This window comes from Lutra lutra, chromosome 9, assembly GCF_902655055.1.
Source record: "Lutra lutra chromosome 9, mLutLut1.2, whole genome shotgun sequence".
Taxonomy (NCBI): domain Eukaryota; kingdom Metazoa; phylum Chordata; class Mammalia; order Carnivora; family Mustelidae; genus Lutra; species Lutra lutra.
Genome location: NC_062286.1, coordinates 116,069,975 through 116,131,422, shown reverse-complemented (window position 1 = coordinate 116,131,422; position 61,448 = coordinate 116,069,975). Strand labels below are relative to the sequence as shown.

Sequence of the window (61,448 nt, the reverse complement as noted above, 5' to 3'; positions counted from 1 at the left end):
GAATGACTAACCAGAAAGGTGCTTCAGAAGAGCCCCTTTCTGCTGCTCCCCACTTCTTACACATGGAGCAGATAAGAAACAAGTCCAGAGAACTAGTTAACTTACCTAAGGTTGCATGGCTAGAAGTGGAAGGGCTAGGGAGAGAAGCCACTTTTCTGGGCTCTTTGGTCCCATTATCTCCCCTGCATTAGCAGATGGAAGACAGAGGGAAAAGGTGTATAATGAACATTTAATTCAGGTTGTGATTATCTCTCTGTGTTTTCAAAGATTAACCATCTCAATACTTCAAAGACAAACATTTTCATTTTCAGATATTTAAGATTCTTGCCTTCATTTTCCTTAGTAGTCCAAATGCTGTTCACATTAAATAAGTAAGCCCGGTACTCAGAAGCGAAAAATGTTCCTCACGGAATTCAGATGACATTACTATTTAACATAAAACGTCAGTGTGCCAGGAAGTGAACTTGGTATCATAGACCCATGTTTCAGATGAGAAAGCTGAGGCCCAGGGAGGTGAAGGGACTTGCCCAGGATTCCACCGCCTGTCCGTGGACAATGCGCTTTCCTCAGTGCCCCACTGCCCAGCTCTGAGCACAGGGTGGCGTGTAGGTGCGAGAGGACCCCACCCCATGCGTGCTCGCGCCCCGGCTCCCACGCCCTCTGGAGCAAGATGCCAACTATCTCTTTAAGAAGGAAAGTGAAGACGGGCCGCTTACGCAGCTGCCAGCGAGCCGCCCACTGGCTGGTCCCTACCATCCACCTCACCCTCCCTTTCCCTCCCTCCCGGCAGCCCCAGCCCTGGCGAGCCGCCTCCAGCAGGGGCTCCGGAGAACAGGTCGGCGGCCTGGGCAGGGCAGCCGAAGCCATGGAAGCCTCCGCAGGTGATGACAGGGACCCCGGGGACCTCCGGGCCCACCGCCCAGCTGCACCCACTGCAGGGGCGAGTGCCGAGTGCGGGTCGGGGGAGGGGAGGCTCGGGCCGCACCGGGAAGCAGACGGGACCAAGCGCCCGGCAGACAGGCAACCTGCCCCCCAGCTTCCTGGCTGCTGCGGCCCAGCTGGCAGCTGCGGGGGACTCGGCCGCCCGGTGTCCCCGCCCACGTTCACCCGGCCCTGTCTGTGTGTTTTCCCCCGCCGCCGCAGGTTGCTGAGCAGGGCCAGACAGCCGCAGCCCCGACTGCAGAGGCGCTGCGCCAAGCGGGGCCGGAGCGGTGCTAGCCGGCGGGCTGCGGAACGCCAGCGGACTCAGGTGAGGAGGCCGCGGCCGCGCGGAGAGGGGACCCTGCGCTGCAGCCGGCGGATGGGCGGGGGCCGCTGGGGACCGCCCGCTGCAGTAGAATCCCTGAGAGGGCACCGGCCGAGTAGGGGTTAACTGTGACTCATTCCTACCCTCCCTCCATTCCCCCCCAACCCCCAAACCGTGAAAATCACTAATTACTGGATGCTGATTGCTGCGGGGAAGATGCCCAAGGTGGGCGATTAGGAGAGGTTTGGGGACCACCCTGTTCCTAAATGTCTTCCTCTTCCGGCATTTAGCAAAGATTTAAGCCCCTTTCCCTTTTTGAGGTAGAGCAAGGGTACCTAGGGGTGGGAGAAGGATGGAAGAAGGGTGGAACCCCCCCTCCAACCCAAGGTCAAGTGCCAGTGACTTCTTTACCACATTCCCCCCTGAGAAGGGGCAGGGCTCTGCAGTAGATCTGGAAAACATACCCATCACCCCTACAGAGGGAGGTCTGAGCCCCAGTCTCCAGGGGCCCCCACAGGATAGGATGCTTTCTCCCTCTGCGCCTCAGCAGCACACCTACTAGCCTGGGAAGCCCCATATTCCCTTCCTCAACCCTGCAGACTGAGGAGAGGCCTGGTCACAAGGCTGCCGGTTTCCTCTGCCCTCTCTGCCCATCTGGAGGTGTGGGATGGGCTGGAGGAACTTCTCGGGGGAAAAGGTGGTCTCTGCAGGCACGGTGGTGTAAGGGAAGAGCCAGAGAGTGGGGTTTGAGTCCCTTAGGCTGCTAGTAGGCCCCCAGTAGCCATCTTAAAATCCTTTAGGCGTGGGTGTCTGTCTATTCATCTGTTAAATGCAGGAGTTGGATTCAATGGTCTGTATAGTTATGACATGTCACTCAAGTAGCTCTTACATGTCAGGGGGACCCCTTGAAAGCAACCCAGAATTTAAGTCTAGGCTTATGAAATAATTGGGGTTTCCTCAGTTGGCCTTTTTCAACTCTGGACTTCTCTAGTGAAACATGACCTTGTGAGCATCGTGAAACAGGAGGCACCAGGCAGTCCTAGAGTGGCATCCTTACTCCATCGCTGGGGTGACCTTCGTGGGGTTGCTTTCCATCCCCAAGCTTCAATTTCCTCATCTGTAAATCTGGGAAGAGGCAGGCATGCCTCAGAGGGTTGAGTGATGATTAAATGAGAAATGTCAGGAAGCCCCTAAAACAGTGCCTGTGCCTGGCACATAGTAGGTGTTCAAGAGTCACAAGACTTGAGAGACAGACTCAGGGAAGAGAAGAGGGGCGGCTGCTTTTAGCCTCTTTTCCCTGCCCCCACCCCACAGATCTCTTCCACGTCCCTGCGGATGGCATCCCTGCCAGGGGATAATGAATGCTGGAGTGTGTTGGGCTGAGGGCCTAGGAAGCATCCAGGAGATACAAACATTTCCACTGCAAGGGCCGTGACATCATTCTAGCAAATGATGGTCCCAAGGAGGCATATACAGCCCAGCACTGGGTTTGGAAAATCTTGGCATGCGAGGGCACAGTCCCTAAGGGAAGAGAAGCATCAGAATCTTGTGTGCTGGCAGGGATCAGGGGCTGGGGCCTCCTGATCCCATAGGGGGCCCGCTGCTGCTCCCTTGCCCTCCCTGGAGTCTCTCACTAGAATCTTCCTGAGACTGGCAGTTGAGAGTTTGGTGTCTGTATTTCCTATTCTTTATCTTCCCTCCTGCTGTCCATCCAGCCCAGCACTCACCCTTTCTTGCTCCAATGTATTCCACAGATACACTCTGACTCTTGACAGCATGATAAAGAGGCCTCCCCATAGGCTGGGGCAGGGCATATTGCTGCTGCATCATTTGGGCCAAATGAAGTTATGTCCCCACCTGCCCTAAATCCCCATTAGATTGTGAGTGCCTCCTGACGGAGGCCCTGTCTTCTTCCTATCTATGTCTCCAACCTCTAGCCCCTGGCTAGGCACAAAGTAGGTGCTCAGTAAATGTTGAATGAGTTTGAGGAAGTTATGTCCCTAAGCCCACTAGGTTAGGGAGAAACTGCAGGAATAGGTTGACAGTTGTAGGAAAAGCACTCTTAAGCCCAGGGCACTGTGCAGGTTGCTGGTGGCCATTAATCACTAGTACTAATAGTGTCATTAGTGCTAATGCCAGTAGCCAGCAGTTGGTTCCTCTTCTCCTCGAGGCAGGCTGGAAGGGGCTCAGTGAGGCTGGGAGAGGGGTGACGTTGGCAAACAGATGGTGCCTGCTGGTTTAAGAGGAGTGTGAAGGGAAGAGGGTTGGGAAGAACATGATTCCAGCCCGTCGCTTTGCTTGTAGGTATTGGGAGGGGGGTAGATGAGGAGAATCAAGTGGGCCAAAGCGCACACGCAGTAGAAAATCCGGAGACCCAGGCCCCAGGTCTCACTCCACCCCTGCCTCAGTGTGTGACCTTGGGCCAGTCAGGACCTCTGGGTCCTGATGACAAGTCCAGATGACAGGACTGGACAACTTGATCCTTAAAGCCCCTTCTGGTCTGATGTTTTGTCACGTGCATTTTGTTAAATGAAAATGGGACAAGTATTATTACTCTTAGTATCATCTGTGGACCACCGGGCCATGACCTACCTTGGGTGGTCCTCGTCACACATTATACCTGTTTGGAAGTTGGGGAGCCCGAGGCTGAGAGAGACTTACTTGGCTGTGGCAGTACAGATAGGAAGGATAGCATGCTACATGACACCAGTCTGTCTGACCCGGAAACGCGTGCTCTTCCAAAAGTTTCACTCCCCAACCCCATGCAGACTTTGTTGTCATCACTGTGAATTGTGTGTGCTCTTGTGCATGTGCCTTGGGGTTTGGAGAAGGGAAAGCAGTGAAGGGATCATGACCGGAGATCAGGTGCTTCCCCAAAGTGATGACTTCAGGGAACTTGCTGGGTTGAAGAGCGTCTACGTCAGGGTGGGAAGCCTTCCTTTCACCATGAGCCCTGCTTTGCTGGTGCGTGGTGGGTGCCCTTTCACTGCTGGGCCTGAACAATAGTCACGAGAGACGCACAATGTAAGTGCTCCCAATGGGTTGTGCTCTGTTTCATTTATTCCTGAGACAATCCCGGTATGACTTTGACCCATTTCACTGGAGACAAAGCCAGGGTGGAGAGAGGAAGAGCCCCGCCCAGAGTCACACAGCTGATGAGCTGGGGGCACACCATACTGGGAGTCAGTGTGGTGGTCTCTAATCTGGTCCTTCGTGTTAACTGAGTAACTTTGGGTAAGCCGGTCTCCCTCTGAAAGCTGGCATTTCCATCCTGCAGATGGACAGAGACCTAACTGCCACCTTGTCCCTGGGCTAAGTGCTTGGGATACAGGAAAGAGTAAGAGGTGACCCCTCGAGGGGTGCCTGGGTGGCTCAGTGGGTTAAAGCCTCTGCCTTCAGTTCAGGTCATGATCCCAGGGTTCTGAGATCGAGCCCCACATCGGGCTCTCTGCTAGGCAGGGAGCCTGCTTCCCCCTCTCTCTCTGCCTGCCTCTCTATTTGTGATCTCTATCAAAAAATAAAAATAAAATCTAAAAAAAAAAAAGAGGTGACCCCCTAGCTTCAAGAAACTGATATCTGAGCAGGAGACAAACATCTAAACATGCAGGTCTGATAAACCATCTAGGAGCCATGATGCATACTGATTAAGGTGTGTAATGGCAGGTCAGAGAGGGGAGAAGACCTTTCTTACTCCAAGGGCCAGGAAGGCTCGAAAGACATGGTACCATTGTCACGTCCTTGTTTTCGGAGTTGAGTTTATGAATCAGCGTCGTCCTCATCATCCACCCAGCTTAGGACATTTCCAGACTGTTCTAAAGATTTATTGGCTTTTGACCCCAGCAACACAAAAAGTGGCCATGGAGTCTGAGGGACCATTCAAGCTCACCCTGGCATAGCTCTAGTGGAATAATCCATTTGTCCCAGGAGTCTGAGAACCTTTCCTGTGTTTAGAGGCTTCTAGAGGCAAGGCTCTCTGAAATTCCTCTTGGCAAGCCTGTCTAGTGCTAGATTGCTAAGCCAGTAGGCTCGGGTACTTCTTCATCTCTCTTCTCAGTGTGCCACCTGTCTGGAGCACCTGACACCTGGAGAGGTGAAGGCATTTACCCAAAATTACACAGCAAGGCTGGACTCTTAACTCTGGCCTAATTGGGATTGTATTCCTGAGCCATATGGGGTCTTTCTGCATCCAGGTCACCAGGGGCTGGAGGGCCACTTTTTCACTGGATGGACGGCGCATGCTGAGGGAAGGCTTGATGCCAGTGATATGGAGCTAGAGCAGAGGGCCTGCAGAGAAGAGGAGGCCCGTGTCCCTCAGGCTGCTCTGCCCATCCAAATGGCCACATACTCATGCAGGATTTGTTTCATGCTCAGCAGTGTCCTCTGAACCGAGGTGCTGAGCCAAGCAGAAGGGAGTGTCTGGGAAGCAGCCTGGGGAAGTGGAAAGAGCCAGCACCCAGGCATCAGGAGCCACAGGTCCTCGTCCCTGCTCTACTCTGCCCTCAACTCCCTGGATGACCTGGCCTTGGTCCCGACAGGCAGAGGCGAAGTGTCTGAGTGTCCTTCAAGTGCTGACTGGCCAGCTCTTTCTTCTGTTGTATAAGCTCTTCAGGGGAGCAAGTGTGGGTAGGATACAGGTAACTGTAACTTAAGGAGGAATGAGAGAAATCTAACAAGAGGCACGAGCCAAGGCTCTGTGGGTTTGCTGGAGGGAGGGGGCTTGGGGAAGGCTCGCTTCAAAAGCCACCTCTTCAAAGGCAGGATGAGGTGAAGATAGAGATGGTTTAGGATTGGTGGGTTGTTGGGGTTTTGTTGTTGTTGTTGTTGTTTTAGTTTTTTTTTTTTTTTTTGAACCAGGAGAAAGAGGAAAAGCATGCTGTCACTCTGGGACTGGAAGGCTATACAGCAGAGCAGTGCTTCTCAGACTTAGATTTCAAAGATCAGTACATTTGGGAATCTGGCCTAGCTTTGCCAACTTTGTATTTTGCCAGATGGACATTCAAATGACACTTATACAGATTTCTGTTTACTACCACTGCCGTACAGTGGGAGAAAGAGCATTTTAACACCTCTACCCCCAAAGCAAGAAGACTATATAATATCAGTTAGGAAAAAAAAAAAAAGTACTCCAAATTAAATGCATTTTGCTTCAGTAAAAACTCTGCCGTCCATGTTTTGCTCTGCGCATCACAGACGTGTTCTTGTGTTTGGCTCTGGAATCACGCTGCTCTCTTTCCTAGTCTGTGACATGGGGACATGAGGCTGTCTACCTCCTAAGGTCATCTGGAGGTCTAGATGCCAGAATAAAACATGGAGAGCAAGGAACCTCAAGTTCCGTTGCCTTGACAGAGGCAGAATGGGGCTCCAGGCTGGTCGGGAACTGTAGCCCCCTGCCAAGCACTTGCTGGCAAGAGCTGGCCTGCTCCCACCTCTCTCTCCATGCCAGCGTACTGGTCCTGTGTTTTGAGGATCCTCTGACTTACAAGAACAGGGATGTTTGTGACATCTTTTGTTTCTAAAATGTGGCCAACCAGGCAACATTTGTCTATTAAAATGTGTCTGCGGCCAGCCCTCCATGGGCATCCTCCTGTGTGAAGTTCTAGATACAAGCCCCAAGGGCTCCATAGTTGCTGAGCGAGAGTGAGGGCAGGGAAAGGCGATAAGGTTGGAACCGCAGACCTGGGCCAGGATGCCTGGCGTCCACAAGGCTGAATGACTCTGGTACTTTGTGAGATCTCCTTCTACTGGGCCCACGGCTTCCAAGGCTCTCCCTGTGCCCTTTCCAGCAGGGCTGTCGGGATCATGTCTCCCAGGACTGAGGCCTCCAGACACCTCGTTGCCCCTCTTGAAGCTGGTGCTGGCCAGGCCTCCCTGCCACAGGGGCTCTGGAAGCTGGGTCGGCATCTTCCAAAGAGGGGGTTTGGCTAGCGGCTTGTGAGGCCTGGCACAGAAGCCACCCTTGAGAGACAGGCGTGAGGAGCTTGTGCGGGAGATGGGGGGCAGGTCCCGTTCTTTGGAAGCCACGCTGGCCCAGGTGCTGAGGTCTGCTGCTGTCTGCTTGGATCATGCTGAGGGCCGGCCCACGAGTGCCCTCTGCACGTACAGCCCAGCCACGTGGCCGGCACAGAGGGAAAGCTGGCCTTTGCTGGGGGGCAAAGCCTAGAGCAGAGAAGGACCTCAGATGGGGTGGAAGGGAACCCGGCTAGTGTGTCTGAACCATGCAGCTCAGGGTCGAGGCCAAATTCTGGGGCAGCCGCATCATGGCTGGCAGAAGGAACTTCATCTCCGAAGCCCTGGGGCCCAGCTCGAGCCACACACACATGGGGTGGGCGGGAGTCCTGGAAAAGTCATGAGCAAATGATAAGTAACTTGGTGTCCCTTTTAGCCGGAATCCTGAGTTGAGAGACCCTTAGAGGCCAAATGGCAGTTTTGTACTCAGTGTCTGTATGTGTGTGTGTGTGTGTGTGCGCATGCGCGTGTGCCTGGCTTCCAGAGAAACACTACTCCTTGGTGGGGTTGCTTCTTCTTCTCTTTCCCCCACCCCTTCCCCTCTTTCTCCTTCTCCCAGTTTTATGGAAATGTCGTGGAAATGTATGGAATTGTAGCAACAAGCTGCCCATATTTAAAGTGTACGGTTTGGTAAGTTTTGACACGGTGTGGATCGTCACCACAGTTAAGATAACGAACAAATCCATCATCTCCGGAAGTTTCCTCTTGCCCCTTTGTGTAAGTCCTCCCTCTCGCACCTCCCCCATCCCCAGACAGCCACTGATGTGCTCTTTATTGCTGTCCATGACTGTGCATTTTCTAGAATTTTATATAAAATGGAATCCTACAGTGTGTGCTTTTTTGGTTGTTTTTTGGGGGGTCTGGCTTCTTTCACTCAGCATAATTATTTTGGGATTCATGTGGTTTTCAATATATTCCTTTTTATTGCTGAGTAGTATTCCATTGTGTGGATGAAGAAAAAAACACAGTTTATCCCTTCCGTTGCTGATGGACAGTTGGGTTTCTTCCCAGTTTTTTCTATCACAAATGCAGCTGCTGTGAGCAAGTGTGTATGTCTTTGTGTAGATAATACTTTCCCATCCTCTTGGGCAAAACCTCCCAACGGTCTCCAGAGTGGCTGTACCATTCTACAGTCCCATCTTCAGACCTGCCGCCTCGCCAGCCCTCAGTGTGGTCCATCTTCTCCCTGTTAACCGTTCTGATAGGTGTGCAGTGAGATCTCTTTATGGCTTTAATTGGCATTTTCCTAATGACACATGCTGTTGAACATCTTCATGTGCTTATTTGCCATCCATATAGCTTCTTTGAAATTTCAGTTCTAACATTTTGCCCACTTTTAATATTTAATCATTTGGTTGTTGGTCTTCTTTTTACTGAGCCGTGAGACTTCTTTATACATTCTGGATGCAAGTTCTTTGTCAAATATGTTTGACAAACATATTTGACAAACAGACCCATTAGGGTGTGTTGCCCTAGCGGGCCCAGTGGGAGTTACAGATTCAATGTGCACATGTGGGTGAGAGAGAAAGAGACAGAGACAGAGACAGAGAGAAAGGTTCTGAGGGAGACTGGCTTCCGGAGGGACTCCTGCTTCTGGATTCATGTCTTCTCTGCTGCATGCAGAATACAGAAGGACAGCTCCTAGAGTTCTTAAAGGTCACACATCACAACAGCTTCTGGGTCCCTGAGATCCCATGGGGTGGGACATCAGAGTCCACACAAACCTCTGATCTCGAGAGGAAGGGGTACCTTGTGCCTTTTGTTCCTTGACCCTAGTCAAGTCAGGGAACCTTCCTGAGCCACCCTCACCTGGTCTGTAAGGGGGGCACAGCTCATGAGTGACAGGCCTAGAGCTCTCTATCTAGCCGTCCAGCTCCAAGGACATGGAATATGTGTGGGCGTGATCTATGGCCACCAAGCGGCCTTTGGGAGGCAGAGGAGGGAGATCTGTGTATCCACTAAGGAAGGTCTGCTGGCTCCGCCCTGGGCCGAGTCTGGGGCTGTGCTGGCTGGAGCAGCACTGGGCGGCCTTTCCTGCTTTGCTCTGGGCTGGGCGGTGTCTGCTTGAAGGCCTCATCACCTCTTCTGCCAGGCCCTCCCACCACTAGCCATGAGCACACCTGCTGCTTACACCAGATGCCTCTGTGTGTGTGCGTGTGTGTGTGTGTGCATGTGTGTGTGTGCTCATGCACAGGCTTAGAAACCCTCAGAAGGTGGAAGACTGTGGTCCACAGGCGAACCTGTGTGCAAACAGCCTACCTTCTGTGGTGTAAGAAGCGCTCTGAAGGGAGCGTGACCAAGGGGCTCCCCAAGAGCAAGGGGGATCTCCAGCTTCTGTGAAGCTACACGCAGGCATCGCTGCTCGAGATGAGTTTGGAAGATGAGGAGGATGAGGAGAGCTTGGAAGGGCTTTCTGGGCAGAGGGCACTGCATTGGCAAAAGCATGAGTTCACAGGGTGGGCTCAGATGTGATGAGAAGCAGGCTGGTGAAGAAGGCAGTTGCCAACTTAGCACAGCCACTCCATCAGGTAGAAAGTGTTTTCTCTATTTTACAGATGGGGAGACTGAGGTACCAAGAGGTCAAGGGAGCTGTGCCCTGAGGCTCATGAGTCGGTCATTGGCAGAGCTGAGGGTCCCGGCTGCTGACACTGTGTCAGGCTGTGTCCCAGGAGAGGTGGCCCCTCTCTGGGCTGCTTTCCCAGTACATGGTGAGCTTGTGGGGTTCTCAGGACTCCCGGATCATTCTGTTAGGCTGCCTGACTTCTGTCAGCAGATGTCTGCTAGGCCTTGAATCGGAATCCACCATGTCCCCAGCTCCTAGGGAGATCTGAGCCACCGGAAGTATGAGGCCCACTCCTCTTTGGGCCTTTGTGGGCTAAGAGACCTGTGGTCATGTATGCGAGCCCAGGCTGGGTGCTGCGGCTCACGGTGCAGGGCTGGTACTGCCGAGGCTGCTCTGCGGGCTTGTGTGGGTCCGGGTGTGCAGTCGCCACCCCTGACCCACACTAGGGTCCTGTGACCAAGAGGGAGAGTGAACGAACACTGGGCAGGTGGTGAGTGGTGTCTGCCCACCTACTCCACCAAACCTACCCAGACACCTGGGCTCCACCACGTATCTCCCCGTGCCCTCATTCCCCACTGTCCCTCTCTTCTGGGCCCTCAGGAGCCTTCATCCTCAGTTTCTCTGGAAGTCATCTTTGCTGCTCTCATTCCCTCTCCTCTGCTTCCCTTTAGGGTCTCCTGGTGCCCCTCCCCATCCCTCTCCAGCCCGTCCCCAGCACAGCTGGGACAGCATCAGCCTCTATAAGATGAACCCAACCTTGCCATTCCTCTGCTCGGAACTCATAGGCTCCAAAGGCCCTCCGCCTGTGCCCAGCCTCCCCCTCCACTCCCCTGTGCCGCTGCCCCTGAGCTATCCTCCTTCTCTGGCCCCTACCCCCGCCCCCCTCACCGGCATCTGGAATGCAGCTCTGCACCCATCCTTCAGAGCCCCACTCACTGCTCACCGGTCCCTCTCCCGAGTTCTGCAGAGGGACTCGCCCCCTCCCTTCTGTCACAGCCCCTCACTGGCAGGAACTGTGAACTGGGAGTCCTGGGCCATTAGGGAGCACTGAGCACACAGCAGAGGCTGGGTGAACGTGGACTGAAGCCACAGAACACAGCTGCCACACGGGGAAGAAGCGCTATCGTCAGCAGAGAGGAGAGGCTCTGGGGGACTGGCTTTCAGTCCTGCTTGGAGCCAGGCCGCTCCTGAGCTCCGTGCCTCTGGCAGTTTCCCCTTTGCCCCATGTGGGTGAAGATACTTGGCCCAAAGCTGAAGAAACACTGAAAGATCATCCCAGATAATTCCTGTTTGAGCTTGAACTTCTTGCCTTTTAAGAGGCAGAGCTGAGTGCCAGTGGTTTCGTCAAGTAGGAAACACAGCTGATGTGCATATGCGACGGGGGAGAGAATCATCTGGTCACTCAGGCCTTTCGGAAAGCAGTTTGGCAGCATACTTGGTGAGGCTGTAAACCCACCCCCGGGGATCTATCCTGAGGAAGTAGGTCTGCATACAGGAAAACAATTATGCACAAAGGTCTGTATGGTAGCGTTGGGTTTTTTTTTTTGCTAGTGACAAAGTCTAAACAGTCAACAAGGGATGACGTTAACTTAGCCATGATGGGCCCATGAAATGGAAAACTGTGCAGCCCATAAAATACCTTATATAGGGGCGCCTGGCTGGCTCAGTCAGTGGAACGTGCGGCTCTTGATCTCAGGGTTGTAAGTTCAAGCCCCACGTTGGGTATGGAGGTTACTTAAAAAAAAAATCTTTAGGAAAAATATTTTTTATAAAGAACATGGCATGACAAAGGCAATTCTTAAACCACGTTAAATTTTTAAAAGCTATAAAGGTGCATGTATACCATGCTTATAACGACGTAAAAGTAATTCCCCACCTCCCCTCAAAACCATGTTTTTCTGTGCTTAGAAAAAAACTGGAGGAAATGGCAATGAAATTAAACAGTATTTTATCTTTGAGTAGCAAAACTGGAAGGTTTTCTTTTTTAATTGTGCTACTTTTATAACTATAATAAATACCTTCACAAATATAACTATATTTAACCTTTTAAAATTATCCAGTGGGAGCTAAGGGAGTCCCTTTTAATTCCATGAACTTCTTGGAATGAATCATTCACTTGTCTCCAGGCCCTTGGTTTATAAAATAAGCGAAAGAAACTAGTGTTCACTGGGCCATTACCTAATTAAATTCTGCCAACGGATATCCCATTTTGCAGATGAGGAAGGTAAAGCTCATAGTGGATTCTCTGCTAAGAACTAGGTTTTGCCCCAGGACTAAACCCCTGCTGGGCATGTCAGCACCCCCTACCCTTATGATTCTGAAGATCTTTGCCTTTGAGGTGAGGGCGGGGGAGGTGGGGATGGGACAGGACAGGTGAGAGGGACACCTGAGAGCACTGTGTCAACAAAGCCTGTGCAGGAGTTTATTTTACAGGGTGGGGAAGGTCAGCTCGCCAGCAGGTGGGGAGAAGTGCCTTCTCCTGATAGCAGGCACAGAGCAGGTGTTCTCTGCTTTAACTCTCTGGCCCCAGCCACCTCTAGCTGAACAAAATCTCCCCCTCAGTCCACGTCCCCATTCTGCGGATTCCCAGCCTCCTTGTGCCTCTCAGCGTCCGGGATGCAAAGCTTCAGGTCTAGGGTTTGAGTCCTGGCTCCACCACTGATTGACCTGGGGCCTTGGGCAAACCACCCACCCCCCACTTACCTGTAAAGAGAGATTGGACTAGACCAGAGGTTCCAAAGTCCAATGCCAGGCAGCTTACAAGCAAAACAGCCCAGGTGTTGAGAGCAAGAGCACCGATAAGAACACTAGCCAAAAGGAACCGCCTCCCAGCCTCAGTGGGTCAGAGCCATGCAGGAATGCAGACACAGAGAGACAAGCCAGAAATCTGGATTTTTTTAAAAATACAAAATGTCTCCATTTATTAATGTCAACTCAGATGAAAACGCATATATATGCAGGCCGAGGGAAAGCAGTCCACAGGCATGATGATATGGCCTGTGGGCTGCCCATCTGGGACCTCTGGAGTCACCCGTCTCCGGCACCTTCTGGCTTTGGCTGTCTGGTTCCTGGACTCCTAGTCTACCAACGGAGAGGGGGCTAGGCAGAAGGAGGCTCACCCCTGTCAGAGGAGGAAGGCCAGTCTCCTAGTAAGAGGGGGACCTAAGGGGCTCTCCTGGGCCTTAGGCTGATACATGGGCTTTAAAAGGCTCTGCCCTGCTGCCTGCCAGACACTGCCCCAGCTGTGGCTTGTGGGCTGGGCACAGCCTGGCTTCATCATTGTGACCATGATGAACCTCACACGCCCACAAGGAAGTTGGCCCTGTACGTGACCATCATGCCCTTGGAGGGGACCTGGCAGGTGCCCGGGCTAACGGGAATGTTGGGGACCTGGGGCTGAGCACACGCGGAGTGGCAGTACGTGTGCACACTGTGCGTACACATAGCTGGTCCCAGGTGTGCCGACCTGTGTCTTGGAGAGCTGGGCTTAGTGTAGTCCATCCTTGTTCTTTGCCCTGGTACGTTCTGCGAAACCGCTCCAGACCTGGAGTTAGTGACCACGGAACCGCCGCTGTGGAGGAAGAACACGGGGCTGGCTTCCGGCGAACCTCTGCTCACACCGTTTCCGTCGACAGATCAATACGGATCGATACGTTGCCTTGTTTTGGGGTGTTTCTGTCTAAAGACAACTCTTTAATATAAACTGTTGATGTCATCCATGTGGAACTCATACGGACAGCTTGGTAATTCCTACTGAACGATATCGCCTGACACAGGGATTTTCGCCGGAAGGCACATCACAGCTTCTCTGATGTGGAAACGCTAGCCCCCGAGCTACACTGCGGGTCGTTTTACGCGGCAAAATCACCAACAAAAAGCAAAAAATGTTAAAAAAGAAAAAAAAGTGGCACCAACTAAGGCTGTAGAAACGACCTGTTTGCAGTATAAGAAGTGAAGCAAGGTCACTTCCATCCCATCTGGAATGTGCACTTCAGGAGCTCACATTCTTCACCCGATGTGTGCGTCCCCCAGAACCACGGGTATTGGTCTGGGGGATACAGATAATTTTTATCAAGTAGGTGAATTCGCAAATACAGAATCCGCAGATAATGAGGCTCCCCTAGAATCGTATATCCTTCATCCTTCTCTGGGGGCTGCTACCAGGATTAGGAGTTGTTGACATAACTAATTGGGCTTTCTGGCGCGGAGATGTAATTTGGAGGGGGAGCTGCACCGGTCCTGGGCACTCCTCTCCCAGCACTGCCACCTCATACCTATCAGTGGGTCCCCCGAGTCTGAGCTTCCTTGGTGGTAAAATGGAGAGGACACTCCCTAAGCCGTGGGGGGATGTAAGTGTGAATTGCGAGCATACATGTGGAGCCCCCAGGACTCCCCGGAGGGCCTAGCTGGGTGCTGACTGAGTGACGGCTTTCATCCTTTCCCCTCAGGTATGGTTATTAAGGGTCTTGCCCTCCAGTCCCTGCTACATCCTGACAATGCAGGTAACTTTCGGTTCATGGTCGAACAGGAAAGACAAGCCCCCTTTGTACACCATGTGTACAAAGGACTATAATAATATAATATAATAATATTAACCCAGGGCCATGGAGCTTCCCCCCCACCCCATTTTGATTTGCTAAGAAGCCTGCACATACTTGGATGATGACATCAACCCACTTATTCAGCAAATATTTATTGAGGGCCTCTGATGTGCCAGGCACTGATCTAGGTACTGAGAATTATATAAAAAACAAAATGCATAGACTTCCTTACCTTCCTGGAGCTTATATTCTGGAAATAAAGTAACATAGAACTATCTGTCGCTAAGAACTATGGAGAAAATGCATGAGCAGAAATAAGGAGTGTTGGGGAGGAAGGATTGTATTTTATTTGAACAAAGTGGTCGAGGCAGGTTCACTGAGAAGGTGGCCTTGGAGTAAAGACCTGCAGGGGGAGAGAGAATACACGGGCAGAGATTGGGGAGAACCTTCCGGACAGAGAGAACAGCCTGTGCAAAGGCCCTGAGAAGGAATGTGGCTGGGGCAGCGTGCGTGAGGGGAGCAGGAAGTGAAGGTCAGAGGGAGGAGGGGGAAGGCTGCAGGGCTCAGCATCAGCCAGAGTGAGGACTTCGGCTTCCATTCCAACATGGGCCACTGGGAAAGGTTTTGGGCAGGGGAGCGGCAGGACCAGAGTCATACTACAAAAGGCCCTCTGGTACTGATGGGTGCATCCCCCGGAGGGAGCTGCTGGCTTGGGCCAGAGAGGGAGCGGGGAGGCCTCCACATCCAGAGCAGGAGTTCGTATTTTGGACATGTTCATTATTAAGACCGTCCATTAGATCAAAGTGGTGATGTCCTGAAATTCTGCCGTTTGGTAGACAAGGATTGGTTTGTGACTTTTTTTTTCTTTATGCACTGGACTAAGTGTCTACAAATGATTCTGTGGTCAGGGACCCCTGAGATACTAGCTATTATAATATTTCAGATTAGATTCTGGACTGGGGTGAAGATGTAATGTGTCTGAATAACACCCGAATTAAGACTAGATTCAGGCTGGTAAATAATGACTCCTGTTTGTGGAATGCTGTGTACGCTGGGCTCCTGCTAGGCATGTCGCGGCCCTCTCACTGACCATGCGCAACAACTGGAAGTAGCCCCATTTTACTAAAGAGACTGAGGCTCAGAGAAGTCAAGTCCTAGTGTCTCAGAGATGGTGATGGAGTTTGGAATTCAAATCCAGCTATACTGGAGGCCAAAGCCATGGTTCCTGCCTTTTAGACTAAGCCTCTTAACCTTAACCATTCAAAGAACTTTCAAAGTCGAACAGATGGTCACAGAATCTCCCTTTTAAGGCTTTTTTTTTTTTTTTTAAGATTTTATTTCTTTGACAGAGAGAAACACAGCAAGAGAGGGAACACAAGCAGGGGAAGTGGGAGAAGGAGAAGCAGGCTTCCTGCGGAGCAGGGAGCCCGATGCAGGGCTCGAACCGAGGACCCTGGGATCATGACCTGAGCCAAAGGCAGAGGCTTTACCCACTGAGCCACCCAGGTACCCCCCTTTTAAGGCATTTTTAACTGCTCATTTTCAGTAAATAAAGGGGTGGGTCAGCTCCTCCAGAGAGGGAAGACTCGAGAGAAATGTTTATAATTACCCACCCTCCATTAGCAAGTGTGAGCCATACCCGGCCCCGCCAAAAGGCCCCCGACCTTAGCGACAGTGAAAGAATTGGGCCTGACATGAACAATGCCCCCTGGAAATCAGCCAGACAGGGATCATCTGCTGAGGATGGCAGGGAAGCCAGCCACTGGGAAGGAAAGGGGACCTGGGAGGAGAGATGAAGCAGGCTAACATGGCAGGGTGTGGCTCCTGGGCTCAAACTGGACCGGTTGGGTCAGACTAGTGTCCCCCTCCTTGGGCCAATAGGACTAGTGTACCCCTGCGCAGCCCCCAGGAGCTTCAAGGAGATGGATGAGACTTGGCTCCCAGCAGGAGCGGCATGCCCAGGATGGCTGGTGGGATGGGAACCAGCTGGCCCACCTTGGTCTCGTGTCCCCGCTCCCACAGGTCACACTGTGGCCTTTGACAAATCTGTGGTTTTCTGCTTAGGAAAGAGTGGCAATTGGACTAGATTGTGAAGCAGTGCTGGGGAGAGTGAGAGAGGGAGGGAGGGAGAGCCAGAGACAGCTGGGTTGATGTGGTTCCCAGGAAGATGGACGCCGTCTGATCTCAGATCGGGAGGGGGTCTCCATGGAAGGGGGCTATGATCCCAAGCAGAGGGGATGACAGACCCACATCCCTTCAGTCCTTGTGTCCCATGTGTTTATGTGTCCTTCAGCCTCCCATCAGTGGAGCACCGGCACACACAGGGTGCCCGGGTAGGCTCTGAGGGCTTGTCCCTCCTTGAACTTACAGGTTCCCCAATGCGCAGTCCTTCCCCACTGCAAATCCCATGCAGAAGTATGGGATTCATACTTGTAGTATTCATTTCAAGATCTTTTTGTCTCCTGAAGAACTGGTGTGCTTCTTGCTCTCCTTTAAACATGAGAACGAGAAGACCTGGCATAATTTCTTATTTTGCACTGGTGGCCAGGAAGCTCAGAGCTGCTTCTGAACCTCGTCCACAGTGCGTTGTCATCAGGCTGTGGCACTCCCTTCTGACCTCCCCAGTTTTGGTGTATGTTTTACCACGTGCCATTGTGAGCTGCCCTGAACTGAGTGGGACGTACGCGGTCTTACCTCTAGGCCTCCCTTCCATGACTTCTTTACCCAGAAAGCTACCCTTCGTTCTTATTTTCTAGAACTTCTGCCTGGATTCAAATGAGGGCAAGGGCTGGGGGTTCTCTCGCTGCACAACGATAGGTCGTGACAAAGTCTACCCAGCATCCCTCCCATTCTGGACTTCTGAGAGCGAGTTCACCCTGTTGGTACTTGGGGGTAAACGTGGGAGTGGGAGGGGGCCAGGCAAAGACCTGGGCCAGCAGGACAGTCCCTAGACGTGGAAGCCCCGCCATCTTCCCCTTCCTCTGGCACTTTAGAGCTGGAAGTTCAGGAGGAGGGAGTGGGGAGAGGAGCCAGGCTCAGGCTTGACAGCTCTATCAGCCGGGAAGCCCAGGAGAGCATATGCTACAGCCAAGGTCGCTGAGGGCCTCCATCTGCCAGAGTCACTTGCCAAGTGGCCACCGAGTTAGGCCAGCACCAGAGCCCCTCAGCTCCCCTCCCTCCCCGTGCGTGTCTGCAGACAGGCAGCCCTTGAGCAGCTGGGGGGCAAGGACAGAAGCTGGTGTGCCCCTGCTGCCCCCTGCCCACGTAGGAGTCCACCCCAGGGTGGCTGGCCCGGGAGAGGGTGCCAGGAATTCCAAAGTCACTCCCAAGGTGGTAGTAGAACAAAGACTGTCTGAAGAAGGGAAAAGAGAGATCTCCCTTAGGGAGGCTGTGGTAGGAAAAGCCAGAAAACCTCCATCCTCCCATGGCCCAGGATATCCCCAGTCCTCCATCTGTCTGTCCATCCACTCCCTAGGCTGGCCCTTAGACAGAAGGGTGGGGTCAGAAGGGTGACTCCCACCAAATGCACCATGGCTGAGACTCAAGGTCACCAAGAGGGACCGGACAAGGTGGCCAGAAGGAGCTGAGGGCCCCTCAGTAGAGGAGGGCTCACTCAGCAGCCCGGTGAAGGAGCAGGATGTCAGGGCACTGGGAGGGAAGAACAGTGATCTTCACGTGAGGGCTTCTCCTTTACCCACAGTCTGGGTTCTGGGGGGTGCGGGGAGAGACACTGGTTAGGGGGAGAGGCACGTGAGAAATTTCTTTTTTAATGCTGTTCCTTCCTCTGCTTACCTCCTGTTCTGGTTGTGTCCAAGCTTGCAGAAGCACCTCGCACCCCCTCTCCTCCACAGGGTCTCCGAGTCTTCTGGGAAAGCAGATTTCTCCTCTCTTGTGCAGCATAATGATATGTGTCCCAGTTGCATTGTGTTATGAGACCTTCTGATGCGGTAGAAATGCAGGTGCCTACGGTCTATAAATCCAAGGTGTGACCTTGGGCAGTCTTGCCACCTCTGCGGCTTTGGGTTTCCCACACGTCAGACAGACCGGGGTCCACCCGGCCTCCCTGCATGGGGGATGAGCAAGAATCAGATGGACTGGTGGCTGCACAAAACTTCCAACAGGGCAGACTCTGTCTCTTGTCTCCTCTGGGCTGACCCAGAGTCAGGAGCTCCAGGAAGGGGCCCGGGGCCAGCTGACTGATGTCAGTCAGAGGGCCATGGGCTGCTTCTAGTTCCCACCCCATGGCACCTGGCTGAGCCACCCTACGTGAGTTCCCCTTTTTTGGACCAGGCCTGTCTGTTCATTTAACATATATACACATATAATGTAGGTTTAAAAAATGTTTTTTTTTATTGTGATAAAAATTCATACACCATAAAATCCACCCTTTTAAAATGTACTGTTCAGACAACGAAATATTACTCAGCCATCAAAAAAGAGAAATCTTGCCATTTGCAACGACGTGGATGGAACTAGAGGATATTATGCGAAGTGAAATAAGTCAATCAGAGAAAGACGATGATCGTATGATCTCACTCATATGTGGAATTGAAGAAACCAAACAGAGGATCATAGGGGAAGGGAGGGAAAAGTAAAATAACACGATAGCAGAGAGGGAGACAAACCATAAGAGACTCTTAACTCTAGGGGGCAAACCAAGGGTTGCTGGAGGGGAGATCGGTAGGGGGATGGGGTAACTGTGTGACGGGCATTAAGGCGGGCAGGTGACGTAATGAGCACGGGGTATTATAAGCAACTGATGAATCACTAGATTCTATCTCTGAAACTCATACACTATATGTTAATTAATTGAATATAAATTAATTTGAAAAGGAACACCTCCAAAAAATGTACAGTTCAGGGGGGTTTAATATATTCACAGAGTTGTGATCTGTCACTACGATCTAGTTCCAGGACATTTTCATCTTCCCCAAAAGAGCCTCCCGCTAGCGGTCAGGCCCTCTTCCTCCTTCTCCCAGCCCTTGGCAACCACTGATCCACTTCGGGTCTCCGCGGATTTGCCTGCTAGGGACATTTCATATCCATGGTTTCAGACAATGTGTGGCCTGTTGTGTCCGGCTTGTTTCATTTGGCGTATTTCACAGCTCACCCATGTTGTGGCAGGTGTCCGTCCTGCCATTTGCCGTATGTACCATGTTCAGTTCATCCAGTCACTGGACACTGGCGGACTCCTGGGTTGGTTTCCTCCTTTCGGTCACTGTGAATAGTACTGCTATTCCTAAACCAGTTGGTGTGTGAGTTCCTGTTTTTTGTTCTTTGGGGCATCTACCTACCAGGGAAATTGTTAGGTTCTGTGGTAACTCTACAGTTAATGTTTCGGGGAAATGCCCCCCCCCCCCATTTTCCCACAGCCGCCCTGCATTCCCACCAGCAGGGCACGGAAGCTCCAGCTTCTCCCCTCCTGCCCCCATGCTGGTTATAGTCCTTCTTTTTGGTGATAGCATCCATCCTTCTAGATGTGAACTGGCTCCCTGTGGAAAATACACAGTACGTAGATTTTTTTTTTAAAGATTTTATTTATTTATATGACAGAGATTACAAGTAGACAGAGATGCAGGCAGAGAGAGAGGAAGGGAAGCAGGCTCCCTGCTGAGCAGAGAGCCCAATGCGGGGCTCGATCCCAGGACCCTGGGATCATGACCTGAGCCGAAGGCAGAGGCTTTAACCCACTGAGCCACCCAGGTGCCCCAAGTACGTAGATTTTAAACTGCGAAACATTGTTAGCTAGAGAAGCAGTCTGACTGCAGAACTTGCACGTGTCAAGCAGATGCTGGGGGTGGGGGGATCCCTGCAGGTGAAGCGGGGAAGGAGGCCTGAGTCCACCCCACACACCCCAGAGGCAAATTCTCCCAATGGTTTGCAAACCACAGGGCTTGACGCTCGCCAAGGTCTGGAATCCAAGTCTAATCCCTGAAGGCCACTGTGGAGTGGCCATCACAGCCCTCACCACTGTCTCTCTGGCCTCGGGCAGTGGCTAGGTCATGGGTCTGTCTGTCCACCTGCTGCACTGGGGTGGCCGCAGTGAGAAGGAGCCCAGAGGCTCCCATCTCCGGGTCCAGTGCCAAGAGCAGTTGGCTCAGGGCACAGGCAGCGAGCTGGGGAAATGCCACCGCTGCCTGCTTCCCAAGTTTAGGGAGAAAGGTCCTCAGTTTCTCTGAGGGTGTGGACAACCGCAGGTCACGTGGTGAGGTCATGAAGCCACTGGAAGGCTTACTGAGCTCCTCGGCCATGGAGAGCCCTGGTACACTAATCCTCTGAGACACAGAGCACGGCTGCTGGCACAGACCCGGGCCAGACTTCCACCTCCTGCTTCTCCTGGCTTTGGCATTCGAGGAGCACCAGGCACTCTGCTGTTTGATGGGAGGAATGTTCTGCCTTCTCATGTTGTCTTGGCAGAGAGAGGACCCCTCCCAAGTTCTGTTCTGTTGATCGCAAGGCTCTGCTTTCCGCAGCTGTCAGAGGCTTGAGTCATGAGACACAGGCTGTTCTGTTCCCTTGGATTTCAGGATAGCTTTCTTCTTCTATTGATGGCCGAATCTTTGCAAAAAACAAAACAAAAAAAATCATTTCTAGTACATACAGGGACTTTCAATTAGCTAGAATATGAGATTAATGCAAGTGCCTGGTTTCTCGCCCATGACATTGAGTAAAAGGCCAGTGTCTCTTTGAAGACTGCAGCTTTCTCAGGTTGCAGGGGTGGAAGCTGAAACCCAGGAGCCCTAGTAATGGAAAGAGAAAAAAGCATTCATTGAAAGCCCATCATTTCCTTAACAGCCCAGAATCAGAGAAGGTTGGACCCAGAAGTGTCCTAGAGACCATCTAATCCAACTCTTGGCTTCCCAGATGTGTCTACTTAAACCACTGTGTTACTAAGAGTTGTGTGTTGATTGTGTTTGTTTTTATGAACTCCCCAGAGGGTGCTGTTCCCTGAGATTCCCCCCAGGGCATGCATGCTGAGTGGTCGTGACTGTGAGTGAGGGGAGAAATCCAGGGAAGAGGACAGCGAGGCACAGCCTTGCAGAAGGCGTGTGATGTGTGCATGAGGACAGGGCAGGGAGCAGGCTGCAGGCTGGACTGACAGCCCGGGCAGAGCTGCAGGAGAGACTGACAGGGACTTCCCAGAGGGCCGCTGAGAACACGGGACAGGGGTATAGAGAAGCAGGCCTTGAATGCCAGAATCAAGAGTAGTGCCCAATTTTTACATAATCGGGGCCCCTGATGCATCCCAAGGTTCCATGGCCTCACCTCTGTTGCTTCTGCTGCTGCCCTGACCATGGCTCTTCTCACGTCTCACCTGGGAGGGCTCTATAACCCACCTGGTCTCCCCGCCTATGTTCTGCCTAGCCACATTCCATAAAGGCCCCCACCTCAGGGGCTTTCTAAACTTCAAGTCCCTCCCCCTTCCAAGGCCCTTCCTTGGCTTCCTGTTGCCCACGATCCTGGCTTATGTGGCTCTGTGTGGCCTCGCACTGCCTCATCCTGCAGCCCCACCCCCACTGTGCCTCTGACCTCACCAGGCACCCTGGTTTCCTCGGCTGCCATGCCGTTGAACCGACTCACTGCCTCTGCCCAGCCTTCTCCTTCCCTCCCACTTGCTTTCTCTGACTGACGAACTCATATTCATCCCTCAAGACCCAGTGTAAATTTCTTTTTGGAGACGCTTTCTCTGACCCTTGAGAGGCCACGTAATGCCTTGACTGTGTTTCTGTTTTGAAGCTGACATTGTGATGCAACGATCAACTTCCAAGATACTGGCAAGTCCCACTTTTGAGTGTGTACAGTGCTGGGCCAAGCCCCAGCTACAGTAGGCCACGAGGTACCTTCTGTCACAGATGAGGAAGCTGAGATGCAGAGAAGGGGTATGACTTGCCCAAGGCAGGCACCTAGAGGACGGAGCTGGGATTTGAGCCCAGATCTGTTTGGCTCTATTTCTGCATCCTTTTGTCTCCTGTTCCCTGGATCCCGCTGTATCCCTTGGACCCCCACTGTAGGCCTTTGGGGACCTGCTGGGTGGGTGTTGTCATGGTGTAGGCAGGATGGGGAAGTGGAGGAGGTTGGAGGGAAGGCCTGCCTTTACTCTGGTGTTGAAATGATAAAAGAGACTCTCAGCCCAGCCCCCGCAGTGAGGGGTTCCCTCACACCTTCCCTTCCGAACAGCCGGCTCTGGCTGCCTGGGCACAGAGCTGGGGGACTCTGGGAGCAGGCAGGCGGCACAGGCGACACACGCACCATGGCCAACCTGCCTCCTCTCTGGGGCCCAGAAGGGGAGGGAGGGAGGACTGGAGAGAGCACACCAACTTCTGAGTAGGATCCTGGAGAGGTGGCTCCCTTTGGGCCTGGGTGGCTTCTGCCCTCCCATGAGGGAACCCGCCTACAAGGTCCCATCCCAGCAGGGGAAATGCCACTTCCACCTCTGTCCCAGAGGAATGGCTGGCTCTGGGCTCCCCGGAGACCACTGGGTTCATCCAGGTACAAACGCTGTCCCCTTCCCAGCACCCCTGGCCAGGGAGGAAAGAAGAGGGAGCGCCAGAGGAGGGAGGTGAGGTAGGAGCAGGGACAGCTGAGACAAAGCCCTCATTGTACTGAGGCCAACTCAGCTCCAAGGCAAACCAGGCATGTGGCCTGCCTCCCTGGACAGAGGCCTGGGCCTCCACCTGGAGTTTCTGAGCTCTGTAGCAACCCTGGCCCAAGCTGGCTTGGAAGAGTGAGGCCTGTCCTCCGACCCGAGTCTTGCCTTTGCCAGGAAGTCCTCCTGAAGGCACTGCCCCCTCAGTGCATCATCCCAAAAGCAAGGGAAGGGGTGAGGCTCCAGGGAAGCCAGGCTGCCCGGGACTAGAAGCCAGGGTCTGTCCGGCCATGCAGCTGGGCCACGTCGGGCCCAAATCTGATAACAAATCACCCCTCTGGCCCCATAGGCCGTGCCTTGATGGTCTTCCTGACAAGTGCAGGGAGCACTAAGGTCCCATGGTTCCTCCTGCAGGGGCTGGCCCAACGGTGCCAGGAGGCCTTGTCCATGCCCGTGACCAGGGCATGATGGGTGGGACACCTCCCCGAGCTGGGACGAGAAGCTCAGGTCACAAGCCTACGCCGGGCACCCGACACCTCTGGGTAGACAATGCCACCTGTGTCTGGGCCTTCCAGGGGAACAGGCTCCGTTCTGTGTCACAGCCAGGAAACAGGCCACCTGAGCGGTGCCTTTGTCCCCTTAGGAGGCAGCCCCGCCACGGGGCAGGCCGAGCGGGCTCCCCAGAGGCCATGACGTGGGAAGGGGTGATGCCCGGCCAGGGGACTCCGGAGTCTGACCCCGGCTCAGTCTGAGCCTCCGCAGCTGGTGCCGGCCTGCCCCTGTTGGCCCTGCCCCACGCTGGGGGTGTGAATGGGGTGCGTCCCTCCCTCTTGGAGGCTCAGCTTCCTCATCTGTACGGGGACTAATCACAGCGCTTCCTCATAGGGTTTTTGGGAGGAGCCCATGGCGCACTGTACGTAATGAGCTTGGCCCGGGGTCTGCGCGCAGTGGGGCTCGGTGAACGCTTCTCTCCAGCATGGGGGAAGGTCGGGGCACGGTGTCCTTGGCCACGTCTTCAGTAACCCAGGCTCTTGTCCTTAGTCCCTGCTCTGAGCATGGAAGGAGGGAACAGGGCTGTCTGGAGCCGGCACAGGACTCGGGGCGGCCCAGAGTCCAGGTCCCTCCGTCTCGGGCTCCCAGAGCTCTGCGATGATGCCCAGTACAGGACTCCTTCCTACAACAGCCAACGCCCAGCCCAACAGGGGACTTCCCGCCTCCTTAAACCCCTATAGGCTGCCCTTGGGGCCTAAGCCTCTACCCACTTGTCAAGAGTGCCAAGGATGGGTCTCTGCAGGCCTGGTTGCTTCCTACTTGTTCCTGCCCACCAAGAACCACCCCCGCCCCCAGGAGGGCTTCTGTAACCATTTGCCCCCTTCCTCATCTGCTTCGAGCTTGTGCTCTGTCCTGACGCATGCCAGTCAGCATGCATGTTTGCATGGAGGGGTACAGCATGCCCATGTGCCCCACGCATGTGGGGGGGCAGTTGCACGTCCCAATGCATGGGCAGGCCCCAAGCATGCTCCCGGAGATGTGTGCAGCCTTTCTCGGAATGGCAGGGATGTGGTACCTTTTCACATTCATGTGTGTCCATATGTCTTTCTACACATGTGCCGGTCTGTTGGTGTCTTGTCTCCCCATAGACAGGAAGCCCTAAGCCACACACCAGCGAGCACTCTGGGACGGTGACGTCGAGACTAGCCCAGCCTAACTTGGGGTTCCTGGTCCTGCTCCAGGAGTGCTCCGGCTTGCAGCCCCCGCCGAGAAGGGAGGATTGTCCAGCGCGGGGTGGGGTCTGAGTCAGGGATCGGGGGGCCTGGCTTGTAGTGTTGAGGACGCAGTGCTGCGCTGGTGGTCAGGTGGCCCTGCCCCGATGCCTGTGTGACCTTGGGCAAGGCCTTCAAGCTTGCTGTCCACACTCAGTCATCTGGAGAACTCGGGGTTGGATCTATGATTTCTGGCTGCTCCTGAGGCCCTGACGACCGAGACTTTCAGTCAGGGCGCAGGAGTGTGGTAACATCGCTGGTGAAGGCCACTGTGGCTAGCGCCTGGCCCACCAGGCCCTCACTCGGTCCTGGGGTGTCCTGCTGAAGGGTAAGAGAAGAAGCCATGCCAGGCAGCGGCCCCAGCGAGAGAATGACGTGGCCTGGTCCGGCCCTCCCCACGGCACCCCCAACGCGCCCTCTCTCCTCAGCCCCGGGGACACCGCCTCTCCCGCCCCTCACCCGGACCCGCAGCCTCATGGCCATGTCCCTGCCGGGCAGTAGACGGGCCTCTGCTGGATCCCGCAGGTGAGTGTCCCCTTGGCTTTGGAGGGTGGGAGGAGGGAGGGTCTCTGCCCCCCCCCCTGCCACCAACTTACAGTGCGTCCCTGAGCAAGTCATCTCCCCAGTTTTCCCAGCCTTAGAGCAGGCTTGCTAACACTCACCTCCCCCAGGAGCTGTTGAAGGTCTCAAGTGACACAGTGGGTATAAAGTTCTCTGACGTGTGAAACCCCTGGGTCCCTCCACCTCAGTATTGCTGTCGAGCTTCCCAGTGACCAGAGGGGCCTCGTGCTGTCCTCCACACTGGCTCACTTGGCCCTCCCTTTGGCTTGTGTGTGCCCCTCGTCCGGTCCCTACCCCTGCATGCCCCCTCTGCCCCACCCGTGTCAGCCCCTGCAGGGCTCACCCTGGGGCTCAGGGGACCCTGGAAGTTGAGGACCCCTAGCGAGGGCAAATGGGACCTGACCTTTGGCCCCGCCCAGCCTCCATTCCTGTCCTGGGGAGCCAGGAGGAGCGGCCTCCACCTGGTTTTCCATCTTGATTTGCGCTGTCTGTTCTGTCACCCATGTCTGTGCGTCCCCCTCTCTCCTGTGCTTCTCTCCCTCCCCGGCCCGTGACCCCACAGCGGGGGCCCTTTGGGCCGCAGCGGCCTGGCGGTGTTTGCCCAGTGCCCGCAGCTGCCCGCCAGCCAGAACGAGCACCTGCCTCTTCTTCCTGCCTCCAGGCGCACCTCTCCCCCCGTGAGTGTGCGGGACGCCTACGGCACCTCCTCTCTCAGCAGCAGCAGCAACTCAGGCTCCTACAAGGGCAGCGACAGCAGTCCCACGCCCAGGTAAGCCCCCTCACCCCCGTGCCTGGCCAGCTGTGCCCCTGCACCTGTGCCCCGTGTGGCTAGGCAGGCACTGGCTGACTCTGGCGTTCACAGGACTCCAGCAGCTCATTTCCCCAGAGGCTCAGTTCCTGCCTGAGAAAGGGAAGGGGAACTACTGTCTGTATGCTTTGGGACTCCCTGTCCCAAAGACTGGGGCTTACACAAGCCAGGGGTGATGCTCCCAGAACCAGGCCTCAGCAGCAGGCAGCTCCCTGAAGTGTTGGAGACCCCATCCCATCTTCCTGCTCCATCATCCTTGGGGTATAGCTTTTGTCCTCACCCTGAGCAGAGGCTCCTACACCCCTAGGCATCAGGTCAGCTCGGGGCCAGGAAGGAAGAAGGTAGAAAGGCCACCCCCATGACAAGAAGCTCATGTTTTCTGAAAAGGGACACCTACCCCAGGGATTCTGTCCACACCCGGCTGGCACTGGGGGATGGCACTGGCTGTGGCTGCTGGGCAGGTGGCATGGGGGCCACCAGCATTGTCCCTGGTACCCCAGCTCTGTGCACAGAATTGGGGTTCTCCTGGGGGAAAGGCAAGAATGGAGAGGGGCAGGCCACTCGGGCGGCGGACCACCTGTGTGGCAGCAGGGGTGCAGCTGGCTTGGGAGGCTGAGTGTAGTAGGATGTGGCATAGGCTATGTTGTGCACTCAGGAATGGCAGAATGGAACCAGAAAAGCAGGCTGGGGAGGCAGGTGAAGTGATGCTAAGCATTCCATCCTGATCCCCCAGCGGAGTCCGGAGCTCGGGGAGTGCGGACTGGGCGTTCACACTTCCTGTCCCTGAGCCTGCATTCCCTTATCTGTCAAGTGGGGCTAACATCCCGCAGTCCTCGTTGAGTCGATGTCTGCAGGTGGCCCATAAAGGGGAGCTGCCACCATGAGGATTTGGGTCCCACATGAGCGTCCCAAGCCACCAAGGCTGACCTGTAGCTCCGTCGGCCACGTGGGAAGGCTGGTCTTGCTCTTCCAGCGGAGAGGATGTCATTGGTGGGAAGCGATACTCAGATTGCGCCGAGGCAGCCATTCTCAGAGTTTTCCACCTTGACGCATGGAATGGGTGACGCACGCGTGCAGGACCCATGCCCCAGCCTCCTGGCCAGGACCCCACCCCAAGCACAAGGAGTGTGAACACGATGATGTGCTCACATTTTGGATAGTACCCAGTTGGCAACTTGAACACTTTCTCATTAGCAGCTGATTTTTCCCGTCATAACTGCAGTTATGACGCAGGGATGATCCCAGCCCTGAGTCTGTGCGCCGCCCCGTGGGAGGGTCTTCTTGCCCATGTGGACAGTGGCAGCTGTGGGCAAGCAGGGGGACCTTGGCTGTGGCCTCAGTGCACACAGGCACCCTGAGGTGGGAACAGCAGACACCCATGGGTTACAGTATCCTCTTCTTCTTGGTTATTTATTTATTTATTTATTTATTTATTTTAAAGTTCAATTTCTCTTTCCAATGTGATTATTTTTAAAGATTTTATTTATTTATTTGACAGAGATCACAAGTAGGCAGAGGCAGGCAGAGAGAGAGGGGGAAGTAGGCTCCCTGCCGAGCAGAGAGCCTGATGTGGGGCTCCATCCCAGGACCCTGGGATCATGCCCTGAGCCAAAGGCAGAGGCTTTAACCCACTGAGCCACCCAGGTGCCCCCTTCTCGGTTATTTATATATATTTTCTGCAAAGATAGAGCTAATGACTAAAAATGTATGAGCGTGAAATACTACATTAGAAAAAAACACTTGGCAAATGGGAAGAGTGAAAAGTGCTTCTTCTCCAATTCTCAACTGTCCTAGTTTAATTCGTGTGCCCGGGGCCTGGGCAGGAGCCCCTTCCCATTCACCGCCTCTCTGCGCCCCTCTAGCCCAAGTCCTGGCACGGTGCCCCGCAGAGGGGACGTCCCCAGCTCCAACCCATGACACATGCCCCTTGTCATGCCAAAAACAGGCCAGCTTGTGATAGGACTTGAGTCATACCCAGGGAGGACAAGGTGAGTCAGCAGGAGAGAATCATTCCCGTTTCTCTGTACCTCTAGCCACGTGTTCTCGCTGGTGGCGGACAGTCTGCGCTACTTTTTCTCAGTAAACGTTAGATGGCTCCCCCGGAACCTTCCAAACTGCCTCTGGTGTGGCCGCTTCAGCAAACCTGGGCCTGTCTTCTTCAGATCTGTGGATGTCATTGCCCCTCCCTAAATCTGGTGTCTCCGTCCCCTGAAGGAGCAGCGTGGGATGGCCGCGGGACTCTGCCAGGCTGCCTGACAACCTGCCCCGGGCCATTAGCCACAATCCAAAGAGGTTTCCCAGAGCAAGCAGCAGGCCAGAGGCTGTGGGTGGAGGCAGCTGGGCCACAGGATGTTGGGACTGGGTGCTGTCCTTCATGGGCACAAGGTCTGGCCTTCCCTCCTCCTCCACTGGGTGGGAATTCCTCCACTTTGCAGTGCTGAGGCCAGGGAGTGCTGAACACACACACACACACACACACACACACACGTCTGTGCCACCCCAGGCTGGGCGGCCTGTGCCCCTGGCTTGCTACCACCTCAGGGCACAGCTGTGAGCAAGTGGCTGCCCAGAATGTGGGTGTTCACACATGTGGAAGGAGGTGGGGGCGGAAAGCGTCTGCATTTGTGTGACCCCATGTGTTACACAGTTAGTCCCTGTGAGTGTCCCTGAGGGTGGCCACAGGGCGGTGGGAGGCACAGGTGTGCAAACACGGAGGTGGGTGTGCAGGCACGCATGGACCGGGGTCATCGTACTCAGCTGTGCACACCGAGCACATGCATGTGCATAGTCGTGCAAGCCCGCATGTACATGAGGACAGCAAGGAGGGCACCGGGGCATGGGTTTGGAGATGGTTGTGCCTGCTCCCAGTACCCCCTCGGGGTCCTGCAGGCCCAGCGGTGAAGGCTCTCAGCTCTGAGGGTACGTCCTCCTACCCCGGGGTGAGTCCTTACCCCACCCCCACAGGCCCTGGGAGAATTACGCGGAGGGGGGTGCACCCCTGCCAGCCTCTGGCCCCCACCTCGTTCTCTGGGTTCAGAGACCACACACCAGAGTTCTGGGATTCCCCCCTAGGACTGAGAAGGCAGCATCAGCAGAGCGCCCCACACGGTGCCAGGCCATGCACCTGCTCCGTCCTGTGTCCTCACCCCTGACTAGGAGAGCCCCAGGCTCCCCATTGGGGTCTTCATTCAGAAGAGCTTTAACAAATCCTACCTTCAGAAGGCCTGCATGTTCTCATGCCCACACGGGCCACTGTGGGATACCTAGCCCGGAGCCATCTGGTGGCCATGGGACCAGGACAGTGAGGGCATCTTCCCCCCTCTCGGCTGACACATGTCCCCTTGCAGGCGCTCCATGAAGTACACGCTGTGCAGCGACAACCATGGTGTCAAGCCGCCCACCCCAGAGCAGTACCTGACGCCCCTGCAGCAGAAGGAGGTGTGCATCCGGCACCTGAAGGCACGGCTGAAGGACACCCAGGACCGGCTGCAGGACCGGTGAGCCGTTGGCCAGGGACAGCCCTGGAGACGCACTGCCCTCGCCACATGGAGAGGCCGCAGGGCCCCGGGGCACTTCTGGGAGAAAGGAGCGGCTGAGGGCTTTCCAGCACCCAGCCTGCCCTTTCCCTTTGAGCGAAGCCCTGTAGGAGCCCCTTTCTGGAGCCCCCAGCCATCCCCCTCCTCCCTTCAGCTGCTCTCCCGGCCGGCCTCCTGATCCTCCCCACACCCATGGCGGTGCTCTCCCAGTCTGAGCCTGGCAGCCCCTTTGGGCCACTTGTTAGTCCCTGGCTCCTTTCCACCTGGGGAGTGGGGAGCGCAGGGCATATTCCTAGCTTACCCTCTCTGCCAGGGAGAAACAACCCCTCGGCCCCCCTTGGCTTCTGCTCAGGGAGTCACCAGGGGGCTCTGAACCCACCCCTTCAGGCCCTGGAGTCCTTTCTGGCTCATCTGCTTACAGAGGATAGGAGATCATGAGAACCTTTCTCTCGCTCCTACTCAGCCCAGGGGTCCCCGGGAGCCCCCATGGTGCCCTCTGAGCTCAATCTCCAGACCTGAGGGCCAATCCTGACCCTCTCGGCTGCTACCGTCCTGGGCCACTGGCTTCGCCTTTACCATTGCAGCTTCAGCGCTGCTCTCTGACTCTCTGTCATCCTCATCATCCCCTTTGGAAGGTGTCTGTTTGAACACACAGCTGACTCTGGGCCGCCCCGGGGTCTGGGGGCAGGGCGGGCCGACATAACCATGGCTTCTTCCCTCTTTTCTCTTTTTGTAAAACTGCAGCATTAGGGACATGTCATTCACGTCCGGTACAGGCTCCCTCTCTCAGGTGTACCATTCAGTGATGTTTAATGTAGGCACAGAATCATGCAACCCTCACCGGGATCCAGTCCCAGAACATTCTCATCACCCCACACCGTTCCTCGTTAGCAGTCATGGCCCACGCCGCTGGTAGCCTCTCGTCCCTCTGTCTTTATGGATTCATCTGTTCTGGACATCACATATAAACGGAAGCATTTCATATGCGTGAGCGCGTCTTCCATGACCAGATCTCTGCCTGATAGCTGATGCGGTTTGGATCTGCTGTGGTTTTGAATTACGGGAACTTACAGGTGGCATTCTGTGGCCTCCTTCTCTGTCGAGTTGGGATTTCTATTTTTATTTCCCATCGTCTTCTCGGTGGTGGCCTGGGTCTGCCTGGCCGCTTGCACTCCTGTGCTCAGGAAGCAGACAGCCCGTCTCCTGGCTTCCTTTCTAGGGCTGGCCCAGCGGCTCGGGCAGCCCATTTGCCCTGTGTGGTTTGGGCACGATGCCCTGGCGTGGACATGCCTCCACCTCAAACCCCTGACCACTCTCTGCCTATTAGTCCTGTGGGGACCTGTGGCAGCCCTTTGCCGCACACGCTCCCCGTGTTCACTTTGATACCCGTCCCTGCAGTAGCCTTGCCTTCTCTGTAAAGAAGTGTCTACACCCTGTGCTTTTTGTTTGCTGTGTCCCCACTTCCTGAGATGGCCTTGCCCCCATCTTGCTTCCTTGGCAAACTCATCCTTCAAGGCTTAATTCAAATGCAGCGTCCTAGCCAGGGTGGGGAAGGCAGAGCTCCCTGGCTGGGGTCCCACCAGCTCTAAGGAGAGAGGGGAAGGGCCTCACCCCACTGAGCATGCCCCATCCCTTCCCCCAAGCTCACTTTCCCTCCTGGCACTCGGCATTAGGGTAGTGGGTTTCCCTACAATGAACCCCAATAAGGGTCCCCCATGTCCGGTGGTCCATCTGCCATTGCCACTCTGAGCAGCTCTGGTTCACTGGCTGCCATCACAGGTCTGTGTCCTGCTGGGCGCTCCAGTCCGCCCCTTTCTAGATAATGCCATTGCTGACCTTGCCGGCCACCGCAGCGCCTCAGCCCAGACCCCTCGACATAGCACAGCACACGCTTCCTGGTCTCATTTCCTGAACTGACTCTCCTATCTGACTCTGCTAAGCGCATGGTGCTTGATCGGGGGTGGTCCTTCTGCTGGGCTCATCACGCTCAGACTGATGGTCACACCCTGCGTGGATTGAGTTCCCGTGAACATGAGGCACGTGGGCCACATTGGTGCAAGGATGGATGTGTCCCCCCCGCCCCCCAACCCTGCAGGATCTGCCGGCTCGGGAGTGGCTTTCCTCTACCCTCACGGCCTTCACTGTGTCCTGCCCTGTCTCGTGCTGCCTTTTCCACCAGACTTGAACAGGAGGGGCTTCTAACTCGCGTCCCTCCCCTGCACCCCACATTCAGCTGTGACTTGGGGTGCCTTGTCTGGTTTGTCAGCTGCTGGCCTCTTCTCTCAGGAGTGGCCTCTGCCTTCTTGTCCATCTTTCTGGCCCATCCCCCTCACAGTAGATACAAAGCAGAGATGACCAGTGTGGATAAAAGTCACCTATGGTTACCGTTTTCTTCTGTCGCACCTACCACGTTTCATCCCGGGAACTGAGGGGAGGTGTGAGGCCGGCAGCCCCCCCCCCCCCCCCCGCCACGCACACAGTGGCAGTAAGTTCTATCAGTAAAGCAGGGCAGCCTGCTGCATATCCCCCAGGGGGCGGGGGGGGGGGTGACTCCGGTCAGGACCCCCCGCGGATAGTCTTCACTACTGGCTTTTGTAGGAGGCCATGTCCCTTCCCATGGAGGAGAAATTTTATGTTTAGTTCTGACTGTCTTATGTTAAGATATTAAAGTGGGTGTGTTTGGTTTCTATAGCAGTAAGCATCTGTTTATACGCTGGGCGTCTCTCTTGTCTAATCTCTCCTGTAGGTAATGGATTTAAGTGGGGACAGTCGTCTGCATTTCGGTCTCCAGGGCTGGGGATGCAGAGGGGCCTGGACATTCCTTCCTCCCCACCCCGACCCCGGGAAGTAGAGGGAGGAGGTCCCTTGGCCACCCCCCACCCCTCTGGAGTGAGAAGGAGGCACTGAGTCAGGCCTTTTGTGTCTAACTCTGGGCGGGGAGGCACAGGCCCTCTGTCCTTGGTGACAGCTCTTTCCTGCTTGTCCTTGGTGGCGGTGACAGGCCGGGCAGTGAGCATGTGTGTCTTCTCTGCTTCCAGGGACACGGAGATCGATGACCTGAAGACGCAGCTGTCGCGCATGCAGGAGGACTGGATCGAGGAGGAGTGCCACCGTGTGGAGGCGCAGCTGGCCCTGAAGGAGGCGCGCAAGGAGATCAAGCAGCTCAAGCAGGTCATCGACACCGTCAAGAACAACCTGATCGACAAGGACAAGGGGCTGCAGAAGTACTTCGTGGACATCAACATTCAGAACAAGAAGCTGGAGACACTGCTGCACAGCATGGAAGTGGCCCAGAACGGCACAGCCAAGGAAGACGGCGCTGGGGAGTCGGCCGGCGGGTCCCCCGCCCGCTCCCTCACCCGCAGCTCCACCTACACCAAGCTGAGTGACCCTGCTGTCTGCGGCGACCGACCCCCCGGCGACCACCACGGGGCCTCTGCAGAGGACGGGGCTGACAGCGGTTTCGTGGGGACCGAGGACACGCTGAGCCGGACGGACGCGCTGGAGGCCAGCAGCCTGCTGTCATCGGGGGTGGACTGCGGCCCTGAGGAGGGCTCGTTGCACAGCAGCTTTGGCCTGGGCCCCCGCTTCCCCGCCAGCAACACCTACGAGAAGCTTCTGTGTGGCCTGGAGGCCGGCGTGCAGGCCAGCTGCATGCAGGAGCGCGCCATCCAGACGGACTTCGTGCAGTACCAGCCGGACCTGGACGCCATCCTGGAGAAAGTGACCCAGGCCCAGGTCTGCGGAGCAGTCCCTGAATCGGGGGACAGGGGCCCAGAGCCGGAGCCCCACCCCCCAGGGCCCAAAGACTGCAGCTCCGCCGTGGTGGTGATGGTGGGGGACGAGCTAGAGGCCCCGGAGCCCATCACCCGGGGGCCGAGCCCACACCGGCCCGGTGCCAACCCCAGCCCAGGCCCATCGGTGAGTGTGGCATGCCCCGTGGAAGAGGAGGAGGAGGCGGCCGCTGAGAAGGAACCCAAGAGCTACTGGAGCCGCCACTACATCGTGGATCTGCTGGCTGTGGTGGTACCGGCCGTGCCCACGGTGGCCTGGCTGTGCCGCTCCCAGCGGCGCCAGGGCCAGCCCATTTACAACATCAGCTCCCTGCTGCGGGGCTGCTGCACTGTGGCCTTGCACTCCATCCGCAGGATCAGCTGCCGCTCGCTGGGCCAGCAGGGTCCAAGCCAGGCGGCCGGCAGCTCCCAGCTGTGAGCGTGTGCGGCCCCGGCCAGCAGCTCTGTCGGCCTGACCAATAATCGTAGGGGTGCCGCTCTCCTCCTGCTCATGCCCCGGGGGCCTCAGCTGCTTGATTTAGTTTCGGGTAGGGGATGTGAACAGTGTCGGGGGCTGGGAGTCGGGGTTGGGGGAAGGCACCCCAAACTGTGATAGGAGACAAAGGAAGAAAGACCAAAGGCAGAGAGGCACACGGAAGGGACACATTGCAGAGCGAGGAGGTGGGGAGGTTCCCCAACCCAGCCCACCTGAACCTTCACACAGGGCCGCCCGCCCCTGCCCAGAAGTCTCCGGGGTGTCGATGTGGGGAGGCTGGGCCTGAGGTGCCCAGGGGAGCCTCCCCACCCCCACCCCGGGTCCCATCCCATTGCTGCCCATCCAAGCCTCCTCCCCAGCCACCCCCTGCCCTCAGTCCAGCCTTCTGGGCTAGTATTACCTTCTTGCGTGGAGGCAGCTGCCCCCCAGAGTACATGCTACCAGCCCAGGACTCTCATCAGGGTCTGCAACCCCTGGGCCCCAGCTGCAGTTCTAGCATCTTCCAACTGCTCCTCGCTTTGGGATTCGGAAGTGTAGTCAGGCCATAGGCATGGGCCGGTGGAAAGACGGTGATGGGCAAGAGGCGGCAGAGCGCAGTGTGGCTTCTGTGTCTGTCTGTCCGAGACCTTCCCCAGGCTCTGTTTCCCTCTCCGCGCTTCTGGCTGTGTCAGACCGTTCTTCCTGTGAGAGCTGAGCCAGACAGGCTAGTGCTGGGGCTGGAGCCTCTGCCGGCCAGAGAGGAGGAGGCAGGGGCCGGCAGTTCAGGGGCGCTCCTCCAGCCTTCTGAGACAAGGTCCGGCAGGCTGGCAGGAGGGCTGGACTCGGCAATCCTCCGCTGGTTTGAGAAGCTAGGGGCCATGATGGCCCCTGAAGCTCAGCCCGAGTTTCACTGGGGGCCTCGGGCCCAGCTTCCACTTTGCACTATGTTCACTTTGGGGCTTGGCTCTCATGCGCCCCAGCATCTCCACTGAGGGGCTGCTTGCATTCTAGTAGGGCTCCTAAACTTAGACCTAGCTGCCTCTGGAGGAAAGCCAGCAGGATGGACGGCAAGATGAGATACGGAAGCCATGATGTTTGTCCAGGCCAAAGCAGGGCACCCGGGTCATCTCCCAGGCAAGGACGGGGCCTCCCTGCTCACAGCCCTGAGGCCACTTGGCCTGGGAAGCTTCACTGTCCCCCCTCCTTCCCTGGGACCCGACATTGGGTCCCCCAGCAAAGCTGCTGACCTTTTACCACCACTATTATTTGACAAAGTAAACCCGCTCCTTCTCCCCAGTGGGGCTTATACCCGTCTGGTGGCCCCTCCCACTCTTCAGAGATTAGGCCCCACATGGGGGGCAGGTGGCCCTGGCGGGACCCTGTATCTTACTCATTCCTCTGGCCCTGGGGCCACTGGTTCTCTGCCAAGGTTGCTCACCGGCCCCCGCTGCTCCCACAGCTGCCGCCCGAGTTGGGGGCTCCGCCTTTCTTCTCTGCACCCTCCAATCAAAGGGGGGGCCCTGCATGCACTGGGAGTGGGCAGCCAGCTCAGCCATGGGGCCGGCAGCCCCCTCTGCCACATGCTTTGTGCCTCCAAAGCCTCCTTTCCCTGGCTGGGGCCTCACACCACCCGTCCTTTGCAGAGCACCACCACCCCAGCAGAAGCGCACCTGAAGTCCTGGGGCCTGGCTGGGGCTGCCCCACAGACACTGGGGTTGTGCCATGGAGGGGCCGTGGACACACCCAATCCAAAGCCAAGCCGGGCCTGGCCGTGGACCCTGCCTCCCGTGCTGTGCACTCACGGAGCTGCGTAGCATCTCCTTAGAAATAGTCCAAGCTTTGCCAAGAAAATAAATGTCTGACTATATTTGACAACATGAAATCTATATATTTTTCACACTGGAATTCAGTCAAGCCACATAGCCCCTCTGCTTCTGTCTGTGTCTTGCTCTCTGTGGCCTTCTTGTCGTGTCTCGTGTTTCAGTGGTCGGGGCCTTAGTCCGCTGGGTCCCACTGGAGGTCCCAGTGAAGGGCCACGCCCGAGGTGAGTGGGGCCACTGCTCAGGGTTGCGGAGCCCTCGCCCACAACGTCAAGGCTCTTCTCTCTTGGGGCCCTCAATGGGCATTTCTTTCTCGTGTCAGTGGAGGCGGTGGCTCTGCACCCGGCCCCGGGATGGACCCCAAGAGCACGCCGGCTGGCGGCCCTCGTCCAGCCCTCCATGTGCCCACGCGTGTGCTCAGTGTCCGCATCTATGCAAAGGGGGCAGCGTGGCGCCCGAGGCTCAGAGTGAGCGGGGAAGCACAGCGGCCTGCTGGCTCGGGCTCCCGGCCCCAGTACCGCAGGGCACTGAGTGTGGGGCAGGAGGGCAAGGCCAAGGCCAGGGGACTGCCCCCCTCCAGTGCTCCTCCTCCAAAGCTCCCCTTTTTCCTTCTTGCTTCATATCTCCTCCTGCTGGGCTCTGGCCTTGCCTCCTGCCCTCAGCTCCTGGAGCAGAAATCATCAGGGGGCGGGGGGGGGGGCCTCCCTCCACCGTCTGGCCTCGGGCTGGAGCTGATTGCCTCCCACAGGACATTTCCCCAGGAAGCACCTGCTGAACTGCTGGTCCCTTGGAGCCCGGGGGGCCGGAAGTGGCTTCTGCTCAGTCGTAGAGCCTGGGTCTGGGCCTTCCTGCTGCTCCTCTGGCTCTGGGCTCAGGCAGGAATCAAAGCATGGGCTGGGACTCTGCACACAGAGCTGGCCTCCTGCGGAGTTTATTCTGAGCATCTCCCAAGGGGAGAACTTAGCTTTTCACTGACCAGGCTTCCCAGGCACTGTTAGCAACGGGGCGTCTGACAGTGCCTGGGGAGGGGCAGCCCCGCTGATGTTCTGGGGCCTACCGACGGCCTGAGCCCGGGGAACTCCTGACCCCCTGCTCTGACCCAGGGGGACAGTACCAACAAGTCACAGCACACTCTCCCATTCAGCCATCCCCTTGATGGAGAAGTCAGGGGGTATGGGAAAGGGGGAGGTGGCGAGGGTCTTCATTTTGTCTCCTTTGTCCTGTTCAGACAGAGTTGTACCCGCAGCAGACAGCTCTGAATTAAAGCATGAAAACACAGCAAGCCCCTTGGCCTGTTTTCTTTACACCATGTTTACCTGCCCGCACCCCCGAGGAGGGATACAAGGGGCTCAAACCATCCCTGCCAAGCTGGGAGGCACAGTGGACACACAGGGAAGGGCTGAGGGGAAAGAGCTCCCTTCTGAGGTGGAGGGAACCAGAGAGCCGCGTGCTGGCTCAGCACCGCCGTGTGCCTATCGCAGCATGAGACAGTCACTCCCGTCCTGGGTCCCACAAAGGATCTAGGATCTAGAAGGGCCTCCCCTGCCCCCCCCCCCCCGCAAGGGTCAGCCCTGCTGGGCCTTCCAGTGCACCGCAGGCCCTCCGGCACCCCTGAAGTGGGCTTCCTATCCGCTCCACAGATGTGGAAGCAGACCGAGCAGGGGTGCTCTGAGGCCAGTGTCCCTCCTCCGGAATCCCACACGGCTCCCCCTCTCCAGTCACTGCCACCTCAGGACTGGCCAAATCTCTGCTCTCAGAGACCACGTGTCACCTCTGCTTAGAAGAAAACCAGGCCTGGCATGTCATGGGGCCAAGGATTCTGGAATTTTCAATTACTTTTGAAGAGGGCTTGTATTTAAAATCCCATCTATTCAAAAGCAGTGGTACTATGTACAGTTTGTGACACACAGCAAGCCAAGAGAAAAAAAAAATTAAAGAATGAAGTTGTGTTCTCTCAAAATGTGAAACTGTTTTGCTGGTAGAGGCAGCAAAAATCTTACAAGGGACCCAGTGGCAACTTTAAGAAGTGTTTGGCCAGCCTGCCTACGTGCCCCGCATTTCAACCGGCACAGGGAGTCACTGCCTATGGGACCCTGTGCAGCTCCCAGCCGGAGGCCCTGAGGGGGCCTGTGCCTCAGTGGCTGCCCACCCGGAAGGTGCCCCCTCAGGACAGCCCTGGCCTGACAGCCGGCCTCCCCCAGCATCTAGGACTCGCCCTTTCCTGCAGGAGGGTGGGAGGCTAGGACGGCTGAGCTTCTCTCTCCTGGCTTCAGACGGCTGGAATCGAGTGGTCCATGGTGTGGTGCAGCAGGGTGGGGGACAACCTAGATACAGCAACAGGGACAGTCGCCAAAACTGGCAGGAGGTGCCCCTCCTCCCAGCCAGCCCGGGCATCCCCCACAGGGCCTTCATTTCCATTTCTAAGACTCTCAGGGCTCACACTGTGAGCCATCAGCTGCGGGGAAGGGAGGACGCTGATCAGCCTCCCTCCTGGCTTTGTTGGGGGGAGGTGGGGAGGTGAGGGGGACAGCCTTACTTTTTGACCATGTGCTCGTAGATCACGGTGGGGATAACGGTCAAGGTGACAACATTCCCGGCCATGGCCAGAATCTCTGTGACCTCTTTGTCCTGGGGAGGAGGTGAGTGAGCAGTCACCCTGCGGCCAGGGGTGACTCTGAGGCCCCTCTGCAGTGGGGGGGGGGGGGGGCAGGAGGGGGGTCAGCAAGGCCCTGGCTAAAGGACCCTGCTGCCATCAGGTGAGGGTCCCAGGCAAACACCAAAGGAGAAGACTTGGTTGAGCAAGAATGTAAGGCCCCTGACCAGGTCAGGTCTCTGCAGTAAAGATGAGCACGCTCCCCACCCACAAAGGCCAGTGTGTGGGAGTCAGTCACACGCAGGCTCTGGCCCCAAAGCACAAGAAAAGTTACCCTGCTGTGGGGGCCGTCAGGTGCACGACCCAGCCACTGGTCTAAAATCTTATTATTATGGGGAATGTGAGCCAGTATCATCGGGGAGGGAGGAGGGAGGAGGGAGGTATCTGCGCAGCCAGCAGCCCCCTCCCCAGGCACCCTGTCCTGGCAGTGCTCGCCCTCACCCCCACCCCACTGCTCCTCTGACCCCACCGCTCCTCTGGCTGCCAGGCAATAGCTTGTATTTACTGAGCATTTCCCACGGGCTTGGCCCTGTGCTCAGAGCTCTACCTCCCTCATCTTAGAGAACCCTCACAGCAACTGGAGGAGGAGGGACCTCAGGCTTGGAGAGGGACAGCAGCCCACCCGCAGGCACGAACCTTCCCTCCGTGCAGCCAGCTCTCAGCCCATGCAGCTCCCACTGGCCTACCTTCAGCCCAATGACGTTCTGCCCGTTCACCTCACACACGGCGTGGTTGGTGAGGAGCCCGTTGTGGGCCGCCGAACTCCCTTTGACCACAGAGGCCACCTTTCCCTTCTTGAGGACAAAGCCAATGTGGCCCATGCTGTCCTTGTGCATGGTGACAGTCCGCTGGAAGGGCCTGGTGGGAAGAGACAGTGAGCTGAGCCAGGGACGTGGCTGGAGGCAGAGAGGGAGGCTGGGGGCCTGGCTACCCACCTGTCCCGAACGACCATGATGATCTTCTCGGCCGACGCCCTCTTCAGCACCCGGTGGGCTCTGTCCGTGCTCCACCCGGCACAGTCACGCCCGTCAACCTGCAGGATCTGATCCCCGAAGCGTAGCCCCACGAGAGACGCAGGGCTGTGGGCCTTCACCAGCTGCACAAAGAGCCCCTGGAGGAGGAAGGACCCTGACGTCAGCTGTGCAGCCCACTCTGAGCCCAGGCCCCTCCTGCCGCTGTTCTCCTGATGGTCTAGGAACTACAGCTCTGTGCAGGCAGGACAGGGGTTACCCCATTTGCCTGGGGAGGAAACATTCCAGGCCACATAGCCAGGGAGCAGTTGAGTCAGGCTTTCAACTCTAGCTGGAGGCTGTTCCCCCAGTCCCTGGACTGCCTTGCTTCTTACGATGGCATTAGCCCCCCTGGCTTCCCCTGTCTACAGACAGCTGCCTGGAACCCAGAATCCTCTGATGGAGGGGAGGGGGGAAGGAGCAGTAGGAACCCAGAAGGGAGTAGGTAGAGGGTCCCTGCTGCTAGAACCCACCACCAGCCCTGAGGCTTTGGGGGATGGAGGTTGAGAGGAGGAACCTGAGCCTGAGGTTTGGTAGGCCTCGGCTCCCCTGCCTGCTCTGCACCTTCCTTACTGTGGACTAGGCCCACTTTGCCCCCTCCCAGACTGGTGGCGGATGCATGGGGGGGATGCCCCCACCTCTCCTGCCCAACCCCCAGCCCTACCTGGTCAATGGCCTTCAGCCGCAGCCCTGTCTTGCCATGCTCGTCCTTGCACAGATGGATCTCACGTACCCCAGGCTTGATCTCCGCATGCCGTGTGCCAAGGCTGTTCCCAGACAGTGGTGCCACCAGCTGGCCCAGTGAGGGGCCAGAGCTCACTGTCTGCAGACACCAGGGTGGGGTTAGCTGGCCTCTGGGGCCTCATCAGGGTGGAGAAAGAAGAATGTAGTCCCTGGGCCCTATCCCATCCCCAAACTACACTCTTCTCTGCAGTGGCTGCTAGGGGACATGACTCCATGAAGCCACTAGGGGGCATCAAAGTCTGTGCTGCCCCTGAAAAACGGCCAGGAAAATGAGGACGGAGAGAGGATGGGTATACGGAAAAGGGACCCTCATTTTGCAAGGCACATTGGGATCAGGAGAAGACCATTTTAAAATCCAACTAAAAATACAACAAAATTTTTCAGCAAATGAGGAGCAATCAGGGGGAAAAAGGACTTGATTTTTGCCTTGAAAAAAAAATGTTAGCAAGAAGTATAAAAATGAATGCCTTACCCCCGCCTAAAGCCCAGAACAAGTCAGGATGTCACTCTCACCACTACTATTAAAAACGGTACTGGAATAACTAGCCAGAGCAATATGGCACGAAAAGGAAATAAAAGGCATATGGATTGGAAAAGAAATATTTGAAGATGATGTGATAATCTAACAGGAAATTCCAAGGAATCTATAAACTCCTAAAACTATTAAGCGAGTGCAGCAAGGTCACAGGATACAAGATCAATACACAAAAACCAACTGTACTTTTTATACACTAACAGCACGCACATGGAAACCGAAATTAAAAGTACACTACCAACTATAATCACTCAAAAATAAAAAATAGGAGTAGGTCTAAAAAACCATATGTAGGAATTGTATACTGAAAACAAAAACCAAAAAATGACTGATAAAAGATATCAAAGAAGATCTAAATAAATGGAAAGGTATTTTCTATTCATGGATTACAAAAACATAGTGAAGCCCTCAACTGTCCTCAAACTGATATGAAGATTAAATGTAGGGGAGCCTGGGTGGCTCAGTAGGTTAAACCTCTACCTTCGGCTCAGGTCATGATCTCAGGGTCCTGGAATCAAGACCTGCAACGGGGTTGGCTGGAGATTCTCTCCCTCTCCCTCTGTTCTCCCTCTCCTTGCTCTGTCTCTCTCTCTCTCTAAAATAAATAAAATCTTTCAAAAAATGTAAAACATAGAACTATAATGGTTTTAGATGAAAATAAGGGAGAAAATCTTCAGGATCTGACGCTTGGTGTAAATGTCTTTAGACAGGCCAGCAAAGCTCCATCCACAAAAGAAAAAGATCCATGAATTGAACCTCATCACAACTAAAAATTTTGCTCATACTTGGGAGAAAATTTTTACAAGCAACTTATCTAAGGACTCTAGAGTAAAGAACTCTAAAAACTTGACTTAAGGGGCTCTGGATGGCTTAGTCATTAAGCATCTGCCTTCAGCTCAGGTCATGATCCCAGGGTCCTAGAATCGAGTCCCACATCAGGCTCCCTGCTCAGCGGGAAGCCTGCTTCTCCTTCTCCAGCTCCCCCTGCTTGTGTTCCCTCTCTCTGTCATAAATAAATAAAATCTTAAAAAAAAAAAAAAACTTTTTTTTTTTCAAAAAACTATCCATTGAGAAAATGAACAAAATGTATGAAGAGCATTTTACTGAGGAGAATTTACAGCTGGCAAACAGCACATGACAGGATGCTGAGCATCACCAGCCACTGGGGAAATGCAGACTCAGCCCGTGAAGAGACATCACTCCGCACCCATCATAACGGCAAACGTTAAAGAGAAGCTGGCAAGGATGGGGAGGAACTGGAGCTGCAGGTGTTGCGGCAGGAAAATAACATGGTAGAGCCACTCTTAAAAGAGTTTGCCAGTATCTTTTAAAAATTTAAAACATGCATTTATCTTACAACCTAGCAACTGCACTCCTGGACATTTATCCCGGAGAAATGAAAACTTACATCGGTACCAAAAAACTATACACAAAGACCCATAATAACTTAGTTTGTAATGGCCCCAAACTGGAAACAACTAAAATGACCCTCAATGGGTTAAACAAACCTCTGTACATCCATACCACGGAATATTAATAACACAGTGGGATGAGCTAGTGGAGGGGGTGGGAGGTGGGGAGAACAGGTGAGGGGGACTAAGCACACATGTGCCTCGATGAGCTCCGGGTGATGTATGCAAGCGAGGATCACTGCATTGTATTGAACTAACATTATTACACTGTAGTTAACTATACTGCAATTAAAATAAAATGAAACAAAAATAAACAAATAACAAATAAATATAGAAAATGGGATGAGCTACTAATATAGTGAACAATCTGGAAAGAGCGAAGAAAGCCCATCTGAAAACACTATATGATCCCATGTAGGTAACATTCGGAAACACAACAGCAGAGGCAGAAGACAGGCTAGTGGTGGCCAGGGGGTTAGGGAAGGTCAGGGGGAGAGGGTGCACGTGATCACAAGGGACCAGCCAGAGGGAGACCTCTGTGGTGACGAAATTATCCATGCCTTGGTTGCACTGGTACCTACGTGGGTCTATCTTTGCAGTGACAAAGTGACACAGAACTACAGACACTCATTGGACCAACGCAAAATGCCCGGTTTCCTTATCCTACAGTTACGCCACCACTTCCCCCATAAGCCCTGGGAAAGCTGGGTGAGGGTACAGTCTTCTGTACTCTGCTCTGTACTATCTTTGTGACTTCCCATGAATCTATGATTATTTAAAAATAAAAAGTTAAGCATAACGTTTTTAATTATAAAAATGAATTCATCTGTCATGTTTTTATCAGTATTCAGGTGAAAGGCACTCATGTCCTCATTATTGGAACAAGGGATTCAGTCAAAGGCTTCTGAGTGAGGTATATACCACATGACTTTCTTGGCTTCTTGTCTGTATTTCACAGCATGACTATGGGGGGGGGGGTCACTGTGGAGCAGCACCCCAGGGCCCCACACGTCCCTATCCTGGTTGACTTTCTCCTGTGAGCCCCTCATTGGCCCATGGCTGAGGCAGTTCTCATCCTCGCCCGCCTCACTTCATGAGACCCTGCAGCTGGGTTCTGCCACCGATGTTCACCCGTGTGGGGACAGGATGGCCAACCAGCCCGCTGACCAACAGCCCAAGGAGATGCTGGAGGCAGGGCGTTTGAGTGGGGATGGGGGCTCTAAACGAACATCTTTTCAGGAGGGAACATTTCTTTTGCTCCCCTGAACTCTGGAGAGCCGGAGTCAAGCAAGCACAGTTGTTTCACCCGGGGATCAGAGCTGGGTGGCAAGTTGCTCCCTGCCTCGGCTCTGCCGTCCATGCAACAGTTGTCAAGGCATGGGCAGCTCCTCCGTTAGAAGCCTCCAGGCTTAGGTCGGGTTTAACGCTTTCCCTTCGCATCCAGCTGCCTGAAGCCAGAGGCCAAAGAGCAGGCAGGGTCCTCCGTGGCCCAAGTCTGCAGGAAACCCCAGCCCTTTTAATGATGGCTCAAAATGAAAAGCGCCGTCAAGAAACAGCCCAGACATGCTGGGGAAGAGGAGAGTCCAGTCTGTTCATAAGTCAACACCAAGAGGGAGGGGGAGTTGGCACATTCTGTGCCCACATTAGGCAAGAGACAAATACCTACGGTAGCACCTTCTGGAATCTGAAGCAGGTTCTGCTGGACTTCTTGGCTGGAGAGGGAAAGACCCATGTAATTTTCCAATTCTGCCAGGCTTGGGTACAAAACTGACAGGAAGGGAATGGAAGGGAGAGGAAAGGTGTTATTCAGGGGTGTGACCTTGGCCACACCTGCCTGGCTCCCATGTGCTCACCCATCTGTATCAGGAAACAGGGCCTGGGGGTGTTGTTTACTCCTGAGAATGCAAGGGAACCCTCGCTGGTGATGGGGGTTCTCTCTTCAGAAGGGCTGAGGGGCAGGGGTCTCCCCAGGAGCAGCCTGGGACACAGAATCCCTCCTGTGCCACTTTGGTGTTCAACGCCACAGACTTTATTTGGCACCAGGCAGACATCTGACACCAAGCCCAGGGCCGGTGCTGGGGTCATGAGGCCCTGGCTCCTAGGAAATCCAGGGGCTGGGGGGCTGCAGGGGCTGTAGGAGGCCGGTGTCTGCCCCAGGGCGGCTCCCAGGAAACTGCATGGCAAGGAGGGAAAGAGTGGGTCTGAGGTCAAGTTAGCTACCACAGGACCTGAATCCAGACTGCCACCAGCAACTCGAGGGACCACCACAAACATCTTGGTTTCCTCACTTGGCCTCAGAAGGTAGCTCCAGATCAGGGGACTTAGTGCTCTTACTAAGCCAGTTTTCTCAGGGTGCCTCTCAAAGGGTTCTGCTAAGGGTCAAATGTTCGGGAAGCCCACAGCACAGGGGCAGGCAAGAGACAGTGCTTGGAAGTGGCCACAAGAGGTCACTATCTGTCAGGAGCACCCCACCCCCGCTGGCTCACTCACCTGAAGACTGGGAGACTGGCAGGGCAGGCATCCTGGATGCAGCTCTGGCCTGGGCCTGGGGAGTGGTGGGGAGCGCTGGTCAGCTATGCCCAGGACCCCCAGAACCCTTGGAGCCTGGGGCTCCCTGAGGCTGGGAGTCAGGGCCTTAGTTATGCTGGCGGGCCTAAGGTGGGGTATCCATGAACACTGGAGGTGTAAATGTGGTCTCTGTACATGTCCACGTTTCTGGGGAAGGTTCTCCTCGTAGCCTACGACCCACCAAATGTCATGACCCACTTACTACCTGAGGCAGCCAGAACACTGAGGCCTACCTCCCAGTGAAATTCTCGGTCAAAAAGTCCCAAATTCTCAAAATCCACTGGAACCACAGGTGGATGGAAGGAAGAAGGAGCTTCTGGGGATGAGCAGGCCAAAGGCCATGCCCATGGGACTTACTCTGGAAGCCTGTCTACAGTGGAGTCTACCTGCACTGGGATGGAGGAAGCGCTAGGACGCTCGAGAGGCCCGTCTGCAGCTGTTTGGGCTTCACCATTCCTGCTCTAACTCCACTGCCTTAGCCTCTGGACGTCTGTCCACCAGCAGGTCCTGCAGGGGTGACCTGCATGCCCAGGGACCCAGCACCCAGCACCTTCTAAGACAAGCCTCCCTTACTTACCCTGGGGCAACCCAAAGGCCCCACGAGGGGACCTAGGCTCACACACGCCTAGTGGCTTACCTGAATAGCTTGGTCCATCTTCAGGTCCTCCAGAGATGGGTACAGGGTGGACATGGCGCCTCCTTGGAACACCTACAGGGCACAGAGGGTGAGGAGGGGTGAGAGGAAGTGTGGATGTCTCCCTCCCCCCACCATGTGTACCACTCAGGACTCTCGGGATGAGAAAGAAATCAGGAAGGTATCCTTTGCATTTTGGAAATGGGGGAGTGGAGTTTGAACCCAAGTCTGATTTATTCCCAAGCCCATCATCTCCACCCTTGCAAAATTCCATCCCATCTGTTCAGCTGACTCTGGGCTTTAGACCATGGACCCAGGGGACCACCCAGGACATGCTGGCCGGGAAGAGCAGAGCTAGGGATCAAGTCCTTCCTTGCCATGTTTCAAAGGCCAGATGGAGGGATGCCTGGGTGGCTCAGCTGATTAAGTGTCTGCCTTTGGCTCAGATCATGATCCCAGGGTCCTGGGACTGAGTCCCTCATCAGGCTCCCTGCTCAGCCATGGAGGGTGGGGGGAGGGGTGCTGCTTCTCCCTCTGCCTGCTGCTCCCCGTGCTTGTGCTCTCTCTCTCTCTCTCAAATAAGTAAAATCTTAAAATTTTTTTTCAAAGTTCAAACAGGCTTAAAAGTTCTGGTCACTCAAGACCCAAATCCAGCAGGTTCATAGTGAGCATCTGCTGCATACCCGGCCTTTGTTAGGGGTGTGTCCAGCATCATCCCCCAACTACACAGAAGTCAGTCCAGTGTTAAGTAGGTGGGGTCTTCATTACAACAGAGAAGCAGCAGGACATTTAGAACCCCTCCCCCAGCTCCCACACCCCTGTTCACTTCTGGGTATTTGAGCTCCTACTGTATACCACCCATTTCCAGCCTTGATCTTAACCTAGGCTTCCACTCTTCTTGCAAAGCTCTGGTCTTGTTAAATTGCTTGTCTTAGGTTTTGCATGTAGTCCACTAATTTGAAAGTATGAAGTATTCTGCAAGGTCAAATAAAACCTGTCCGCATCTGGCCTGTGAGCCACCAGTTCCAATCTCTGGAGGAATCAGAAGTCTGTGCGGGCCACCTTAGGGAAAGTGAGCTAGACACTGAGAGCAGAGGGGAGCCCCTGGGGGCTCTAAGGATGGGTAAGACATCGCAGGCTCCTGCAGAAGGGCTTATTGGCTACCATCTGGAGAACAAGAGAGGAGGCAAGACCCTTTGGAGGATGTTGTAGTGCCTGGGGAGGGGTGGGAAGATGATGGAAGTCTGCACACAGCGTGGGGACTAGGGGTGGGATGTGAGTGAGGAGGAACTTGATAGCAAGTTAGAAGGAATGGTGTACATGGGTAGAGGGGTGGTATCAAGGCAGCAGGTGCAGAGGAAAGAGAAGGAACAATGATGGATAAGGATGACCTTAGCCCCCGTGGGCCACTCAGTGGGTGATACCCAGAGGATCTGTACCGGGGCAGGGCTGGAGTCCCATCACCCCTGGTGCAGTAAGGTCAGTTCCCTGTGACCACCCTAGGGACCCCTTTATTGTGTACACCTGCTCTGATGTCCTTCCACCTTCCCAGGATGGAAACAAGGACCAGAGTTCCCAATGTATTTCACTCACCTCTCAGTCTTGTTTTTTGTTTTCTCAAATTTGAATTAGTGCCAGTATTTTAAAGCCTGGGAATAAAAAAAATTCTTCACTTCTAACTTGTATTGAAAAAAAAGTCAAAATATTTGGCACTGCAAGAGCAGGAATCATGCACAGTGACACCCAGTCCAGGCTGAGCTGCAGCCAGTCTCTTCAATGGGGCTGCCTGTGCTTTCCTAGTTCCAAAGTACCTGGCCAGAAACTTACATCACCTGCTTGGCTCCCGGAAGCAGGCAGCTCCAGATCCTTGCCCTAGTCTGGTCTTTGCGGGAAAATTATCACTTCAAGGGGCACCTGGGTGGCTCAGTGGGTTAAAGCCTCTGCCTTCAGCTCAGGTCATGATCTCAGGGTCCTGGGATCGAGCCCCGTGTCGGGCTCTCTGCTCAGCAGGAAGCCTGCTTCCCTCTCTCTCTGCCTGCCTCTCTGCCTACTTGTGGTCTCTGTCTGTCAAATAAATTAAAAAAAAAAAAATTATCACCTCAAGAGGGCAGAGGTTGTCCCAGGGGGAGAGGGAGACTGGCTCTGACTTCCTTTAGACCAGCAGGGAGAGTAGACCTCTTTCTCTGCCTGTGACTTTCCCCACTGTGCACACATTCTGGGAGATTTTTCTCTTGGGACAGTCCTCAGCAGGTACCACCTGCCAAAAATAAGCCTTGTTACAAGGATGATGCATGAGGAGTATATGTGAAAATAAGAGGTCAGCTCTGCCCCGCTTTTTCTACCACTGAAGCAGCACAGCAGTTGTATTTTTTTTTAAGATTTTATTTTTATTTATTTGACAGAGAGAGAGCACAAGTAGGCAGAGAGGCAAGCAGAGAGAGAGAGAGAGAGGGAAGCAGGCTCCCTGCCGAGCAGAGAGTCCGATGCAAGACTCGATCCCAGAACTGAGATCATGACCTGAGCTGAAGGCAGAGGCTTAACCCACTGAGCCACTCAGGCACCCCAGCAGTTGTATTTTTAGTGGCTGCCCTCTGGGAGAGCAAAACCAGAGATCCACTTCCTAGAAATCACTCCCAGGCCAGGACCACACAACACTTTCTCTGTATCTGGAAGCTTCACCACCTTCACCTTCTGTGAGTCTCCACTCAGTTTCGGGCTCTGGGTAGCATTAGGAAGTAGGCATTCCCCTGCCTTTTAACATGTATGATTTAGTGGGGAATGGCTCCCAGTTAACAAATATGCTTAGTGCCTTGTTCAATCATCCGTCTGTGCACTCAAGTCATTTGAGTATCTACTGTGCACCAAGGACTAGTCACCTGGGCCATCTGCTTCTGGCACACCACCCCTCCCTGTGGGGCACTCTTTGAAGGTTTAGCTCAAATGCTATTTCTTGGGTTGCCTTTTTCAGGCTGTGGGACGGCCCCCTGCTAGTTGGTTGGGTCTTCTTGTGTTCCTAACCTGACTTGTGCTCTCTACTGTCTAGCTATTTATCATATCACATTATTGACATCTGGGTATTTTGTTATACCGGATCCCTCACCTCACAAGGGCAGGCAGGAGCTGTGTCCCGTTCACCACACTCTACGCCTCCCCACAATGGCAAGCATGCATGGTGGCAAAAAAAAAAAAAAAAAAAAAAAAAAAAAAAAAAAAAAAAAAAAAAAAAAAGTTATTTGAGTAAAACAGTAGTTTTCCAAGAACAGACTAGAAATTTCTGTGGGCATTTTTGGGTGTCATGAGACTGAGGGGACATCAGTAACATTTAGGAAAGAGCAAACAGAGATCTGGACTTCCTGGAACGTGCAGAGCGGTCACAGCAACAAACTGTCCTCCCAAACCTTTATGTGGGCATAAAGCCTGCTTGTACCGTTTTATATAAAACTACGGTACTTCCTGGTTTTAATATGCAGTATGTTATCCAGACATGTAAATACCAGGTTAACCAAGGGAGGTTATGCTTTGTTTTGTTCGCCATTTTGGGAAATCAGTGTCAACACTTCTCACCAGAACACGCCCACGTGTGCGTGGCTGTCATACTAATTCCACACCTGTACACAAACACTTAGCCTTTGACTGGAGACGTCAAATACAAACTGTGGCAGAGTTCAGTAGAATACTGTCTTCTCTTAAATCCAAACGTACTCGTTTTGAGTTAGGTACAAATACGATCTGGTGTAATCCTGTTTCGGCTTTTGCAAAGTGAAGAGCGTGTTCTCCTACTATAAATTACTTTCATTGCTAGTGTTTCGCGTTAATAATAACTACCCAGCATCAGGCTGGTTCACCCACTGGGAACCACCATTCGGGACAAACTCGCTTTCTCCCTCAGCCTCAACCTTCTCGCTTTGCGCAAGCAGGCACAAAGTCCATGCAGGAGGAGGAGGAGCTGAGGAAAGCCCCACGAGTCGCTACAGCCTGTTCTTCACCCCAGGCCTCAGTTTCCAAATCCGTCGCACCGCTCAAACTCTCTAAACTTCTCCCATTCTGACGCACCCTTAGCTCCTAACCCGGCGGGATGCGACGTCTTCCAGTTGCTCGGGGCTACGACGCTTGCGCAGAGTTTCCACTAGGGCGCTAGGGCGCGCTGCGGCATCTAGAACGCATGCGTCCCACCCACCCAGGCCAGCGCGCCGCTAGCGGTGGCTCCCAGGTTGCCCTGCGGCAGCATGATGAAAAATGGCGACTTCTTCGCCGACTGGATTGGCAACTGGATTGCTAGAATCCCCCCGGCCTCTCGCGTTCTCCAGGTGCCCGTGGCTGGCGCCAGCACCCACAAAGAAAGTCAGGTAAAGCAGCAGAGTACGGGACGGGAAGGCTCGATCGGGCCCCTTGTCCCCTCTTTACCCGACTGGAGGCCGCGCGCAGCAAATCGAGCTTTAAAGGGGCGAGTGTCCCCCCACGTCCCTGACTCCAGAGGACCATTTACGGCTTCCAGAGGAGAGAGGGTGCAGGTGATCCGTTCCCTGAGGGCTGATAAGATTCAGTTTCTAAGGCAGCTGTGGGAGGAAAGGAGAGTATAGACATGCCTGCTCTCCCCGCAGTCTGTTGCTGGAATAGAAGCCCCCTCACCCGCTAAGGCTTAAGCGCTTTCAGTTCCCGAGTATTTCCTGCCCGTTGGGACATCACTGACCCTCCCACCAGGTATTTTTGCCTGGCTCCGACTTCTGACCAGGTGCTTAGCTGCAAGTGCCCCGCCCCCACTCTATGCAGGTTCACCCCGGGATCCCACCCAGAGTAGCTGAGTGATTGAGCCCTGCCACCCAGAGTAGGGGTTTTGTGCTTGGCCAGGCAGATCACTTCCCACATTAGAATCAGACCCACTGCTCTTAAAAGGAATTCAGGCAGTTTGGCTTAGGGGGTGCAGGCTAAAGCAAAAGGCAACAAAAGGCTAAGGCAACCAGGAAAAGCTTTTGTAGGAAGGAAGGAGGCGGGGGGGGGGGGGGGGTGGGGTGGGGTACGGTTCAAGGAAGTGGGTGCGGAATGTGCTACTGCAGGGATAGGGAGGCCCAGACCCAAGGGTCCAGCTGCCCTCCAGATCTTTACTACCTCCCAGGTTATTCAAACTGAGCTCCTTTTTTCCTAGCATTGCTGCCCCTCTTCATCTGTCCTAACAAGTCCACCTCCTGGTCTGAGCCAGAAATGTGGGAGTTAACCTCAGCTCCTGCTCTTGAAGCCCTACAGAGCTCTTGTTCTCAGGATAAATCTCTAAACTTCAAGTTGGCATTCAGATGTCCATGACCTGACTCCTCCTACCATCTGGAGTCACACCTCCTCACTTTTCCACACTTCATCCTGCATTTCATTCATTCCAGCCTGCCTGCTGACACTAGAACTCACACTCCTAGTTCATGCCTCCCTGCCTTTTCAGGTTCCTGTCCCTCTGTCTTGAATGCCATTCACGTCTTCTCCCTCCCCTTTGTTCATCTGGTGAATTCCTGTTCCTTCAGTTCTAAGCTTTCCCCCCAAATCCCCACACCCACACACACTCACGGAATTAATCAAACCTCCCTTCTCTAGATCCCAGACCTGCATATTCACCTATTCATCATTCATTCTGCTAATATTTACTAAGCACCTCTGTGAGCAAGGTCTTCTACATTCTCTAGGATTGGATTTCCTCTGTGCTGTTTTTGTTTGCCTGTTTCCCTCCCCAGTACTGAGCCCAGTGTCTGGCGCACGGCAGGAATCCAGTTACTCTTTCTTAAAGGAATGGGAAAGCAAGACACAGAGGGAAGAGAAAGCCCCAAAAAAGTCCTTTGAAGAGAAACTCTGGGCCTAGAAAGGAGGGGGAAAAAAAACCCCACTGCTCTAATGAGGTGGATTAAAAGGCTGTTTCCTACAGTCTGACAATGAAAGAGTTCCTCAGCTCAGTGCTGGCTTCCTGCAATTAATTGGCTCCTGTGAAAGGAAAGTAACCCATCTCTCTCAAAGGAATTTTCCTTTCCCTGCACTTTACAGAATTTCCAACTCTGAACTTCTGTATTTTTTGATAAAAGCAGTAATACCACCCACAACAATCCAGCATTCGGGTCCTTGGAGATCAGCAGGGCTGAAAGGGGTCGTCCGCTCCCACCTTTGGGTTTTGGAATGAGAACACTCTCTTGGAACACCTTGTTCCAAAGAGCTGAAACTATGGGACTCCTACTTGTTCCTGTGGACAACTCATCCATCCTTCAGAAGACAGTGTGTGCGGGAGGGAAGCGTGGGTTAGAGTGTCAGAGGAATAGCTCCTGGAAGGCCAGATTAGCCCAGGGATGTGGTGAGTTAGAAAGGAAGAGGCTGTTGCTAGGCAACCAGCATGTACCCTCTCCTCCTCCTCAGGGCTGTACTGCCTGCTGGAGGAAAGCTGTGAACATCTTTGGGGGATGCAGATGCTCTCCAGTACAGGGCCCTAAGAGGCAAAGCAGGAGCAAGACCTGGGAGGCAGGCAGGACTGGATTCAGGCTGCTGCCTCTAATTTGTGAGAGCAAGCATGGACAAGTCCCTTTTGGGTGTCATATCTCCCTTTGTGATATGGGTAACAGTACTTGTATCACAGTTATTGTGAAGATTTAAAGATTCTTAAAAAGAGAGAAGATAAATATGGAAGGCACTTAGCACAGTACCAAGCACATAAAGGGTGTGCGGTCATCATTAGTTGTTCATTCAGGACATTTACTGAATACCTAAGTCCTTGTGCTGTTCTAGGTACTGAGGCAGTGAGCAAGAGGAAAATCCGTCCTTGAGGGTTTCTTTCTAGCTGGACAGAGAGGTGTGTCACACTTGTCACAAGTCACAGAGAGAAAGATAAAGCAAGGTGAAGGGTAGAGTGTCCAGACGTCTGCAAGGGCCTCACTGCGGGTCGGGAGTGACAAGGGACTTGTGTAAAAGCCTAGAGGGGTAGGGCAGAGCATCAAAGCTGAGGGCATGGCCACTGCGGCAGCCCTGAGTTGGGGGTGCCTCTTGTTCAGAGACCATCTGGCTGGTGAGACTGGAGTCGCGTTCAGAGGGGGACCAGTGTCGAGGAAGTAGGAGAGGATGAGAGTGGGCCAGGTCCCCAGGGGGCCATGGCCAGCATTTGGCATTTACTCTGCTGAGAGGGGAGTCCCTGGAGAACATTGAGCCGCAGAGTGACCTGATCCAACTTATATTTTAACAGGCCCCCTTTGGCTAACATTGGGAATACAGACCAGCAGGGCAAGGGTGGACACAGGGAGCCCCAGGGAGTAGTGATGGTGGTGTGAGAATTGTTATTAGTTTGGAAATCAAGACTGTAAAACAAAGAAAAATTCTAAAAACACAAACAGTTGTTTCCGTTAGTTCCAACTGCCCTGTGCAACGACCCAGTGCGTCTCCCCCGTGCACAGCAGCCTCATCTGAAGCACCATTTCCTGAGGCCCCGTGGTGTGCGGGGCACAGACTGTCCCCCTTAGTTCCATTAGTTTGTCCAGTGCCCCTGAATGTGTGGGGATGTGTCCAGTGTCCACACAAGGAAACCAGGTCTGAGTGAGGCCAAGCCACTGGCCCCGTTCCCCAGCAGATTTCTTCCCGCTTACTTAGGGAGTGGGTAGAAACAGTTGCAGGCGGAGACATAAGTAACAGAAACTGAGGCATATACTCTCTGCTCCCTGTGGAAGTCCACTCTGCCTGGCCTTCCAAAGGCCCCCTGTCGATGAGCAGGATGTGGGCCGCATGTCCCGAGCCCTATCACAGGAGGTCACAAGGAGCCTGCAGCCCCCATAATATCTGGATAAAGATCACTCAGCCCTCAAACCTGACCCAGGGCAGGCGTCAGAGAAGGAGACCCCTGTCCACACTGTTCCCCCAGACGGAGGCACCTTGAAAGAAAACGGCCTGGGAGCCTCCAGAGGGGTCAGGACCAGCCAATCGGCATAAGAACAAACCTCACAGACCTCAGTGGTGGTCAGTACGGGCCCCAGCTCTTACCTGCCACCTGGGTGCTGCCTGGCGTCCTTTGTCAGCTACTGCCAAGAGTCTGTTCCCCTGCCTGGGAGCGGGTGGCCCTTGTCCCAGCCAGGTTCCTGCTCTGGGAAGGGTGGTGTCCACCCCCCAGTCAGCTGACTCACCTGGATGGACCTAGGTAAAGGCCCTGTGCGTGTATAAACAAAGCAAGTCACCGGGCCCAGAGGAGGGTTCAGGCCTTAGTCAAGATGTGGAGGTGGGGTTAGGGGCCCGCTGCCGCTGGTGAGAGGGGTAGGAACCAAGGCTTCTTGACCTTGAGGAAGTCAGATTTGGATTGGACATCAGTCCCGCTGAACATGAGGACAGTTTGAGGGGGCATCCAGGACCTTAAAAAAATGGCCATAACTTGTGACCCAGCATTTCCCCCCTTTTATTTTTTTTAATATGGAATGCCTCACGAATTCACATGTCATCTTTTTGCAGCGGCATTCTCGTAATGTATTCCAGTAAACAAGTAGGCATTGAGGTCCTGGAGCCCATCACCGTGTTGCTTATAATAAGGAAATCTAGAAATCCCCAAGCCCATCACTGGGGTCTGGCTAAACAAATCCTTATGTGTGGAAGATCACAAAGCTATTCGTGTCATTTAAGGAAAAACCATGAGGAAAGGTTCCCAAGACAGCAAGATACTGAAAAGTCAGTATTGTGATTCTGCTCTTCTGTTTGGTTTTCATCTTTTGAAAAGTGGATATGTGTTGCAACCAGTCTGGGAGGATGTATACTGAAGTGTTGGAAGTCTGGGGGCACCTGGTGGCTCAGTTGGCTAAGTGTCCGACTTGGTTTCTTCCCAGGTTGTCATCTCAGGGTCATAGATTGAGCCCCCGAGTTGGTTTCCATGCCGCTCATGGAGCCTCCTTAAGATTCTCCCTCTGCCTTGCCCCGCCTCAAAAAAATAAATAAATAAATAAAATGCTGAAATTCTGGATGTGTGTTCCAAGGTAGTGGGGGGCGGGTTGGGTTGGGTTTGAAGTTAGTTTTTGCTTTTAGTGCTTATAATTTTTTCTAAGGGGGGAGCAAATTAAGCTTGTTTTAAAAAGGAGTTTAGATTGGTTTTCTCCAGGAAGAGGAATAAGGGGCTGTGTACTGGGCCAGGAGGGGATTTGGTTATAGTACACTTTTTGATACCTCTTAAATTTTGAAAAATTTGAATGTATTACCTACCTCCCCAAATAAATAAAAGTAAACAAAAAAGGGGGGAGGAATGTAGTTTAGGTCCTGGTGAGCTTGGTTGGACAGGGGTGCCTGTCCCTCTTGGTGCCTGGGGAGGAACTAGGGACTTGTGTGCTGGGCAGTCCCTGTGGAGTGACACAGGGCGCCGACACAGGACACCCACCCAGGGCGGGGTGAGTATCGGGACTGCTCACCGGCCAGGCAGGTCCGAGTCACAGTCCTCGTGACAAGCCTGGGCAGAGTTGGACCAGCCCGGGGCATCCCAGCCTGAGTGGGGGCCCAGCTGGTGTGCAGCGCCACAGGGGAGACACCGCCAGCCTCCCAGGAGCTTACAGCCAGGAATCCTACCCAGGAAAGCTCACAGGAACAACAGCAAAGAAGGCAGTGGCCACTTATCGTGCTTTAAAGCCCTTATCTCAATGTCCCATAGCCTCCCTGCTAAGTAGGCGTGAGAGGCAAAGGACTGCTCAAGTTACACAGCTGGAAAGGGGCTCCAAGGCCATGTTTTCTCCTTTTTGGTGAGACGAATGCCACTGGAAATTGAGGCATAGATACACCTGAGGGCTGAGCCATATGGGCCCGAAGTAGGAGGTAAGCCATGGGTGATGGACCCATCTTAGGCCAAGTCTTCAAGGCCCAAGAAAACTAGAAAATAGTGATGCCAGTGGAATCACATGAGTCCCCCCACCCCCTAATACACAATCTGCACACACTTCAGTTTACTCCGGTCATAGTCTGAAAGGGCCTTGGAGAGGAGATGGAGAAGGAAACGGACCCAGAAGGGTGAGGGACTAGCCTGTGGTCACATGGCAGGTCAGCACAGAGCTGGGGCTCAAACTGGGCCCCAAACCACCCCCACACACAGGCAGGGGTTTCTTTCCATTCTGTGGTGTTCGAGCATGTCCCCTCTCTCACTCTTACCCTGCTTCCCGACCACCCAGGTGGAGCTTTGGGGGCATGCCCCTGCTCAAAGTCTTCAGTGGCTCCCTATGGAAGGGTCAGGACTAAGCTCTGTCCCCATTACTGCCTTTTCAGTCCGAGCCTCTACCCTTACCTCACGCCTGCATCACCTTTCCATCCCTGCGCCTGCCTGCTACTTCTGGAATGCCTCCCTTGCCCCCACCAGAACCCTGAGCTCCTTTTCCAGGAAGGCCCCTGGTCATCCCCATCCATCTGGCCTCCCCAGCCTCTGACCCCCAGATTGGACTGTCCTGCATGGGTCAAGCTGCCAGTTAGACCCGAAGCTCCATGAGGACAGGGCCTAGTTATGAGATCAACAGCAGCTGTTTTCAAAATAAAAACTGGAACTTGTGCTTCAACTGGGTTATGTATCTGCTGCATTCCATATTCGTATGAACAACCTTCAGAAATCTAAGACACAGGTGTCCACTAGGCCGTGCACACACACAAACTCCCTAGGAGTGCTTTGGGGGCACTGGGTGATCAGCCACTACCACCCTTGCTGCTGAGCCCACAGGTGGTCCAGGTCCTCTCACAGTAATGTCACCGACATCTACTGCCACCTGGATTTGGCCCGTGGGGGGACACCTCTGTGCCATCTGGAATGGGAATTCCCTGAGGGCAAGAGCTTGGCTGTGGGGTCCTTGTTGCTAGGGCCTAGCACCATGGCTGGCCCACAGTAGGCTCTCTTAAGTGTTTGCTGAATGAATGAATGCCCTCCTGGCACATTGATTAGTTACGAACGCACAGGCTCACTCTTATTTAAAAGGCGGGCTGCTTGGGGCACCTGGGTGGCTCAGATGGTTAAGCATCTGCCTTCTGCTCAGATCACAGTGCCCTGGGTTCAAGACCTGTGTGGGGCTTCCTACTCAGTGGGAAGCCTGCTTCTCCCTCTCCCACTTCCCCTGCTTGTGTGTTCTCTCTCTAAGTAAATAAAATCTTTTAAAAAAAATGAAAGATGGGCCCCTCTGGGGCTTCAGATCCTAGGCCCAGTTCTGTGACATAGCACCCATTGTCCATCTCTCTGAGCTTCCATTTCTACATCTACAGATGGAAGTTGTGGTACCAGCTTTGCAGGATAGTCCTGCAGGTGAGTGGAATGAAGCATGGGCAGAGCCCGAGATGCCACTCACACGCAGCAAATGCCAGTTTCTGACTTCCTCGTGCAGTCAGTCTGGCTGCAAGTTATAGAAACACAAGTCATCTGGTTCAAGTAGAAACACAAGCACTCTTTCTGGAAGAAGGGGGGATGGTTGCCAGGCAGAGAGAAGCACCAACTGTGTGTTCGGACTCAGCGTGGACCCCAGGGCCATGGCTGCCTGGTACTGTCACTGAGGATGGCAGGCTATTCAAGTGCCCTCTGCGTGCTGTTCGCAGGGCATAACCCAATCTCATAGTCTTCCCAGCTGGCCCTAGGTTTAGAGAGTGGAGCACCTTGCCCAAGGCCACACAGTCTGAGTGGTAAGGCCAGGCCTTGGCCTCGAACTGAATAAAGCTGCCTGGGCTCAGAGTCATTCCCATCCCTGAGCAGCTGAGTCAGAGACCTTCCAGGTGGTGGCCCCAACTCTTGTGAGTCACAGGTCTGCGGGTCTGACGCCCCGCACTCTCTCCCACTCCCCACTTAGTCCCACCCAACACTTGAGCCCAATTTCTGGATGCACAGCCCCTGCCTGTGGCCCCAGCCTCTAAGTCCCTCACTATACCCCACCGTGATAACTTGAAGGGGCACAGCTTCTCTTACAGCTGTGGAATCCCGGCCTGCCTGCCCTCAAATCCCTACCCGGGCCGTGTGGACTCCTGCAAGTGATTTTTCCCTCTCTGGGCCTCAGTTTCCCACCTGAGCTGTGGGGAGAATAATTTCACTTTGCCTTTATTAGCACAGACAAAAGTGCTTGCGATAATGCCTGGCTTCCCAGGAAGGGCTAACTAAATTTGGACTTAGAATATCCACGTTATTGGATTACTGCCTTATCCAAGTGTGAAGAAATGTATCCATTACTGTTGTAATGAGGTCAAAGATCAAACATTCAGAAATTAGCTGCATCCTTTCTGGAACATAAAACCAGATTGGACTATCCCTGACATGGTTATTGTAGAAGCTTCTAGTGAGAGTGAAGCTAATGTCAGGGACCCCACACCCCACCACTATGTTGGCCCAACCTCCTGGGCCCTCACCACCTCCATTCTGCTCCCCACTGGATCCTGTATTTTTCTTTTTCTTTTTTTCAAGATTTTATTTATTTATTTATTTGTCAGAGAGAGAGAGAGAGCACAAGCAGGCAGAGTGGCAGGCAGAGGCAGAGAGAGAAGCAGGCTCCCCACTGAGCAAGGAGCCCGATGCGGGACTCAATCCCAGGACCCTGGGGTCATGACCTGAGCCGAAGGCAGCGGTTTAACCAACTGAGCCACCCAGGCGTCCCTGGATCCTATATTTTTCTGAGAGCAGTGGCCCCAACCATCTGCAGCACAGACCTCTAGTGGGCATCCCTTTTAAAAATATAGATCAGAGGGTTGCCCGTCTGGCTCAGTCAGTGGAGGGGGCAACTCTTAATCTTGGGATCGTTAGAGTCCCATGTTGGGTATAAAGATTACTTTAAAAAATAAAATATTAGAGGCACCTGGGTGGCTCACTGGGTTGGGTCTCTGCCTTTGGCTCAGGTCATGATCTCAAGGTCCTGGAATCAAGCCCCGTGTCGGGCTCTCTGCTCAGCGGGGAGCCTGCCTCTCCCCCTACTTGTGATCTCTTTCTGTGTGTCAAATAAATAAATAAAATCTTAAAAATATAAAATATTTTAAAAATACAGATCCCAGGGCCCCTCATCCTTGGTACATCCGACTTTAGGAGTGGGGTCCGGGGATCTGTATCTCTCATGCATCTCAAGCAATTCTGACATAAACTGCAAGAGCATGACTGCTTTGTTCCTTCTTCCCGACCCAGTTTCTTCTTAATCCAATGCCAACAATGTGCTGGGTATGGGGCACGCAGACTGGGGCTTCCCATCCCTGATCTCCTTGAAACGCCAAAACCTATCAAAAAACAACTGCTGGAGTGTTGTAATAGAAAAGGAAACTGAGGCACAGAGGGATGCTTGTGGGCCCAAGGTCATGCAGTAGGTCCTAGGACAGGGATTTGAACCCAGAACCTGCTTGCTTTCCCCTTGCAAATGTGTCCTACCCTAAATGTACCGCCCTACTTCTGGGCCTGGGTCTCATTCTGTAATTTCCTGGCAAAAGCAGGTCGATCACTTCAGCCAGGCTTCTTGGCCAAAGGCACAGAAAAAGCAATTAACCCACAAGCAACTTGGAGTAGGGGAAGGTCAGCAATTCAGAGAACAGCCTGAAAGGGAGGATCGGCATTTGGGGCTGGGGAGGGGTGTCAGCTGGGGCTTGTGGTTGCAGTCAACAGAAACTAGCTGTGGGTTACGGAAGTAGGAAAGGAGCTCATTGAACACCCAGGGGAGCCAAAGGGCTCTACGAGTCAGAGAACCCAGCTGGGAGTTCTCCTGGCTTCAAGCCCTGCATGGACCCCGACGTGGCAGCCTGTCTTGCTGACACCCAGATTTGGTTGGTCCCTGCAGACCTCTGTCCCTGATGACTCCCGACAAATGGGTCTGGGCACCCCCACCTCCTTGGGTCACAGGTTCCTTCAAAGGTCTGTGCAGAGGGGTGTGCCTGGGACAGCCTCACTGCAAAGCATGCTGGTACATTGGGGCTCCTCTATTGGGAGTATCATTAGGTGAGAGGGGGTTCACCTGACACGGGAAAGGGGTTTGAACACAGGGCAGGCAATGAAAATGGCCGAGGTCCACGCAGACCAGGGCGGCTTCCCCACCCCTGGTCTCCGTGGACTGTGAAGCACTTAATGCTGTGCCCGTTCTTGAGGGCACAGCATTAAGTGCTTCACAGCCTTCAGCTTCGATCCCTATCTACACCTGACAAACGAGAAAGCTCAGCTCCTATGAGTGGGGGTCTGCGCTTTGGAACCCAAGTCCATCAGACCCGTGAAGCAGAGCTTGCAATCGCTAGGACCTATGTCATTGCTTTGTGCTTCCGGTGACTGAGACTAGAGGCCACCCGTAGAGCCCAGAGCCCACCAGAATCATTCAAACTAGCCAGTCCTAAACTCACCCTGCCCTGTCTTGCCTTTCCATGGAAACCCCAGTAAAGGCCATGCCCCAAGCACCGCCCCCATCTTCTGCCTCCCAACTACCCCAGTGTTTTTCCATGAGGAAAGGGTCTCTGGGTCCCTTGAGTATAAGAAACTCTCTTCTGGGCTTCTGGCTGGCTCAATCAGTAGACCATGCAATCTTGAATTTGGGCCGTGACTTCGAGCCCCACCCTGGGTGTGGAGAGGACTTCAACCATCGCTCCTGTGTGGCCACACCAGACTGAGCATCTCAGGAAAGACCATGAAACAGGTCTTCAGAGACAGAACGTCCTCCACGCCATCTCTCCTTTCCAGCCCGGTTTTGCTTTCTGGAGGCACATGTGTGCTAGTCAATGGAGGCTTGGTTACACCAGGACAACAAACGACCCCAATCCTGGCAGCTCCTGACATGAAGTCCTTTCTCCTGTATGTGGTATGCTGTACAGGGCTGGAGGGCTCTCCATTGCTTCTCAGTCCGGGGCCCAGGGCCACGGAGCAGCCCCCCTCTCATGGCGGAGGGAGAGGGTCTCCACTTGGTAATAGAGCTCCAGCCTGAGGTGACGATGTCACTTCTAACACTTCCTTGGCCACGGCTGGTCAAGACTCCATACAATCTCAAAGGGACAGAGAAGTATTATCCCGCCACATGCCTAGAGGGCAGAGCATGGGACAGAATATGGAGACCGACGTGAAAAGGACCTCAGGCCTGTGGTCAGGGGGGGCTTCCAGGCAGCTGTGATCCCCTGAGCACGGGCAGGGGGAGCAGCGGTGACCTGGGGTGCTGCCCTCAGCCCAGATGGACCTACGTAGGGCAAAAGCTGTTGGAGAGAAGTAAGATGGACATCTCAGAGCCTGGGGCTGTGAGGCCAGACACCCCACCACCACCACCACCTTCCGACCCCAGCCAGGAGGCTCTGATTCCACTTCTCTGAAATCAGGAGATCATTTCCCAGCCGGCAGAATTTTCATGAAGATTACGTGGGGGAAACATGCCTTTATACTCCCAGCAGCTTTCCCTGGAAGGCCAAACTTTCTGGTGGAAGACCCCTTGCCCTACTAAGCCCTTCAGTGAATTTGAGCGGGCAAATTTGAGTGCAGGAGCTTCCCTGAGAGAAGCTTGGGGGAGGCAGCTGTGCGGGGGCAGTGCTTACAAAAACACAGTATATTGCTAAGATTTCTTTGGGAGTGACTTTATTTGGGATGGCTTTGAAGGGGTTGTTGGAGATTATGGGGGTATTCAAGTCCCCCTCGCTCCCATCGAAACTGGGAGCAGATCAATTATTGTGTGCAATAGAGAAGATTTGGGGGGGGTTCTGTGGCAGTCCACAAGCTCGGGGACAAAAAGAAAGGGGTGCAGGGGAAGGCAGTGCGGCAGACAGGTGGAATGACCACCAGAGGAAACCCTGAGAATGGGAAGGCAGCAGGAAGGTACTCTAAGAATAGGGCTAGGTTTTGTCAGCCCCAATTCCTTTCCACTTCTTCAATCTTGAGTAAACTCCCTCTGTTGACAGGAGGCTCATTCCTGCACCAGGGACACTCAAAGCCAACATGCGGCCACAGAGGCCTCTCTCAGAGGGACAATGCTGAGGCTGAATTTCCTCCTTGGAAGACTCAAATAGCCAGCCCCAGTGGCATACTTCCCCCTTGGAGCAAAGAAATGGGGCGGAGGGCGGCAGAAAGACAAGAAGCCTCTGAGACCAGGCGTTATCTGCTGAATCTACACAGGGCATAACAGTTTTGCAAATAAGATAAACTGAGCCCAGGGGAGCAAACAACTTCCACCGTACCCCAGCCAGCCTGTGGTGCAGCCAGGGTCAGGGGCCACACCTGCCTTCCCTGCCTTTGGAGAAGGGAGGCTGGGGCTCAGAGGAGGAAGGCCTTGGTCAAGGTCACACAGCAATCCGGCAGCAGAAC

At 54.4% G+C, this 61,448-nt stretch overlaps 2 protein-coding genes across 16 annotated transcripts; one reads left to right on the top strand and one right to left on the bottom strand.

Moving 5' to 3' along the window:
• The first annotated feature begins 748 nt into the window (after positions 1 to 748).
• Positions 749 to 35,765, top strand: SNPH (syntaphilin). Of its 12 annotated transcripts, XM_047746213.1 has the most exons (8): positions 749 to 881; positions 1,144 to 1,249; positions 23,587 to 23,749; positions 23,829 to 23,856; positions 25,135 to 25,231; positions 25,929 to 26,036; positions 29,423 to 29,572; positions 32,650 to 35,765. In XM_047746213.1, exons 4-8 carry the CDS (start codon positions 23,847 to 23,849, stop codon positions 33,821 to 33,823), a joined length of 1,539 nt encoding a protein of 512 aa, XP_047602169.1. In that variant the 5' UTR covers positions 749 to 881; positions 1,144 to 1,249; positions 23,587 to 23,749; positions 23,829 to 23,846; the 3' UTR covers positions 33,824 to 35,765. The 12 variants fall into 12 exon arrangements, with proteins under 12 accessions (XP_047602169.1, XP_047602165.1, XP_047602166.1 ...); XM_047746209.1 differs by lacking the exon at positions 23,587 to 23,749 and having other exon boundaries at positions 25,830 to 26,036; XM_047746210.1 differs by lacking the exon at positions 23,587 to 23,749 and having other exon boundaries at positions 24,584 to 25,231.
• Positions 35,766 to 37,012: 1,247 nt separating this feature from the next.
• SDCBP2 (syndecan binding protein 2) lies at positions 37,013 to 53,333 on the bottom strand. Of its 4 annotated transcripts, none has more exons than XM_047746216.1 (9): positions 53,222 to 53,333; positions 45,239 to 45,310; positions 44,524 to 44,578; positions 43,700 to 43,800; positions 40,007 to 40,165; positions 39,268 to 39,443; positions 39,019 to 39,190; positions 38,216 to 38,307; positions 37,013 to 38,003 (listed from the first exon to the last, which is right to left on the bottom strand). In XM_047746216.1, the coding sequence occupies exons 2-9, from the start codon at positions 45,290 to 45,292 to the stop codon at positions 37,949 to 37,951; spliced, it is 864 nt and encodes a 287-aa protein (XP_047602172.1). In that variant the 5' UTR covers positions 45,293 to 45,310; positions 53,222 to 53,333; the 3' UTR covers positions 37,013 to 37,948. The 4 variants fall into 4 exon arrangements, with proteins under 4 accessions (XP_047602172.1, XP_047602171.1, XP_047602173.1 ...); XM_047746215.1 differs by lacking the exon at positions 53,222 to 53,333 and adding an exon at positions 49,640 to 49,730; XM_047746217.1 differs by lacking the exon at positions 53,222 to 53,333 and adding an exon at positions 48,844 to 49,276.
• Between the last annotated feature and the right edge of the window lie 8,115 nt (positions 53,334 to 61,448).

Excerpts from the sequence above, each read along its gene's own strand:
- SDCBP2 (XM_047746215.1), bottom strand. The coding sequence starts at position 49,717 with ATGGTCCTCTGGAGTCAGGGACGTGGGGGGACACTCGCCCCTTTAAAG. Across the intron at positions 44,579-45,238 it reads AGATGGACCAAGCTATTCAG|GCCCAGGCCAGAGCTGCATC; the intron begins GTAAGCCACTAG and ends ACCACTCCCCAG. Across the intron at positions 43,801-44,523 it reads GCCAGTCTCCCAGTCTTCAG|TTTTGTACCCAAGCCTGGCA; the intron begins GTGAGTGAGCCA and ends CCTTCCTGTCAG.
- SNPH (XM_047746202.1), top strand. The coding sequence starts at position 22,735 with ATGAGGGAACCCGCCTACAAGGTCCCATCCCAGCAGGGGAAATGCCAC. Across the intron at positions 25,232-25,829 it reads GCCTCTGCTGGATCCCGCAG|CGGGGGCCCTTTGGGCCGCA; the intron begins GTGAGTGTCCCC and ends GTGACCCCACAG. Across the intron at positions 26,037-29,422 it reads GACAGCAGTCCCACGCCCAG|GCGCTCCATGAAGTACACGC; the intron begins GTAAGCCCCCTC and ends GTCCCCTTGCAG.